Source organism: Sitophilus oryzae, unplaced genomic scaffold (genome assembly GCF_002938485.1).
Source record: "Sitophilus oryzae breed Bouriz unplaced genomic scaffold, Soryzae_2.0 scaffold_1492_pilon_pilon, whole genome shotgun sequence".
Lineage (NCBI taxonomy): Eukaryota > Metazoa > Arthropoda > Insecta > Coleoptera > Curculionidae > Sitophilus > Sitophilus oryzae.
In genome coordinates, this window is record NW_022146161.1 from 26528 (window position 1) to 98616 (window position 72089).

General features: G+C 31.9%; 2 protein-coding genes across 2 annotated transcripts; both read left to right on the plus strand.

Moving 5' to 3' along the window:
• Positions 1 to 19642: 19642 nt before the first annotated feature.
• LOC115877441 lies at positions 19643 to 25879 on the plus strand. Its single transcript, XM_030893595.1, has 2 exons — positions 19643 to 19921; positions 25651 to 25879. The coding sequence occupies exons 1-2, from the start codon at positions 19715 to 19717 to the stop codon at positions 25825 to 25827; spliced, it is 384 nt and encodes a 127-aa protein (XP_030749455.1). The 5' UTR covers positions 19643 to 19714; the 3' UTR covers positions 25828 to 25879.
• Positions 25880 to 29595: 3716 nt separating this feature from the next.
• LOC115877442 lies at positions 29596 to 36459 on the plus strand. Its single transcript, XM_030893596.1, has 2 exons — positions 29596 to 29900; positions 36224 to 36459. Exons 1-2 carry the CDS (start codon positions 29694 to 29696, stop codon positions 36401 to 36403), a joined length of 387 nt encoding a protein of 128 aa, XP_030749456.1. The 5' UTR covers positions 29596 to 29693; the 3' UTR covers positions 36404 to 36459.
• The last annotated feature ends 35630 nt before the right edge of the window (positions 36460 to 72089 follow it).

Here is a 72089-nt window from a genome sequence, read left to right on the forward strand (position 1 = left end):
TTTTAGAATAAATTGTTACTTTCAAGGTTCTAACCTAACTTCTTTTCAGCTAACTTCCTTGGTACTCTTTAAAAGTTCTTAATTAGTTAATTTAACTTGTGGTATGTAGTATTATACATAAACGTCTGTTTATTTTTCTCAATAGTTTAGAACAATATCACAAAATAGCTATTTATGTAACTAGTACCTAAAATGATGTTTTTTAGGACGAATCATTACTGTTTGCGGACGAGGCGTTAGCCGAGTCCGAAATAGTAGATGAGTCCTAAAAAACATAATTTAAGGCACGTGTACATACACTATTTTTGTCATACGCTTTTTACAGTTTTTTAGAACGCATATTTGCAAATTTTTCCATATTTGAAATTATAATGTTTTGAAAAAAGTTGGCTTATAAATTCATATCTTAGTAACGAGTTTGTTTATTTCATCGCATTTTGACATGTCATTCGAAGGAATTTGTCACAAAAATCACACAAATTCATCAACAATTTTAAAATGTTCCAAAATCCCGAACATATTGCTAATAAGGCCAAAGAAATCGTGTTGGATTTACTTCCTGTGAAGTCTCGTGCCATTTACCAGAAAGAATATGATGTTTTAATGAATGGAAAGACAAAAATGGCGTATTCGTTGTAAATGAAGATGTATTGCTAAATTATTTCCACGAAAAGTAAGTACCCTAGGTACCTATTTAAAAGAGGCTTTAAATTAAAATATTCTTAAATTACAGTCACAAACATTCAAACCATCGTCAATTTGGTCGAAATATTCCATGCTGAGAGCAGTGTTAAGTGTTAAAGAAGATATTTATATTGACAAATTTCCAAAACTTATTGCTTTTGAAGAGGAATTCGGTTGGTTACGAGCCTAAAAAGTCTAAGGTTTTGTCCATAAAGAGATCGGTGATTTTTGGCCACGGCTAGTGATGAAACTTATTTACTTACTAAGGTAAGTTTGCGATAATGATTTTTAAAATATATAGATGGTTTTCTATTCCATTGTATTTGATTTTAGGTAGCTCTTGTCATTGGCCTTTGTGAGCATGTAGAAGAGAAGAATTGTACTCTCTACGAGTGCAAGACATCATAGAAAAAGACAACAGCTGCCTTTTAGTTACCCTTGCGGATACAAAAACTAATATCAAAAGAGTGTTTCCGGTGGTGAACGAAGGGAACGTTGTCAATCCAGTTGAGTTGTATAGAAAATATGCTTGTCTTAGGCCAAAAAATGTACCACATGATTATGTCTTCATCTCTTATCGTAAAGGAAAATGCACCGTGCAACGAGTCGGCATTCATTCATTTGGGAAGATGCCATCGATTGTAGCAGCATTTTTAAAGTTGTCGAACCCAAACGAATATACAGGTCATTGTTTCCGACGTAGTTCTGCTACTCTTGCTGCAGATGCAGATGTGGATTTTACATCGCTGAAACGCCTAGGAGGTTGGAGGTAAAAATTTTAATATTTTCCGATCTTGTTCTAAACAACAATAATTATTTAGGTCGTCCACAGTGGCCGAAGGTTACATAGAAGAATCTATTGAGAAAAAGAAGAAAGTTTGCAAACTGCTAATGGGGGAAAAGAAAATCGCGACCACTTCCACGGATGTATTACCAAGTACATCATCGTTCGCATTTACTCCACCTCATCAGAAAGTAAATTTACCTGCCAATGGAGGAGTCGTTTCGATTGCAGATGCAAGTTTTCAAAATGCACAAAATTGTTCATTTCATTTTTATTTTTCCAAATAACTTAGCTTTTGATATTGTTAGTATTTAATAATTTAAAAATCAAATACAATGGAATAAGAAACCATCTATATATTTTAAAAATCATTATCGCAAACTTACCTTAGTAAGTAAATAAGTTTCATCACTAGCCGTGGCCAAAAAATCACCGATCTCTTTTATGGACAAAACCTTAGACTTTTTAGGCTCGTAACCAACCGAATTCCTCTTCAAAAAAGCAATAAGTTTTGGAAATTTGTCAATATAAATATCTTCTTTAACACTTAACACTGCTCTCAGCATGGAATATTTCGACCAAATTGACGATGGTTTGAATGTTTGTGACTGTAATTTAAGAATATTTTAATTTAAAAGCCTCTTTTAAATAGGGTACCTAGGTACTTACTTTAAACTAAATAACTTAGCTTTTGATATTGTTAGTATTTAATAATTTAATTATAAATATATGTATAATTTTATGTGATTTTGTGACAAATTTCGAATGACAAAATAAAACAACCAAATAACGAATTTAGACATTTTAGTCCATAAAGGTTGCCATGACGACCTTTACGGCCTAGGCCGAAAAAGAAACATTTTACGGACTGAAATGAGTCCGTAAAATAGCTGTTTTTGGGAGCGTATGACAAAAAAATATTTTTTGAAAACAAATTGGATAAGAAAATGGCCGCTAATGGTGTTTTTAACTATTCGTCTATGAAGTTAGGTTTTTCATAATTTTAAAACCTTAAAGTCCGCTTTCTTTTTATTAGGTTAAGATTTCTTTAAATTAATAACCTCAAAGGTCAAGATTTCTTGCTTAAGGTATTTTTTCTTCGAGGTGCAAGTTAAAAAATGGGCTATATTAGGTCGAAGCTCATTTCTCAAAGGCCTGACTTTTGGAGTATCGCTGGTAAAACAGAAAACTTTTATATTCTTTGAGTGACAGTTGACAATTATATTTTATGCTAAGTTCGGTAATTACATCTTCGAGCAATCCGATTAACTTTTCACAGTAATCATGTGTCCTAAAATGAGAATATTTATTGAGAGTCACGTGACAATGTCAAATTTTTATCCTTTTGCTAGCCGATGCAATTACCGAACTGGCCTAAACTAGAACGCTAACTAACTAGAAAACCAAATTAGTTTTCTTTGCTTATTATTTGTAAAAAGTTTTGTGTTTTAGGATTGTGAGTGTTATTATAGAGGACTTTTGTTTTATTGCACATAATGGACACGTTTAAGATTGTGTCGGTAATAAAAAAGAAACGCATTGAATATTCTTTCGTTCCCCACCAGTGGGAACAAGGTAATATGCTATGACGTAATAATCCCTCGAAAACTATTTTAAACGAAAATCACCCCGAGGAAATTAAAAAAGGTAATTTTTAACCTGCCGTATGTCTGACTTTCTTCCAAGTCAAAAAACTAAGCTACTTTTATCTTTGAAGCATAATAGCGACTTATGAGGTCGAAATAAATTAAATTTTCAACCTAATTTGAACTCCTCCAAATAAGGTCCCATTTAAAGTTATTAACAACTAAATTTTAACATAACTTGAAAACCAAACAATGCCTTCGACCCCCGAGACAAATTTGAGGTTATAATAAAGTAACATTTGACCTACTTTAAGTCCCTGTAGTCTTAATGCCCTCAATAGGTTATTAATAACTAGCTTTTAACAATGCCAGCTAACTCCAACGTTGCTACTTTTCAAAGGCATAATTTTAGGTTATTACTCACTAGTTTACCTCATTTTTAGATTTCTCGCACTTTATTCCCTACAAGAAACTTATTAAGTTAAATATAAGTAAAATTCAACCAAATAGTGGTTAATTTTCCGTGGTCAATGGTTTTTTCTCCTTTCTATGCTACTTGGGTACTTTTTAAGATACTACTACATCTAACGAAATTGTCACTCTAAATCGCTGTGTTTTTTAGACAGATGTCACTTGTCTTGTCATTATTCAATTCATTATTCGAATTCTCAGAATTTCGCTTTGAATAAGAAGACTAAGGAAGGAGCATATCAAAAATCTTAGGTACACCGCGATGGGCCTCAAATATGGCCGACTTAAATTCCGGTTTATCAATGTCGTTCTAATTTTATTTAAAAAATGTAAAACTATAATGTAGGGTAGACGTGGGGTAGACATAATAATTTGTTGTTTTCTTTTACGTTGTGAATAAATGTAGGTAGTTATTAAAATTGTTATAAAAATATATAATTCTAATAAAAATAGATAAGTTATAATAAGTATTTATTAACACAAACATCCGATACGCTACTGAAGCAGTAAGTCAAATTAACGTATCTAAATTCTTTGACATCTAATCTTTGACAAGTAATAAATAAAAGCTAAAATGCGAGAAAAATATATAATTTAGTTAATTTAAGTGAATTTCATAAATGATCGGTTTACTACACGTATGTATATTATATAGTCACTTACTAGCGAAAAGTTGTTCCATTATTTCACTCCATTTTTGCCGAGATCTACCGCACGCTACACAACCAACTATTTTAGAGTCTTTTTCAATAAATTGCGATAGTGTCACTGTTAATTTAAGTACTGCCACAATTTCCATCTAGATTTACTACCTTTATACAACTATCAATAGTAGAATAAATAATAAATAACATAAAATAAGCTCCGTAAAGACTGCCAAATCCACAAAATTTCAAATCAAATTCAAATGTGTCAAATGAATCGTCAAACAGAACTGTCAAGGATCCCCACCCTAGAGTGATTTTATGGCGGTTTTTCCGCCCACCATGCATGAATACATGGATAGCATTATGCTCCTTCCTTAGTCTTCTTATTCAAAGGAATTTCGATTTAATTTTTAGAATGTACAGGGTGGGTCAAATTGGACGCTTTTAAAGGGAAAACACTCTTTTCTGTAGGAGATAGACGAAAACTAATATCGTTGTCTGAGCTCAATTTTTATCAAACACATGATAGTGAAAACCGCACATCGATATCTGTTACCGTTTCCGAGTTACGGGGTGTTTTTCAAAAATGTGAATTTTTAACAAATCGCTTTAACTTTTCGCCAAGCTAATCCAAAGCACCTTTTTACGTAGAATTTAATGGTTTAAGTATATTTTTTTTAAATTAATAATCAGTTAAAGAGATATCAACAGAAAATTGATTTTTTATTTGGGACACCCTGTATATTTGTAATTAAATGAAAAGAACTTAAAATTACCTTTCCAAAAATATAGCACACTTGGTAGTTTGTTATAGTCCCCTTCGAAATACAGAATTTTTAAAAGTTCGCCACTTTTAACTAGTAGGCTTTGGACCCCTTATTGATGATCTGTTCCTAACGCAACTCAAAACATATTTTTCCAGCAAGATGAGGCACAGCCTCAAAACGCTGAACTTATCAGCAAATTTTTGCAGTCAATTTCAAAAATAATAATTGAATAGCTAACCAAGATCCCAGCCGTTGGCCGTCGAGGCCGCCGAACTTAGCGCCTATGGATCTTTATTTTTGCGGAAAAATAAATGTTCTTATTTTTAAATTGCCTGTATAATGTAGACAAGAATTAGAAGTACTTAGCGGTTATGCGAGGGTATCTTTCACCCCGACTAAATTTATGAATTCCGCGAGAAATGTTCAAAAACGGTCCCATCTGTCCATAACAGAAGACGGTCGACATATCGAATACCTGTAGCAAAATCTCATGTCTTGGTTTTTTATTTACTTTTATTGTTATTAGATATAGTTTAAATATGTTGATGTTATTAAATATAGTTTCAATTGTTATAAAATTCTGCATCTCTCATTTCAAATATTATTTTGGTTTACATTGCTGCTCACAATAATCTCTCGAAGAGGAATAATAATATCTCGAAGAGAAATTAAGCAAAATATCAAGTGTGCTATATTTTTGAAAAGGTAATTTTAAGTTTTTTTCAATGAATTAAAATTTTTAATTTTTCAATGAGAATTAACTATTAATTAAAAAAATATACTTAAACACATTAAATTCTACAGTAAAAGGACTGTTGAAAATATTTCCTAAAAATACACAAATTGTCCATACCAAAAAGTACAGAGACTTTTCAAAAAATGCACATTTTTTTGAAGAACACCGTAACTCCGAAATGGTAACAGATATCTATTTGCGGCTTTCACCATCATGTTGATGAAAAATTGAGTCGCCAACACCCGATATTAGTTTCGGTCTATCTCCTATACGAAATAGGGGTGTTTCCTTAAAAAGCGTCATTTCACCCACCCTGTACAAATTAAGTCCTTTAATTTATTTATTTTTTAGTTAAACGGGTTAAGGTTTTCAGGTTTAAGGTAGTTGGAAAAAATCTAGGGTTAAAACATCAAACAAGTAACCAAACTGGTAAAATAATACTACTAATTAGTATAGTGAATTCCTCCATTATTGCGGTATGTAAACGCTTTTCCAAATTGTGCTAATGGAGCCACCCTCCGTTCCATTTGAAAAAAAATTGAGAATATAATTAAAATTAATACGATTTTGAGCATTTTCTAACTGGCCAGGCGAAGACACTTAAAACATTAGACAATCAATCATTTTTCCAGATTCCTTGATTAATGAGTAAGTGTTATTAACATAACCATCGCACTCTAGATTGAATTTTAAAATACAATTTTGTTTTAAGCGAGAAATGTCAAAAGTTGACATAATGGTACGCCTTCTATTCAGAGTGCATTTTCTATCGAATAAATAAAAAAATACCGAGGGTGCCATATTAAAAAATCAAAAGTTATAGTCATTTTCCGAATGAAACAGGAAGTGAACCAAAAAACAATTAAATACGTCAATCAATCCTAAATTTTAAATGTCATCATACAACATACCAAAATCTCGTTTTTTTAATCTGAAAAATAAAAGATATATTACGGAGGGGTGAGCAACTTTGAGACGCACCCGGTAATAACAAATAAACGATGATAAACTTTATAATTCGTATATTTATTCTTACTTTACATAATTCTACTTTACAAACCGCTACTAAATCGTATTACTATAAAATTCACGTCCATTTTACGAAACAGAAAAAGATTGCCATTTAAAAGGAAATATTTTTATCAGGTAGTAATTCTTCGGAAGTTATTTTTCCAAATGGAATTTAAAAATGAGCCTTTTACAACCATTAAACCTACATTTCGTACAATGCCGCACAATGGTTATGGACGTTGAACAGGGCTCTTTTGGCTGATTTTACTCTACGCCAGCCTTTTTTCTCCGAAAAATCTCAACGGATATGCACGAACATAAGAGCCACTTTTTTTTTCAATTCAAAAATGGACGACGTAACAGAGACCTCGCGCGCCATGATAGAAAGGGGAAAAAAGGGAGCCGAAATCTAAAACCCTTTTTACATTTTTTTCTCGTTACAATGCGCTAAAGTACAGCAGCGAGCGGTAACTAATCCCCTTATTAGGTCAGTTCCGAGGGATCAAGTAGTTGGGAAAAATTGAGGTTAAAACGTCACAACAAGTGACCATAAATGTCATGAAATAATACCACTTATCTGAATAATAAGTATAGTGATTTAGGTCCATTACTGCGAGAGAGTAAACGACAGGGGTGGATGGGCCATATGGGAAAACGGGAAATTCCCGGTGGGCCGGTTGGCCGGTCCCGATCAGAGTTCGAAAAAGATTGGATTAGCAGAAATTAAATGGTTAAAACCCTTCTAACTAACTAAGTGACGTAAGATCCTTAGTGACTCCATAACTAACTAATCGATTTTCATCAGTATAATCGTCAGTGTTGCTTTTAAAACATAAACACATTTGCAAAATAAATAAAAAAAAAAAAAATGTTTTTCTCTGGGACACTTATAAATTTTAATATCATCTTTTTTATAACTCTGAACAGAATGACAAAAAATGTCAAAAAAAAAATATTTTCAGGGCTGTGTAAGAATATCAATAAAAAAACATAAAATATATTTCTTTATCGAGAGTTTCGATATAAGTCCCAATCGAGGATATTAAAGTTGGAAATTAAAAAAATAAAATGATTTTTTTTAAATTTGAGCCACCTCATAATTTTCTGTATTTGCATCTCTTTAGTGCCGTAACTATGGTAATATCAGAGATTATATACAGAGAACTATACTGTGGGAAAATTTGCGCGCACGCACAGTTCAAGTTGTTCTAAAAATATGAAGGAAATTGTCACACCTCTATTTTTCAACCAATAACATGCGTTAATGTTTGACTAGTTAACATGGCAACTGAAAAAATTTCCGAAATTTTTTCGAGGCGCCACGAACTTTAGTGGAAATTTTTTGACATTTGAAAAGGTAAACATAAGATCTACAATTATAATGTGAATGAACTACAATTCTAATATATTGGAAATATTTACCCATTTGAGTTATTAGGCCCTTATAGCCTTGGCAACTTAAACAAATTGAAATTATTTTAAATGTATGTTGGAATAATATTTTTTTTTCAAATTTAGGTGTGAAATTTTCTTACCGAATACCACGCAAGCTTAAATTATTCCTGGAAATTTTTTTTCGGGCACGAATATTTTAGGAAAATTTTCAAAATATTCGTGCCCTCAAAAAAATTTCCGAAAATAATTTAAGCTCTTGTGATATTATAAGTGAAAATTTAAAAGAAGATGCTCGATTTTTAAAATCTTTTTTTGCCAAAACACTCATAGACGTGTACTAAAAGCCTGGGGTCGAAATATACCACCACTGAAAATATTTGCACTTGTTTAACGCTCACCCTGTATAGTTTTACCCAATATTCTTTTATTAATAACTAATAAATATGAAACTGGGGGGGGGGAATAAACCCCTTGGGCAAAAAAAAGCCAAAAAAAAAAGAATGAATGAATAGCCAATAGATAAAATTTTTTTTTTAAAAAAAAAAAACCCCCCCCCCCCCCCTTTCGATTCTTTAAAATTGTTCAATTAACTAAAGAATACGCGACAGAGGATAAACAACTGGGGGCTTCGGTGCAATATTTTTTTCGAGCTCCCCTTTGTAAGAAGGTAGACGAATTTGACGCCAACTCTGCGGTTGACGAGAAAACATATATATGCTCGCTTGAATTGGGGACCGACTAAAAGCCAAGTCTGACAACTAAAAGCCAAAGTCTAAATTGTTGTTCAAAATGTCGCAAAATGAATTGCAAAAAAATTACTGGGCAGCAGAAGAATGAGTTAAATAAGTTTAAACTAGATTGAATAATAAAATATTAATCATGTACTCGAAAATTTCCAAAATTCTTATTATGGACTGTAACAATACATACATCAAAAACATATTTATTATCCACTGCATAGGCTATTGCCTAGATTTTTTCGTTTGAGTCCATGCATTATCTTACAAGATGTCAAATGTACAAAAAGTATAGAGAGGAAAAGTTTCGTGATAAGAACTATATATAATAACCTAAAAATGCTGCAGTTTTAACGGCGACCGCGGTTCATTCAGTTAAAACACGTGTACACGAGGAGGCTGCTGCTGTAGCAGAAAAGAGAGATTTTTCTTTACAAGTGTAAGAAAAGTAGAATACCGCGAAAACTAAAAGTAATGTCTTCCGACACAGAGGATTGGGTCTGCTGAACTGCATATATCAGGAAGTCTTAAAGTCCCTCAAAATCGTGACTCAAAAACGTAGCCTATTCAAGATCAAATTGGTATGTTTTTTAACTAAAAACTAAAAAATAAATTTAAAACAACTTTTTTTTTTTTTTTTTAATAAAAAGTATTTTTTCGAAAAAAAAAAAAACCCTCATAGGCGTGGTTCTGGGGTTCAACTATATTACCCATTTTTTATGTAAAATATGTTTTTTTTTTTAGTTTTTGTTTTGTAATAATAAATAAAATAGTTACTCTTCGTTAATGTCATTTTGTTTTTGTGGATTTAGGCCGGTTGTCTGTTTTTCCCGGGCCGGTTTCCACTTCCCCAGCCACCCCTGGTAAACGACAACTGCAATGGACAAGGATGCTTTCGATGATGGACAAATGACTATACAGGGTGCTACAAATTCGGGGTACGAGCATTGGTATCTCAAGTCAAGACATACGAACATAAAGTGGGGCAAAGTTGCGCTGTGGGATATGCACTAAGATTAGGTGAGTTTAAAAAAAAAAAAACGATTTTTTCGAAAAATAAAAGTGTTATTTTTTCCTCATGGGTTACTTTTTGAAATCAAAAAGACCAAATTGCAGCATTCTCATAGCCGACTTTATTAAGGGCCTACTCTGAATAGTATTTTTAGATTTTCAAGTTAGCTTATAATTTGTGAAGATACAGAGGCCAACTTTTTTTTTTTTATAATACAGAAACCTGCAAATTTTTTATTTCAGTTTGAAAGAAATTCGGTCTCCTGTGTACAATGATATAGCACAGTTAATACTTTTATTGTTTCGGACATTTGAATAAAAATTAATTTAAACTATTTCAAGTCCGGCTCTGTTTTTTAAATATTTTAATCTATTCAATGTTCCGTTACAATATTGAAATAGATTGAAGTTCTACAATATTAATATATATATAAAAAAAAAAAAAAAAATGCAATAAAATAATAAAAAAAAACTATAAACAAAATATATATAAACAAGAGCGATAATTATATTATCCCCGTATATATATATATGAAGAGGCATATATATGCAGCGAGAGACGAGGCGTACCCTTGACACAAGATTCTATTCCAAGGGGCGGGGAGGCCATTATCGTGATGGCTGTTTGTAAAAGTGAAGAAAATCCAATAACATCTCAACAGTTTACAATAAAGAGTACAAAATGCATTGGAAAGTATAGAAGAAAGTTCAAAAGTATAAAAATAAAATTGAACGAAATATAAATTTGTGCCTTAGGGAGGGTGGTAACCTTTCGAACATGTAGAGCATTAGTAACTAGTTTGTAGAAGTTAATTTATTATAATCAACTACGATTAATAAGTCAATAGCATATTATTAGAACACACACTGAGATTTCAAATTCATAACAAAAAAAGTTAAAAATAATATTTTCAAATTGCTGACCTGGAAATTATTTATTTGAATCTTCCAAATGGCTCTATTTTCTTAATTTAATGTTAATTAGCGTCGATCACTATTGTTGCGATAAATATAATCAGATTAAATAATTTAAAAAACCAGAGTCGAACTTGAAATTATTTTAAATAATAATTAAATAGTTTTGTTGTTGTTAAGTTATCCAAAACCAAAAAGAAACTATAAATACATATGTGTGGCACATCATTGTACTCAGAAGGACGAGTTCTTCCAAAATCTGAAATAAAAAATGCAGGTCCGTATTTAAAAAATTTAAGTTGACGTCTGTATCTCAAAAATTATCAGCTAATTTGAAAATCTCAAAATACTGATAGTCCTAATGAATGTGTCAATCAGATAGTCCTAATGAATGTGTAATTAGCTTTTTGATTTTCTAAAAAGTAACGACAGGAAAAAATTAAAAAAAAAATGTTTTTTCCAAGAAACTGAGCAATGAAATTTTTAAAACTTTTTTCATAGCATCTTGGCGAACATCCCAAAGCGCAACGTTGCCCCAATTTAACCATGTTCGGATCTATAACGATTACCGAGATGCCAATGCTCGTACCCCCAATTTATAGCACCCTGTATATACGATAGAAACTTACTAAAATATATCTAATTTTTTTTCAACTTTATATTAATTAGTGTGGTGGATGTAACATTCCACTGATTCCTATGTCGACATAATAAGGAAACAAGCTAATCTCATTAACTTTAATACAAAAAAAAAGACGAGAAAAGAAAAAGCAGAAAGGAAATCAGGGGAAGCAACATCTAATTTGCATCGGGGATTTAGATAACAAGGGAATTTATTAAATCGGGACGTGTAAAGTAAAATTAATCTGGCCTGAGGGATCGTTTTTCTCCCATGCTTAAATATTCCGACACACAAAAGTCGCATTTTTTCCGAGGCGGAGGGCGGTGATTATCGTAGAATTAGCGCCCGCCGGGAATCATGAAAAAAAGATGTTCTTTAGTATTTTTTTTTCTTTATTAGGTACACGTTTCTTATTTTATATAACAATAATTTTCGGTCTGCATTTATACTTTTGCATAATTTACATTATTTTTTGCAGTTTTAGTGTTAGAAAGCAGATTTTTTTGTCAATAAATGCCAAGGATTGAGTGCCCTGGAAGTCAAGGAGTTGAAAGTAACACGACAACAAATGCCTCAAAAATTGTCCCCCTTGATATGTAAATTGACGTGTTTCGCCAAATTTTCATATAGTCTGTCTAACGACAAAATCCTTGACAGTGATAGATGTGTCTGTCATTTCAATTTCAAAGTAGATTTTTTTTTATTTTACAGAGAAATGTTGGTACAATTGGAACGTATAATTAATATATTTAAATTTTGAGTGACAAGTGATTACTTCAAAATATTGTGAAAAAAATGTATAAAAGTGAAAAAATCTAATCTTGGTTAATTAACTTTAATCTTTATTTTTTTTGCAGTACTAAAATGTATTATTTACCTATCGTGCGATGTTATTTTACAGATACTCCAGTTTTTGGTACCATATACGAGATAGTATACAACTTTATTTGTGGCTAATACAACTCTCTGGCCATAGTCTCTGGCAAACTGTGTTTCTGGCGGTCTCTGGGCACCGAATATTAACTGTAAACTATGGTCTGGGTCAACACTTAATTTTCCCTAGAGTTTTCCTCCACTTAATTTAAAAAAACACGAAACACAAGTAACAACACAGTCCAAAATGCAAAATGCAAAATATTTATCATTTCTATTTGACATAATTTGACACAAAATTATAACCTATAATTTGGCAAGAGTTTGACAATTCTCAAAAATCTTAAGTCGAGTTCATACGCATCGCAGTCCGTTTGTCGTTCATCGTTGCGTCAAGCCAATAATATTGAAATATGATCTGTCGTTATTGCAATAAACCAATAAACCTGGTTAAAAACAGCAAGAGACGACACATGACGTATTTATGTATAAACCCATCCATAGTTAACTTAAAAAATATTAGAAACTTTTTTTAGTGAAATAAATAGATTGGTATGGAAGTCATCTGCTTTTTTTCTGTCATCGTCTGTCGAAATCTTACCTGAGAAAAAAAAACAGACTATACTATCACCGGTAAAGGAAATATTAAATACTGTTCGTTTTCAAATTGTCACCCTGTATAAACTCATGGTACTTGCTCGAAGTCGCGGACGCTCCGCTCCATCTGAAAGCGTTGTAAATCTTCTCGCAAGGATATTGCGGAAACAAACCATTTAGCTAGAACACCGTTACCATGACAAATATTCAAACCAAATCAAACTTTATAAGTATCAATTAGACTTTACTTGCTAAATTTATAAAATTGTAATAGTAACAAAATTTTTGAAAGAGACCTCTACTTAAGAAGTCGGAAGGTTTAGTCGGAAGGTTATACCGGGTGTTCCATCTAAAATTAGAAAGATGCGTTCTTAAAATAAGAAATATTACTTTTTAAATGATGCGGCACCATTGTGACGCTGAAATATTTTAGATAGATGGAGCAGGTGTCTATGTAAAAATCCAAATTTGCAAAAAAAAAACAATAGCCGGTTCTCCATGAACGTCTAACGTGCCATCGTTGTGAATCACCCTATACAGTAGGAAAAAATTACAGACAACTAAGTACTTTACCAATGTTAGCAATCCATTGATAGTGCATTGTTTCTGGAGAAAGAGACGGAAACAGGATACTCAATGATTGGCGATTCTATTGGAAGACCTCTACCAAAAGAGATATATTTTCAAATTCTTCCAGGCAGAAATCTTCTCCATTCGACAATGCGCGACAGTATACAATAGAATATCTTACTCATGTAAGTTAATCAGTATCCTCAAACAGTCGCACTTAAGGCACCCATGAGCCCAAATATATTCTTGAGACTCGTCTAGGGAGGCCTGAAAAATTTGATAGGAATAAAAATAAATTATTTTAGATGCCAGGCCATACTTGCAAAGCAATGAAAAATCTGACGAACTTTTTTTTTGTGTGAAAAAGTGGGAAAAGCCATTTACAGCCAGAGTGTGGGGGTCACCTCTCACCCAAGTCATACCCACTAAAAACCCATCTGTAGAGTTACCTCTCTAATCTCGGAACCGCCTTGCGGCTTTACTTCAAGACTGAAGATTGTTTCGCCACTTTGGTCTGTGTCTGCCAAATTTTTAACTTTTCATTTTCCTGTTTTTTAGGCATGATGGCTCTTATCATCCTGGTGATTGCTTCACAGTTCTCTCTACTTTCCATCATAAGCTCGCCGACATTTTCCCTTGTTATTTTAACCTTGCATATTTGTTCCGCCGATGCTCTAGTCTCCGAATGGTACTCTCCAAAAGCACCGTCATCGCCTGGGTGATGTAGTAATCCGTTTTCGTCCACGTGTTGTTTATCCAAACCCTCAGGTCCGGGATAAATATCTTAATTCGACCCTGGTATGACTCCCATCTGTTCTGCCATTTGTCCAGTATTATCTTGCTGTATGTTAAATTTCTTTCCTCGATTTGTAGGATAATTGGGGGGATTTTTGCTAGAGCGAGAACAGCTTCTGTGGAAACTGTACGATACGCCGACACTACGCGTAGTGCTAGCATTCTGTTAATTTTCTCGAGGACTTTTTCATAGTATTTATAGTCTGTTGCCCTGCTCCAAATGGGCGAGGCGTACAGGATCATTGAATGCACAACCGAGGCAAGCATTCTCCTCTTTCCGTCACTGGGGCCTCTAATATTGGGAGTGATTCTGGTCAGCTGTTTGATGGTATCAACCGTCCTGTCCCTGATTTTAAGGACATGCGTAGTCATGCGCATCCCCGAATCAAGCCCAACACCCATATATTTTATTGCATTTTGAGGTCTGATGTGGCAATTTTCCAATTGGGTATTTAAGTTCGTCGTCTTGCGATGTCCGACCAGAACTGATATACTAGTTCTGATTTTTCTGGTGGCAGATGTATGTCCATTCTATCCAACTTATTGGTTATAGTTAGGGCAGCTGTTTGTATCTTTTCTTCGAAGATAGTGATGGTCGGAGCGGTGATCAGGACAGCCAGATCATCCGCATAAGCAATCAGTAGATTACCTGGTCCAATATCGACCCTCAGGATCTGGTCATAGAAGATGTTCCACAAGGTCGGTCCTAGAATGGACCCCTGCAGTACCCCGCACGTCATCTTGTGTTTTTTGCCGTTTTCTGCAATTACATATCTTTTTGACAAGAAAGACTTAATCATAACGATGAGGTATTTACTGATCTTCATGCTCTCTAATTGTTCAACAATTCCTGTCCATCGGGCAGAATTGAATGCGTTTTTAATGTCTAATGTAAGCAGTGCCGCGTATCCCCTGTTCTTATACGATTTCGTTTTAATACGGTCTACGTTACTCGTAACGATGTTTAACGCGTCTATCGTAGATTTGCCTCTGCGGAACCCATATTGGTTTGGATGTAGTCTGTTTCCATCCTCCAATTTTTGCTCCAGTCTATCCCTCAGAAGACATTCTAACAGTTTGGTGCTTGCATTAATTAAACATATTGGACGATATTTTTTGTCTTGACTTCCATCTTTATTAGGTTTCTCTGCTAAAATCTGACGAACTAGCACAGCAAGAATCGCCGGAATCCTCTCTTGGTCCAGTGCCACTGGGAATACCCAAATGTATAATCGTTGTGCAGTAAAACACTGTACCTACCAGGGAAAATTAGACCGTCCATTGCATTGGAGTACAAGGCGCGATTCTCACTATAACGTATCATCACCGGCGCGCCGTCTCGACAACATAAAACATGAAGTAAATGGGAGATGGACGTTGCCACGACGCGACAGAGATGTTACGGGTAGTGTAAATTATTATTGTTGGCCATTTAAGAATATTTACCGTGGTGGTCAGCGGCTCGACGTGACGATGGCGGTACGTTATAGTGAGAATCGCGCTTAATTCTAAAACCACAAAGGAACTGCCAATACTCAGCTTGGATAAAGTGCGGATTACGACAGGTCTCTTGACAATATGACTGTTAAGTTCTGCCTGAACAATTTCAAGCTGTATCAAGAAACCCTTTGTTGCTGCCTACGATAAAGATCATAAAACAACACAGTACATAATATGTCACTGCTAGACTTTGGATCGCCAGCGATACTTTCTATTTGGGAAAGCAAGTCTAGAACTAGAGTAACTAGGCTCTCATGCTATGAAGCAACTGCTCAAGCTAGTGCAGAGCACTGGTATAGGAGACTGGGTGCGGACAAAGAACGAGGACAACCATAATAAGCCTTCCTGTTTCCAGTGAATTGAAAAAATGCCAATGTCGACATACACGGACTTTTTTTGAATAAGACAATCCGCCATAAAGATAATCTTAAATAAATGTTTTTCGAAGACACCGTTCAAAGTGATTTTTTTTCGAAATCGACATTGAGTTAACAGAAATCGCTCAGTGTGAACGGGGTATTAACAAAAAACAAAGCGTTTTTTTTAATAAAGTTTATAAATATGCTTAACCAAGAACCTCCCTAAAATTTACCAAATTAATCAATGTCTAACTTTATTAATTATGGTTGTTTTGAGGTTTTTCTGTGACAAGCCATTTTAGTAAGTTGGAGAACAAAATAAAATACGGTCCAAATTAAAACTTTGCACTTAACCAGAGCGCTATCCGGAACATACACAAACTCTCCATTACCATATTGAATGTATCGCTGTACCGTTACAAAGTTTAAAAGGTTTCTTTAAATTAATAAGCCGGTCGTTTTTGTAGACCAACTGGAACAATAAGCCATTGTAATCGTCCGATCGGGGTTTTTGAACGCCAAAATCTTTTTACTATGCTGGTGTAATTTATGAGACATAATTATTGTTAAAAGATTAAAAATTGTCACATAAAACTGCTTTTATACTTTTTCGAGTAAACCGCAATGTTTTATGTTTCTTAAAAGGTAGTATAGTAGTATACGATAATTGAGAATTGAAACTAAAAGAATTTTAGATTGTCATTGTTTTTATTTGTTTTTACTTTATCTTAAACAACGTTTCGATCACACCTACCCTGATCGTTATCAAATGTAAAACATCCTAAATCGTAAAAATATTGAGCTTAGAAAAAGTACAGTGAAGCCTGAGGATATCCACTAAGAATCTCTGCACTGGTGCGGTCTATAAGTAGATGCCATATCGTCGAGATTTCCATACTTGGATTGGTTAGGTGTAAGTTTTATGTATATACAAGTGTCTCAATAAATAAACTTTAGAGAGAACTTTTTGTCTTTCCCCATGGGAAATTTGATGGCCATTTTGTGAATTGAGATAATTGAAAAAAGATTCCATCTGTCTATCGGTTCAATTCCAGATCGAGAGAGTATCTAAGCCAGCTTTTAGGATTGACCACGAAGGACCAGGGAAAGCGAGAATATGAGATATGCAGACAGCACCTCATGACCTCTGCCACTCCCTTAGAAAGCAGCGAAGTTCTTTCAGAACATGTTATGTCTACCTTCAATCTAGCTTCTAATCCTAAAAACAATTTTTAAATAAAATTTAATTTTAATGAAAGTTCCAATTTTTTTTTATTTGCAATGTTTTATTTCACAACTATCTAATAAAGAATAGTTGCAGTTGTTCTTTCATCATCACCATTATCATTTTCAGCTTATTCAACTATTTCCAATTATGGTGTAGTCTCCCTCACATATTTAGATATTCTCTTTGTAGTTGGCCCATTGTTGTCTATTGTTTGCTATGTGGTCCCAAGTTATCCCTGTTAATTTCCTAATATCATGGTCCCATCCCAGGTTCGGTCTTCTAGGTCTCGTAATTCTTCGTGGGTACCATGATGTAATTTTTGTAGCCCATCTGTTGTCCGTTTTTCTTGCCAGGTGTCCTGCCCATTGCCATTTCGGAGATTTGATTCTGCGAATGACATCTATTACTTGGGTCATATGTCGTATGCAATCTATTCTTTTACGGTCTCTCTTGGTTATTCCCAGCATATTTCGCTCCACTGAGCGTTGTGCGACCTTGTTGGTTAGGTTATATCAACATAAAGGTCCAATTCTGCTTTGTTTCGCAGCTACGAAGGGTGTTCCTTCTCTCTCTCTCTGTCTTTATTCCTACAAGAGGAATGTAGTGGTCAGGTAATGTGTGAGGTTTGTTTCCATAATTCCCTGTCTTGTGCTTCATGTACAAGCGTGTGCAGTGGCTTGTGGGTGATCTTTGATAGTTGGTCTATCCATCGGGAGGGCGAGCGGCCTCTTGGTCTTCTTTCCTCTGAACCTGGTTCTGTATAATGAGGTTTTCCATACAGTCAGTATCCTCCTCATAACGTGACCAAAAAATTTAAGTATACATGACTGTATAAAAGTTGAGAGATGTTCTGTGAGGTAATCCAGGGAGTGGGGGGTTTAGAAAACCTAGATGTTTTAAGTGGTGCATGTATATTAAATATGTCTGTTATATTTTTTTGAAAAAAAGTAATCATCTGATCAATATTAGTCATATTAAATATGTTTTGCCAGTTCACGTTAAAAAGATCATTCACAAAATCTGTAAGTGGCTGCAATTTTTTTTTCGTCCGATTCCATATAGTTACTTCAAGAAAAAGTTAGCTAAGGTCTCCAGCTTTCCATTGGTGTGCATATCACTGCATTATGTTGACTTGAAAAAAAAGTTATAGGTGCAAACCACAAGTGTGCCCACAACCGGCAGGTCTCCACTAATAATGTAAACAAATGTAACTGTGATTGCTTTGTTAAATAACATTGACACTTTAAACATAGTAAGATAATGTTAAAAACATGAGTTTTTATTTGTTAAGATTATACGTGATCGATCAGATGAACTGACATTATCAATCATTTCATCAAAATAATATATCTATATATTAGATAATGTTAATATTTATTTATTATTAATATCTTTTTTAGTTGAAATTAATTAAGTAGACATTGGGGAATTTTTAAAATTAATAAAAGATACATTTTTATTATATGGCCATTTTTTTTTCTTCGAATTGATAAAAATAAAAATAAACCTCTTGAAAGACATTCTTAGAACAGATATTTATATAACGTTATAGCCAAATCACTGCAAATAATAAAAGTAATAATAAAATTTTACGTAGAATAAAAAAATAGGGAGTCCAAAGTTTTGAGGCAGTTAGTTTCTATAGTTCATACCAAATAAACTTTTAGTCACGTGATTAAGCTTGATCGGCACCACTTTTACATATTTTTTTTAATCAAAATATTTTAGGAAAAAAAATAACAGTTAATATTTACATCAACAAAACTGACCTTCTTAACAGCACTTAAGAGCACTTAAATTGCTACCGCTAATAAAGCTGCGATGAGTTTTTTACGGCTATTAAGCTATCTTGTACACTTCGGACTAAAAGAGGTTCTAAAAAGAATAGTGTTCGACTGTAAGGTTTGTTAGTAAACATTTTTAAGCTTAAAGTATCACAACACAACTCATTTAAACCAAACACTCGTAATACAACACTAAAGTGTCAAAACGAATGACAGGAAACAAATAAATAAATATGGCAACTTGACATCAGCCTGGCGCCGAATACGAATAAGAAAGTACCAATATTTCAACGATGTTTCACAAGGAACCAACTCCACACAACTACCACAGTACTATTCATTATTTTAATTAGAAATAATTGAAATTTAGAAAAAAACCATACATGTCATAATTTTTGACACTTTACTTACATATTGACGAGCAGCAATCACTTTCCATGAAAAACGTTTTAAAAAATGTCTTAATCCACTTCAAATAAATGCAATTTTATTTTTAATGCAAAGTATATGATTTATTAGTGATAAGAAACTTTAAAATACCTATATATAAAGTCAATAATTTAATCGACTTTAGTATTTTAAACCAAGGCATCCATTTTTTTTAAAGAAGAAAAGTTAAAGTAATAAAGCAAGAGCACAAATATGACAGTAAAATTTTTTAGTTTGACGATTATTGTATTTGCTACGATTGTATGTGCTTCTTCATCATCATTAACCGAAGAAAAGGTAGAAAATGTATATGGTCCAAGTATAACAGACGGAAATTGTACTAGTACACCAGCTAATGAGTTGGTTTATACTGATCACATTGAGAAAAGATTCATTCCATTTTACGAAAGGAGTGAGACAGTAAGTAATAATGGAAATAAGTGAACATAATAATAATGGGAAATAAGTGAACACACGAAATTAAAAATAAACAATTTTCTGTTTATTCCGATTTATTAAATGCGGAAAGTTGAGAATTAATAAATTAATAGTACTTTAATAATTACCTAACTACATTGATTTGTTTTGTCCAAAAATATACAAAGAAAATATAAAGAAACCTTATATATATATAATAATAATAATAATAATAAAAAAGGTTTATTGTTCCAAATCACATACAAAATACATAATATATAAATTATTTTAACAATTGGAACAAAAGGCACAGTCAGCTTCCTTCAAAGTCGAAGGTGCTGTTGAGGCCACGAAAAAAAAATATACAACAATATTACCAAACAAAAGGCAATAATAATATAATTTTTGCACAACATGGTCATACAAAACTAAAAAAAAAGACCGTACAAAAAGTATTATTACGACACAAAAAAGCAACAATCTTTAATAAACTTAGAACTTTCTACTTAAAATAGCACAAGAGGATTAAAAAAAAATTAAAAATTATATCAATTCATTCCGGGAGCAGTTGATTCTTAATTTTTCTTTTGAAAGACAGGACAGACCTCGAAAAATCAGTAATTGTGAACTTATTTATTGACGTAGCAATTTGGTAGGAAAATGACTTTTTAAAGAATTCTTTTTTATGAGCGGGTATGGTTAGAAGATGTTGTCTGCGGATATTTAGGTTATGCACATCTGTACGAAATTGTAATTTGTTGTAAAGATAAGGTGGGCATTTATGTTTCAGAATTTTATAGAAAAAACATACCGAGTGCAAAAGACGACGTTCGGACATGTTAAGCCAATTAAGTTCTCTAAGTTTATGTGACACTCTTTGTCTTCTTCTTATTCCGCAGATCAATCTTACGCAAGAGTTCTGGATTTTTTGTACTCTGTTGTTATCTTTTGAGTCGAGAAATGGACCATATACATTATCTAGATAATTAAAATGAGATAGAACAAGCGTGTCACATAAGATTGTTTTAGTTTTTTGTGATAAAAAGTGCCGCTGTGAATATATTAGTTTTAATTTTGAAAAAGCTCTGGCCAAGCAGAGGGTGATATGTCCGTTAAATTTTAGTTTATTATCCATGACTAGACCAAGGTTTTTGCAAGACTTCTGAAATAAGATAAGATTATCACCTAATCTAGGTCTAACATGCTCCATAATCATATCCCGGTAACTCTCCGCGCAGAACAATAGAGCAGTTGATTTACTTGGATTTAAATCAAGCATATGATCCGAGGATACTTTCAATATTCTATCCAAATCAGAGTTAAGTTTTCTATGTGCAGCATCAGCTTGATTCTGATTAAAAGATATATAGATTTGTGTGTCATCGGCATACAGGTGATACCCACTGTACTTAAGACTCCCTACAAAATTTGAGGTATATATACTAAATAAGAGAGGACCCAAAATGCTACCCTGTGGGACTCCAGATGAAACACTCAATATCTCTGAATAGTTATTCTCCCAAACAACTCGTTGACATCTATCTGTCAAAAATGATTTTATAAACGATGAAGCTTCTACTGTAAAACCTATGTATTTTAAAATAAGTATTAAAAGTATGTGGTTAAGCACATCAAAGGCTTTACTATAATCGAGAAGTACTAGTACGGTAGCATTATTCTTATCCTGGGCTCTCACCACATCATCAACAACATCAGTCAAAGCACTGCCACAGCTATAACCAGCTCTGAACCCCGATTGTTTAATGGGCAAGATACTAGTAACTGAAAGATAGGATCGAATTTGGGTTTCCATTACTTTTTCTAATATTTTCGACAAAGTTGGTAATATTGAAATTGAACGTAAATGGCTGAATTCTGTGGGGTTACTTTTTTTTGGTAATGGTGTCACATTAGCAAGTTTCCAAGACTTTGGGAAATAAGATCTCTGAATACAAGAATTAATTATATCAGTTATATAAGGCACTATATGAGGACAACAAAAAGATATCAAAGAGATATTTAGATCATCGGATCCAAAGGCTTTAGATCTAATAGCCAGAATAATATGAGATATTAAATCTTCTGACACAGTAGAAAAAGAAAAAGAATTTTGAGGAAGTAAACTGTTGTTATTATAATAGTCTAAGATATCCTTTTTAGGAATATTACATGTTTTTGTTGTTTGGGTAAAATATCCATTAATTTCATTGACATTTTGTAGGTTTTCTGGAATATTACTAGTTTTGTTAGACAGTATATTAAGTCGTCTTAGCTCATTCCATTGTTCCTTGGCTGTGGAGGTTTGAAACTTATAGTTAAGGTATGCTTTTTTCTCTGATCTAATTGCTGATGTTGTTAAATTCCTCATTTGCTTGTAATAATTCCAATGTTCAGGATTTTTTGTTCGACGATAACGATTTAATGCCTGGTTTTTAAGCGTTTTCATATATTTTACATTGTCTGTTATCCACGGACTATATGCATATCTTTTACACTTGATTAATTTCATAGGCGCGTGACAGTCAAAAAGTCTTAGAATGAGATCAGTCAGAAATGTAACTTTTTCGTCAATATCATCCATACCAAAAATTAAATCCCAGGGAGCACTCTCAAGATCCGATTGAAAATTAGTTAAATTCATATTTTTAAAATTTCTATATTTAATAGGTGTTTGACTAGGCTTCCTTTCTATATATTTTAATACTACGTAAACCAGAAAATGGTCCGAGACACTTATATCCTTCACACCAGAATCCTGGACATATTCAGTGTTACAACAAATCACATCAATAAGTGTAGAACTAGTACATGAAATTCTAGTAGGAACAGAAATAATTTGCTCAAGATTAAAAGTTTTGATTACATTTTGAAATTGTATGGTTTGCGAGCTGTCATTATCTATTAAATTAATATTTATATCACCAAAACATATTATAAAAACACGGTCAAGTTGGCCTTGGTCCAATCTATCAACATACCAAATTTCATTTAAATCTAACGATTTCTTTGGCCATTGATGATGGGGTTTCATATATTATATGATATACAGGTTGTTAACTGGACAGTTACTTATAGGGGAACAGATTGGGCAACACTGCCTATTGAGAACGCATGCACTTATAGGGTTTTCTGTCTACTCGTCCCGTCGCGTTGCCATATTTCAACCATAAAGTAGTGATGGGCAAAACTGTTATTTTTAGATAACAGTTCAAACTGTTATAGTTATTTATAAAAAACAGCTTAAAATAACAGCTTAAAAATAACTGTTTATTTTACCATAACATCTGCAGTATGAGACGTCACCGCCGTGGCGGCACAACGCAGCTGCAAACAATGATTTTGCCTCGCAGGTAGTATTTCCTGTGGTGTCAAAAACATTTAAATATCGATTAAGTCTAAAATACTTCTAAAACGGTGGTTATTTACAATAAAGCGCTGCTTACAAAATCTGGCAGAGGAGTAAAAAGCCAAAATTCCGCCACTGTCTATACCCACATTGCAGGATTCAATACCTTGCCCTGCCCTCCGATCCGCATAGATCCTGAATTGCGTAGTGCGTATTGGTGCATCTCTACTCGACGGGCGAGAAGCTCTTAGTTATGATTTTTACCATTTGCGGTCAAAAAACAGCAGCAATATAAGAAAATGTGTAGTCTTCTAGCAAGTAGTAAGTATAAGTAAAAGAATATCTTCATAAGTAAAACCAACCACACACTAGAGTTCGAATTAATTTACACTTAAACTATGTGTACCTCCAGCGCATCTCTGTTCGCGTCGAAATTATAATTTCCATGGTGATGATAAAGCAAAACAAGAATTTTACTGGACATACAAACTGATAAAATTTTCTCAATATTTTCGTCGTAAATAAGCTTTCTAACGTCGAGCAGTTTAAGAGAATCGTGGTTAATCAATTAGTCAACTTTTTGGAACACCATGTATGATTTTAAAAATTTCAAAATATGTAAAAACAAAATAAATTATGTGTGTCCAGGCGTTTTCCAAGACTAACCGTTTTTTAAATAACAAATATTGTAATATTTGAGGGTGTTTTCACCTCCCCTGTTGGAATTTGAGATTCGAGAAACCCCCTCCTTTACTCAAATGAACCCCAACCCTCCACAGTCAGTCCGTTTGCAAAAATCAGCTTTAAACGTCCAGCAGTTTAAGCAGAATAGTGATTACTCAATGGTCATATTTTATGAAATATCCTGTATATATTTTTTAAAAATCTTTTAAAATATGTAAAACAACATAATAAAAATATGCCGTGTTTTTAAGAGTTTTTCCGAAAAAGTACCTAAGCCTAAATAAAAATATTCTAATATTTGTGAGTAGTTTCCCTACCCCCTTAGAATTCGAGTTTCGAAAAATCCCTTCTTATCGAACCTCGACACCCTAAAGTCAATCCGTTTTCCAAAAATCAGCTTTTTACGTCAAGGGCTTTAAGCAATATCGTGATTAATCAATGACCAGATTTTTCAAAACACCCTGTATACATTTTTAAAAAATCTTGAAATATTATTCTGAAAATGTTTCAGAATAAATAAATATCTAAATATTGAAACTTAATAAGTAAGTACTGAAACATACAGCGCCAGAATATCTCGACCTCCGCCCGTTATGCTCGTAACAGGTTGAAAAACAATATATCTAAAACAACTGATGCGTTATTCTCCAACCTGTTTCGAACCTCCATCGACAATCGACCAGCAGCAGCGTTCCTTTCCCACTCCGATTATCTCGATCGCCGCCCTGTTATGCTCGTAACAGGTTGAAAAACAACATATCTAAAATAACTGCTTCTCCAACCCGTTGCGAGCCTCCATCGACAATCGACCGATGTAGCAGCGTTCCCTTCCCACTCCTGTTATCTCGACCGCCAGGCGTTATGCCCGCAACTGTTTCAAAAAACCTGCTTCTTTCATATCCTATTATTTTTAAGCTGTTGCAAACCCAATACGACCATTGACGGTATCGACCGAAGCAGCTACGTTCGCCGTAGCGCTTTCCCCACTCCGTTGTCCGTTGTCTCGCCGCCTGTATCGATGGTTGACGAAATAACATGTTTTCCATTTATAGTTGTTTTTTGGAATTGCTTCGAGCAGCATAGAATTTCGTGGTGATGCAGAGCGCCGACTTCGTTTTTCGTTTCACGAGCGGCCGATCTCTACGTGTCGTTATTTTATATCTGTTATTTTTTAGAAGTAGTAACGGTTGCGTTATGTTATTTATAAGTAATTGTTATAAAATAACAGATAGTTAAATAACAACCCATCACTACCATAAAGCTCTTGCCGCGAGTAATAAACAAATTAACAACCTGTATTTCGACCCCAAGAACACGTCTATGAGGTTTTTTTAGCAAACAAATATGCTGAAAATCGTGGATTTTTTTAAACATTTTCTTGTATACTTTAGAAAACTTTTTAGAACTGCTTGTTCACCGTAAATTTACCCACGGTATAATTTTTTAATCTACCATGCTGATGGCTTTTTGCCGCATGGGCCGCATCCGCTTTAAGCCCCCGGATCGCGCTGGCAGACATGACTATTTCATAATGTCTACACAAAAGGATACTTAGCCAGAAAAATTAGCAAATTATGTAACGATGATAAGGTTTTTTATGTAGCCTCCGTCTATTAAAACTATATTTCATGTGTAATTTTTTACAATGCTTAATCCTAAGTATTGTATATTCGGATCAATATTTAATTCTACCGTTTTTTAGTCGATTTACTATGGTGACAAGATAATATACTGCATTAAAGTGAAAAATCTAAGAACTTCGAATGTAGGACATGCTAAAATCATTGGAGGTGGTGTCGAACATCCTTTTGCTAGGATTTATACCGAATCTGCTAGAAGTCATGGTATGGATTTTAAAATTTACATTTATGCCAAATAGGCAATACAGTTTTCTTGTTGTATCCAATATTTAATAAAATAACTATTTATGATTTATGATTTTTCTTTAACTTAAAATATACACAAATCTATTATAATAGAGATTTTTGAGAAACTTCACTTTTAAAAAAATGCAATGGCACATCGCTCGATTATGAAGTGACGAGTACCAAGCGACGAACGCAAGCGATCCTAGAATGAAATAAATTAAAATCCGATTTTAATGTGACCTACTCGATAAAAAGCCGAGCGAATTTTCTACATACATTGCAGGTAGCAAATTTATACGACGCCGTATATACCGGGTGCGTCTCAAAAGTGGCTCACCCTTATTACTTTTTATTTTTTTAGATAAAAAAATGAGATTTGGTATGTTAGTATATGACATAAATTAGGATTGATTGACGTATTCAATTGTTTTCTGTCGCTTCCTGTTTCACCGGAAATGACTACAATTTTTGATTTTTAAATGGCACCCTCGGTATTTTTTTTACTTTATTCGGTAGAAAATGACATTCTAAATAGAATGACGTATCATATCATATGTCAACTTTTGACATATTCGCTTAAAAACAAATTGTATTTTAAATTTCAATCTAGAGTGCCATGGCTGTGTTAAAAATACTAATTTTTAATCAAGGAGCCTTGGAAAAATAGAGTTGATCGTCTAATGTGTTTAGTGTCTTGCCCTGGCCGGTTAACGATGCCCAAATCGTATTTTTGATCATATCTCAATTTTTTTCAAATGGAACGAGGGTGGCTCTTTCGAAATTTTTTTCATTTTCGAAGCATATTTCGAAAAAGATTTTTTTTACGAATAATTTGATACCACACACTTGGTACTTCGAGTCAAATTGTCGTTATGAACCGCATGTTACAATTTCAAATAAACCATATGCGAAAATGTCATAAGTTGACATGTTATTCATTCAAAATGACATTCTATTCAGAGTGTCATTTTCTACCAAGCTGAATAATGATTCACTAAAGTAAAAAGATACCGAGGGTTCGATTTAAATCAAAAGTTGCAGTCATTTCCGGTGAAACCGGAAGTGACCGAAAACAATTGAATATCAATCCTAATTTATATATATACTAACATACCAAATCTCGTTGTTTTATCTGAAAAAATAAAAAATTGGCGCCGGGAGGCACGTATAGCCGCCCATACTAAAATATGGTAATATCTCGAAAATTGCGACTTTGACTGATTTCGATGTTATTACAAATTTTGTTGCAAATATTATTCCTAATCTTAATTTGAAAACCGCGTTTCGCTAGCTAATGTACTCTTGGAAAGCGCTTGATTTTTAAATTTCCTCAACCCCCTCCCATACCCCTTTCCAACCCCCACCCCCCACCAAAAACTAATGGTCAGATTCTCGGTGCCACACTATTTTGTGCCAAATTTGGTTGAAATCGGTTCAGCGGTTTTTGAGTTATCGTGTTACAGACGGCAAATGGACAGACAGACAGACACCATTGTAAGGATCTGAAAAAAACGGCGTCCAGTTGGCTGGGAAATGAACATCAATGACATTTCATATAAATTTAAGATATAAACATCTTCGGCTTCATGTATCGCTGACGCCAAGCTGATCATACGGTATTTTGTATTTAGGTCATTTATGACCTTTGGGTTGGGAGATTGAGTTATTTGTAACTCATTTTGAGTGAAATTAAAAAAACTTTTTTTTGCCGATCCTAATGGCCTACCATATCTATTGGTATGGTCGGCTAAAATGTTATAGAGGTGATCCACTTTTGAGACGCACCCGGTATATTTATCCGTTGCGTATCTGAGAGACAAAATTTTACGACCTACATCGACAATGCTTCGAAATAAACTAAAGATAAATCAGGCGATCAAGCGAATCGCTCGCCGCTTACTACTTGCCGTTCATTACCGAAAGAATATGTGCTCTATGCACGCAGCTTACTGCTTGGCACTTGGAGTTAACGATCGATATTTCGCTCGAGTGATCACTCGGTTATTGCAATCGCTTGATACTCGAGTACTCGATTATTGAAATTAATCGGTTTTTCCCATCACTAATAAGAAGACTAAGGAAGGAGCATAATGCCATCCAGGTATTGATGCATGGTGGGCGGAAAAAGGACTCTAGGTTGGGGATCCTTGACAGTTCTGTTTGATGATTCATTTGACACATTTGAATTTGATTTGAAATTTTGTAGATTTGTCAGTCTTTACGGAGCTGATTTTATGTTATTTATTATTTATTCTACTACTGATAGTTGTATAAAGGTAGTAAATCTAGATGGAAATTGTGGCAGAAACTTAAATTAACAGTATCTATCATTAATCGAAAAAAACTCTAAAATAGTTGGTTGTGTAGCGTGAGGTAGATCTCGGCAAAAATTGAGTGAAATAATAGAACTTTTCGCTAGTAAGTGACTATATAATATACATACGTGTAGTAAACCGATCATTTATGAAATTCACTTAAATTAACTAATTATATATTTTTTCTTGCATTTTTGCTTTTATTTACTGCTTGTCAAAGATTAGATGTCAAAGAATTTAGAAACGTCAATTTGACTTACCTGCTTCAGTAGCGTATCGGATGTTTGTGTTAATAAATAATTATTAAAACTTATTTATTTTTATTATAATAATATGATTTTATAACAATTTTAATAACTACCAAGATTTATTCACAACGTAAAAAAAAATTATTGAGTCTACCCCACGTCTACCCTACTTCATAGTTTTACATTTTTTAAATAAAATTAGAACGGCACTGATAAACCGGAATTTAAGTCGGCCTTATTTGAGTCCCATCGCGGTGGGCCTAAGATTTTTGATATGCTCCTTCCTTAGTCTTCTTATTCAAAGTAAACTTTTGATGTCTAACCACAGTTTCTCTTGACGGATGATAATCAAAGGTCAAAATCTAAGTATTCTCTGGTCTAAATGACATTCTCCGCAAATTTTGAAGCATAATAAGTGGAAAAGTCAAAGTTTATTAACGTTTGCTACTAATTGAAAACGACTACCACTAATTTAGATGTTCTGGATACTTACAAAGGATCAAACTTCTAGGTTAATTGAAAACATTAATTTATTCCACTAATTGCGAGGTTCTGAATGAAGCTTAAAAGTTTGAAAATAACCGAGTAATTAGGAAATAACTTCAAAAAAGAACTTTAAATTCGTTTTTCTCAAAACTGTGTTTTGTGAGCTGATATAGTTTGCTTCTGGAATACAGAACTGCATTCGTAATTTCAAATTAATTTCAATATATTTGCAAACAAATATTACATATGCAACACACAAAAACAACTTATCTTTTAAATTTTACTAAAACTGTTACTATTTAGTTACTGATGCCTAATCCAAACAAATGTAGTAATTTTGTGATTGCTTTGATACATAGAAATATAAAAAATAAACTAATTTAAGAACACTTAAGACACTTAAGAACACTTAAGACTGTTCCAAAAAAATAAGTCTTTATTTGCTAAGATTTATCAATTATTTAATCAATATAATATATTTATTTATTGCATGCTGTCAATGGTTTTAATTAATTAAGCAGCTCTTTAGGAATTATTAAATTAAGATAAATTTTTATTAAAAGGCGTCGAAAAAAATTTTAAAACATCCTGATAAACATACCTGTAGAATCAGTTTTTTTTATATAAAGTTAATAATATTAAACCACTTAAAGTTCATGCTACTTGATTAAAATAAAAACAGGAATATGTTTAATTAGTGATAAGAAAGTGAGACATCTATATAAAGGGATAACATTGTCCATATTAATATTTTCCAACCGGAAATTGATATATATATATATATATATTTTTATAGAAAGATAATCTCTGTAAAGTGATAGGAGAAAGATGGTAATAAAATATCTTAGTGTAATAGTTATAGTATTTGCCACGATTGTATTTGCTATTCCACCATCTTTAACCGATGAAAGCTTGGAAAATACAAATGGTACCAATATAACTGACGGGCTTTGTGATAGTACACCAGATAGTGAGTTGGTTTATACTCATCACGTTAGTGAAATCGGAATTCCATTTTTCAAACGAAGTGATACAGTAAGTACATTTTCATCATCATCATCATTTTCAGCTTATTCAACCATTTCCAATTATGGTGTAGCTTCCCTCCCATATTTAGATACTCTCTTTGTGGTTGGACCCGTTGTTTTCAATAATTGTTGGCTATGCGCGCCCAAGTTATCCCTGCTAATTCCTTAATATCATGGTCCCATCTCATGTTTGGCCTCGTGGGCACCATGCTGTAATTATTGTGGTCCATCTGTTGTCCATCTTTATTTTCAGGTGTCCTGCCCATTGCTACTTGATACATTTGATTCTGGGAATGCAGGGGTGGATGGGCCATATGGGAAAACGGGAAAATTCCCGGTGGGCCGGTCCCGATCAGAGCTCAAAAAAGATTGGATTAGCAAAAATTAAATGGTTATTAATAGGTGATCCATAACTAACTAATCCATTTTCATCAGTATAATCGTCAGTTGCTTTTTAACATAAACACCAATTTGTAAAATAACTATTGTAAAATGTATTTCTCTGGGACACTTATAATTTTATTACCAGCTATGATAGTTGATTCGATTTTTCTAATGCCAACAAACTCCCCAGAAATATTTAAGATAATTAATCAACTAAATAATACAAAATCTGTCGGTGATGACAACTTATGTTTCTCTACGGGTATTTATCCTGATCAGTTAAAGAATTCATTAATTAAAGCTGTGTTCAAGAAAGGACAGATCGATGATGAACATAATTATCGACCTATATCTCTACTTCCAAACATCGGGAAGATTTTTGAAAGAATAATTTACAGTCGAATATCAGATTTTTTAGAAAGCAGCGTCTTTATCTCGGATAGTCAAAACGGTTTTAGGAAAGGGAAATCGTCAGTAAGAGCGATTGATCAAGCACTAACAAAAGTACTTAATTCATTGAACGAAACAAAGCTAACTGTAGCAATGTGTATTGATCTATCAAAGGCGTTCGATTGTGTAAACCATAAAATACTATGCCGGGTTCTGGATAGGTATGGTATCCGGGGTATGGCGTTGGAGCTAATAAAATCTTATTTAGTTAATAGAACCCAGCAGGTTTTTGAATATGACAGTCAGGGTAGAGTTATAGTGTCGAATAAAACCAAAGTAATAAAAGGTGTCCCTCAGGGTTCAATCTTGGGGTTATTATTGTATACAGGGTTGTTCACCACATACGACACGGAGTATTGTAGCTAAACGATGAGATTTTTACAAATTGTAAGTTTTGGGTTCGATGAAGGACTATTAGAGGTACAATTTAAAAATAATTTTACAAGATACAGAGTGTCCCAAATAAGTAAAAAATATCAAAGTTGTATTTTTTTAAATGGAACAATCTGTATTATTACATATTTTTAGTTTCTACGATTAAAATAAAGGTAATACCTTTATATTTTATGACAGCGTGGCCGTTGATTAAGATACTATTATACTGAACTGTTACTGTTTTGAATTTCCAGAATAATTTTAATTTTCTGTTATTCAGTTTTAATATCAATATTGACTGAAGTTTATTGATTGATAATAGTTATTGTTGGTTGTAATAATAAAATAATCTACCTGTACAGAGTGTTTGTAAGTTTATTTTAAATAAAGTTTCAAACGGCAATAACTTGGTTAATTTAAATGTGGAACACTTGTATATTTTACGAGAATCATTTGTCACTTAAATGTCTATCAAATTATATTATACCATTTTTTACCTATCTCTTTAAGTTTCCGTAGAAAATTTATTTTCTTGTAATTTAGAACTTATTTATCAATATATCCATGGACTATTGACATTTTAGATTATTTTTAAAGATGTATCAAATTTTTAAAGAGTACAGATACTAATATTGTCGATATAATTCGTTTATTTCATTAAAAAATAAAAAAAAACTGTTCAAATATTTGTTAAAGAGGACCAATTAATATGATCCAGTATTCAAACTACATTAACTGACTGTTTGCATTGATTAATAATAATTGCTCCAAATACTAAAAAACTGAATTTTGTATGGGCATTAGACAGTGTGATAAAAAGTAACACCTTAAAAATGATATTTCATTTTTTAATAAATGCTTATTTATAACAACAAAGACTTTAATTTGATAACTTATTATTATATTGATTTCTGACTCAAAAATCCACAATTATTTATAATAATTTATTAACGAACACAATTAAGTATGTCATTAATTAGCATATGGGCGGAAATGATGGTGTTATATTTAATTAATGGTATACTCTTTTATAAAGATTTAAATAGTTTTCTTTTTGCATACAAATGGGCTAGTAATATTATCGTTTTGCTAAAAACGATAATATTACTAGTCTGTACATTTGTTGCTTTAAAAACAATCTAAAATGTCAATATTCCATGGATATATTGGTAAATGAATTTTGAATATTGATAAGAAGATATTCATTCTCATTTATAGGTCTAAATTATAAGAAAATGCATTTTCTACGAAAACTTGAAGGGATAGGTAAAAAATGGTATAATACCATTTGATAGACAATTTTATTGTGCATCTGATTCTCCTAAAATATACAGGGCATTCTATTTAAATTAAAGAAGTTATTGCCGTTTGAAGCTAATAATTATTTAAAATAAATTTTTAGACACTCTGTATATAGTATTATTTTTATTATTGCAACACAATAACTGATCAATAAATAAACTTCATTAAATATTTAGTACATTAAAAACATTGATACCCTTTGGAGAAATGAAGCTTTAAAATTTTTACCGCAATTTCAATAAAATTGAAAATATTTCAAAAACGGTAAGGTTTAAGTATAATAAACCTTAATCAAATTTACCTTTATTTTAATCGTAGAAACTAAAAATGTAATAATATAAATAATATACAGGGTGTTCCATTTAAGAAAATACAACTTTGATATTTTTTATTTATTTGGGACACTTTTTAAATTGTAGCTCTAATAGTCCTTCAACGAACCCCAAACTTACAATTTGTAAAAATCTCATCGTTTAGCTACAATACTCCGTGTCGTATGTGGTGAACAACCCTGTATAATTTATACGAACAAACTACCTAATATAACGAGAGAACATACAACTCTCTATGCCGATGATACTACGCTGATCTTTGATGCCGTGAATGCAGAATTAATGAGAGTTAAAATTAAAAGAACATGTGATATATTGGTAGAATATTTTTCGTCAATGGGTTTATCTATCTTTATCACATCTAAAACGCAGTGTGTAGCTTTTGGTAACAGAGCAGATAATGCGTTTACACTTCAATATAAAAATGATGAAATTATTACAACTAAGAACGTTTCTCTGCTTGGTGTCATTGACAGCAGATTGGATTGGAAAGCGCACGTTGATGGTGTTGCAAAGGGGGTATCAAGACACAGCTTTGCTTTGAGGATTGTCTCGGAGAATGTGGGCGAAGAAGCTGCATTGACAGCTTATTATGCTTTTGTGCAATCTAAAATGAGAGATAGCTTTAGTAACAGAGCAGATAATCTGGTTTTGCCTAATATAAAAATGGTGGTATTACAACTTAGAACGTTTCTGGCAGGTAGATTTTTTCTGCTGCAAAAAAGATGCATTCGAAATATATTTAGGATGAGCCGTTTAGAAAGCTGCAGGAGTGTTTTTGTAGAGAAGGGTATATTGACGCTGACAGGCATGTATGTTTACGATGCCTATATATTTGTGATCGGTAATAGAGATCTCTTTGCAGGCTTTGTTAGTGATCACAAGTATGATACCAGAAATAGATATAATCTTGTACCTGGAAAATGCAATTTTACTTATATACAAAAGAATGCTGAGTATTCAATTATAAAAATATTTAATAATTTCCCCGAAGAGTTGCAGGCCATGTCTCGTTGAAAGATAAGAACTATTCTAAAAGATTATTTAACCAAAAAGGCATACTATAGTTTGGCCGATTTTTTTTCCGATTCGCATATCTCACTTTTTAGTGAGCATGTTTATTGTTTGTTATAATTGTAATGTAGTGGGATCCAGAGTTTGAGTTAGTTGCTACTACTGTAGTATGGTATATACTATATATATATATATATATATATATATATATATATAGTATATATAATATATATATATATATATATATATATATATATATATATATATATATATATATAGTATATATATATAGTATATATATATATATATATATATATATATATATATATATATATATATATATATATATATATATATATATATATAAATATATATAGTACGGTTAGAAAGACTATTATTTAAACTGAACAATGATTTTCGAAACATATATTTTATATTTTTTTGTTGTCGAGTGTTATTCTAGTTTTTCCTTATTTAAGTGTTTTATATTAAGCCTTAAGTTTTGTTTTTTTGCTATTTTTACTATGTTCCATGCCTGCGGGCTCTTGTAACTTTTGTTAATAGGAACAAATAAATGAATATCTATCTATCTATCTATCTATCTAATAATCATCTGTTGTTTGTTCGGTTTGAAAATGTTTATTATATAAGGTGATTCTATAAGTGTAAATATTTTCAGAGCTCGTAGATCTCAATAAAATAAACATATATTCTCTTACCACCCCTGAAAATATTTGCACTTAATTAAGATCTACACCCTGTATAGTTCTACCGACTATTCTTTTATTAATAACTAATAAATATGACTGACTGGCAGCAAAAAAAAAGAATGAATAGCATTAGGGAAATATAAATAGTCTCGATCTAAATGTATACTAAGAATACGGTAGCGTAGATTGACAACTTGGGACCTCGGTGCAATATTTTTCGAGCTTCCCTTTGTAAAAAGCTAGACGAATTTGACTCGAACTCTGCGGTTGACGGAGAAAACATATCTATGCTTGGCTTGAATTGGGGACGGACTAAAAGCCAAGTCTGAGAACTGAAAGCCAAGTCTAAATTGTTGTTTAAAATGTTGCTAAAATGAATTTGCTAAAAATTACTGTCCCAAAGCGACGTAACAGAGATAGTAGCCGTTACCCGGGGTGTTGTATCGAAAATATATGCAAGTTATCTACTTGGAACTAGGAACTCTCAAGAAAGTCGTAAAAGAGTCAGAACTGAACAACAAGGCCGATTTGTGTACCAAATTGCTAGAAGAAATCCCAATGTTTCTCATCCAGAGCTACAAAGACAACTTCTGGCAGCTACAGGTGTGAACGTTTCAGTTGAAACCATAAGAAAAAGGCTTCGTGCTCGAGGGTTGTACATACACAATGATATCGGTTGTACAGTAGGAGAGAGTTACGTGTCCGACAATTATCTCGGCAAAATAAAATTGGCCGGCTAAACTGGTGCCTTCAACATCAAAACTGGACAACTGAGAATTGGCAAAATGTTTTTTTTTCAGACGAGACCAGGATTGGCCTATAAGATCAGATGATCATCGAATTCGGGTTCTCAGAGCTCCAGGAAGACGAGCGACACTCCAGGCTGCCAAATCTGTACCAAAATATATAGGAGGAACTGTAATGTTCTGGAGAGGTATGGTGGGAGCAAAAACTCCATTGTTACCACTTCAACAAACTTTAACGGGTCGAAGGTATGTTGATTTAGTGCTAGAATCAATCGTTAGTCTTCGCAGAGCTGCAATTGGGGACAATTTTAACTTCATGCACGATAGTATACCAGCAGAGTGACTATAGAGAATGTCTTGAAACGGAAGGTGTCATAGTTTTGGACTGGCCTGCATGTTCACCAGATCTAAACCTTACCGAACACTTGTGGGACCAGGTCAAAAGAAGTGTTAGAACTGGTCGAAACAATCCAGGACATCTCGCAAAGGTTATTGATGCAACATTAGCAGAATGTGAAAACATACCTCAAGACAACGTTGATAGTTTAATAAGAAGCATTCCAGTGCGGATAGAAGCTTGTATAAGATCTAGAGGTGGCAACAAGGATTATTAAAATTATATTTTTTTGTTTTTGCTTTTTGATCATTAAAAATTTAAATCTCATTTCGTTTGAGAAACCAAAAAATACCAGTGTGTTTATTTTGGGACCTTATTATTTTTTTTATTGCTATATGGATTATTTTTCATTAAAAGTCATTCGAAACGAATGAGTTTTATTCATAAATACAAAATGTTCATAGGTCTCAAAAATTATGAAAATTAATAGATGATTCCATATAAAGAATTTCTTTTTGGTTTTAATATCTACACGATTTTTTTTTTAAATAATGGACTTTTTTATTATTTCAACAACTTCCATTTAAAAAAAAAGTTTTTCTTAATATACTTTTTCATGGCATGCTACTCAAGACCAAGCTAACAAATAAAGCGAATTTTATTTTTTTTTTAATTTTTAGGCGACTTACTATGGTGATCCGAGTATATACTGCATTAAAGTCATCAATTTAAATAGCGGAAGTAATGTGGGACATGTTAGTATTACTGCAGGCGGTGTGGGACATCATTTTGCTGAGTTTTACATGATATCTGACACAAGCCACGGTATCGAATTTCTTATTAATATTTTTGCCAACTAGAAAATACTGCTTTCTTTTTGTATCGAATATTTAATAAAATAAGTGTTGCTATTTGATATCTGAGTTTTTGTTTTCCTGAAAATTATGTATTTCCGCAGATTCATTTTTGTGACAAGCTATTCGAAAAGGCTTTGAAATACTAATGACAAATATTTTTTACATAACTGATTTCAGCTAAACGAAAGTAGCTCTGATTTCAGCTTTTCTAAAGTTGAAAAACTGAAAATGATGCATTTCCACAGATACATTTTTGTGACACACTATTCAAAAAGGTTTCCAAGTACTAAATAAACAAATATTTCTTATACATAACTGATTTCAGCTAAACGAAAGTAGCCATTAGCGTAACTAGCAACTTATCCTGGGGTGGGTCTGGGGGAGGGGCCCGGGGTTGAGCTCAGAGGGGGGGCCTAGGGCTTTTGTTTTTTTTAAATGAAAAATAATTTTAAAAAGCACATTTTTTGAATAAAACGTTTTTTTACATGAATTTCTCTGTCAATAAATTTTATATACTTGGTTATCAAACCGTGATCCCGTAGATTACTTAAATAGCTACAAATTTTCTAAAAAAATTAAACACATTTTTGAACACAATAAAATAATATCAACTAGTAGTGGGAACTATCGAATGAATACTATCGAAACATTCGATAGTTGCAATTCATTCGAATAATTCGATAGCTAGTAAAAAAACATTCGTTGAAAACTATTCGAATAAAAATTATCGAATAGATGCGTCATCTGCCTTGAAATATTGTATTCTAGTAATTCGGCAGCAAAAACCATTCATTTATAAAATTCATTCATTTATGAAATTCATTTATTCGTCAGGATCAATTATAATAAAATATTAACTGGATTTTAGTTGTCGCCCGGCGACGTAGGTTTCTTTTTCCGAGAAACCCGACAGCGGTCGGTGGCAATGCTAGAAAGAAGCCGGCATCTTTGATTTTTTGAGTCATATAAAGATAAGGACACATTATTTTTTATTGAGGTGCTAGTATTTACACAGAAAAATACATTATGAAGGGCGCTGTTGCCATATATTGGTATTAGTTGATATTAGCAAAGAATATTATTGTTTGGCTTTAGTTAGTTAGGGATAGTATGTCTATATATTTTTGCATTTTTTTTATTAATATTCTGTTGTTAGGTTAGGTTAGATAATAAAATATTTTGGATGTAGGAAAATGATTTTAATGTTTTTAAACAAAGACTGGTTTAATAAAAATAATAATAACAGTAATAATTTGTTATACCTATTAACAACAAAATTTAAAATAATTTAATATAAACATTTTTTTACGTAGTAGCAAAATATAAACAACAAATTAGATGTCAAAATTATTTATATTATGATCATATTTAAAAATAATATAGTCTTTAAATTTTTTTTGGCATCGTTGGTTTATTAAATAATAATAATTACAGAGCTAATTTGTTATATTAACAACAAACTTTAAAATCATGAAATATAAACATTTATTAATTTTCTAAGCATGCAGTGTAATGGAAGGAAAATATAAGTGAAAAATTAGAAATCAAAATTATTTATATTAGGTACTTTATATTATTATTTAAAAATAATATTTACTTTTACTGGCATTTACTTTAAAAAATAAATGAAATATTTCTTCATAAAAAAACTACATGTAAGAGAATTAGCATAAACAAAAAAATATGCAAACATCGTTAACTTTTTTTTTAAATTGGCACGTGTAAAACTTCAAGTTCAGCTCATTTCTCTTAAAAATTGCTACTTCTCAAAATTTCCCATTAAAAAATATACCATATATACCATATAAAATAAAATAATTGAAAGATCGGGCTACGGAAAATCACACAAATTTTCGGAAAAATTTTGACACCTGCACACGCACACAATCGTCAATTAAAAAAACTACTATTTTAGTATTTTTAAATATTTTAATAAACGCAAAAATAGCACAGTATTTATAAGGTGAAGTTATAAAAATTTGAAGAACTAATAATGCACTGACGCACACAAAAATCAAACGAATACTAAATTTCATTTATCAAAAGCATTCGATAGTCGTGGCTCAAGGATAACCATTTAGTCGCACGGCGAGGTTGTCACATATGCTTTAGTATACAAATGAATGAATGATTTTATTCGAATAAAACCATTCGATAGTTGAAATCATTCATTCAGTAACCATTCGATAGTCTAATTCATTCGATAGTTCCCATCGCTAATATCAACTAAACAAAACTAGAAAACGTCATTTTTACTGCATCACAAGCAAATAAAAATTAATACGTAGCCAAAAGTCATAATTCAGGATTTCTCTGGGGGGTGCCTAGCAGTACCTGGGGGGGGGGGAGCCGGCATGGAAATTCTTGCCTTGCTTTATCATCACCATTACAAATGATTAATTCGACGCAAACGAAGTCGCTGGTACACGCTAGTACTAAATAAAGAAATATTTCTTACATAAATAATTTCAGCTGAACTAAAAATTTATATGTTTATTCCTTTCATTCCTCATTAAAAATATCGAAGTATAAAAAAACTAATGGAAATTATACAGGGTTGTTCACCACATACGACACGGAGTATTGTAGCTAAACGATTTGATTTTTACATATTGTAAGTTTTGGATTCGTTGAAGGACTATAAGAGCTATAATTTGAAAATATTTTTACAAGATACAGTGTCCCAAATAAGTAAAAAATGCTATAGTTGTATTTTTTTAAATGGAATAACCTGTATATTATTCTATTTTTAGATTCTATGACTGAAATTAAGGTAAATTTGATTACGGTTTATTACACTTAAACCTTACCGTTTTTGAAATATTATCAATTTTATGAAATTGCAGTAAAAATTTTAAGGCTTCATTTCTCCAAGGGTATCAAAGTTTTTAATACCAAAATATTTACTGAAGTTTATTTATTGAAAGCTTGTAATAATAAACAAAATACTACTTTATACAGAGTGTCTTTGTACTGAATGTACTTGTCACAGTGTACTTAGTACACTAATAGCTAAAGATTACTAGTACAATTAACTAGTAAATACTAGCTTTAAATGGCAATAACTTGTTTAATTTAAATAGAACACCCAGTATATTTTACGAGAATCAGATGCATAATTTAATTATCTATAAAATTGTATTAGACCATTTTTTACATATCATTTCTTTAAGTTTTCGTAGAAAATGCATTTTCTTATTATTTAGACCTCATTTGTCACTATACCCAAATGTATGATAATATGTATCAAATTTTCAAAGAGTACTGCTAATATGCTAATATTGTCATTAAAAAATAAAAAAAAAATGTTTAAATATTTTTTGTTAAAGAGGATCAATTAATATGGTCCCAGTATCCAAACTACATTAATTGACTGTTTACGTTGATTAATAATAAAATTGCTCCAAATATTAAAAAACAGAATTTTCTATATGTATTAGACAGTGTGGTAAAAAGTAACGCCTTATAAATTTTATTTCATTTTTTGACGAATGATTATTTATAACAACAGAGACGTCCATTTTCATAATTTATTATTATATTGATTTTTGAGTCAAATCCATATTTATTTAGAATAATTTATTATTTAAAACAATTAAGTATGTAATTAAAAAATTAATTTTCGTTAATTACTTTTGGGCGAAAATAATGGTGGTATATTTAATTTGTATTAAAATAAAACACTAAATCACCACAATACACCAAAACACTTTTACTTTTACACTGGAAGCGCGTTTCGCTAACCATGTTAGCATCATCAGCAGATGATCAAGGCTCCTAGTAGTGTATTGTGGTGATTTAGTGTTTTATTTTGCTGTGTAACACCAAAGGTTCCAACCCCTAACTGTAATCTTTACTTTTTATACTGAAAGTATCATCAACTGAAATTTGTGAAGATTTCAGCAACGATTTTCAAGCTTCTGAGTTTACTTATTTCTTTGAAACTTTTAATATTCCTTATAGAGCAATAAAACTTATTTAGAATTAATTCATAAACTCCTCCTTAAACTGACAACGGTTACATTTTAAAAATAAAATTTCCTAGAAGTTGGAGGTGATTTAAATTTGTTAAATAAACAATTGGAGTTGTTTCGCAGCAATTGTAACTTTCTAACATCATTACGAAGTTCCGTTTAAACGCCCCAACGCGTTAATACTGAATAAATATCTTGAACGGTCTTGAACTTGACGTAAAGATGGTTTATTGATAATTTTATTACTTCGAAACGGTTATGGGATGACTTTCGATTATTCAGAAGTTATTGGAAAAGTTACTTGGATAATTACTTGGCTTTTTCTTATAAAGTTCAGACAGTCAGTTAAATTTAGGTATAGCATTTAATGAGTATTTATTAGTAATTATTAAATATTTTGTTGTATTAATTGGAGTTTAAAAACAATTGTAAAAAAATATATTTGGTTTCAGTGGCGCCGCGTTGTATCAAAATTTTGGGGTGTACAGGGTGGGTCAAAATCGACGCTTTTAAATGGAAACATCCTTTTCTATAGGAGATAGACGAAAACTAATATCGGTGTCTGGAGATCAATTTTTATTAAAAACATGATGGTAAAAACCGCACATCAATATCTGTTACCGTTTCGGAGTTACGGGGTGTTTTTCAAAAATGTACATTTTTAACAAATCGCTGTAACTTTTTTACTATGGAAAATTTTTTATTTCTTTGAAAACATTTCCAAAGCACCTTTTTACGTAGAATTTAATGGTTTAAGTATAATTTTTTTAAAACTAATAATTTAAGAGTTACCAACAGAAAAATTGATTTTTTATTTGGGACACCCTCTATATTTTTAATTAACTGAAAACAATTTAAAATTACCTTTCCAAAAATATAGCACACTTGATATTTTGTTATAATCCCCTTCGAAATACAGAATTTTTAAAAGTTCGCCACTTTTAACTAGCAGGCTTTGGACCCGTTATTGATGATATGCCCTTAATGGAACTGGAAAACATATTTTTCCAGCAAGACGACGCACCGCCTCTGAACGCTGAAGTTATCAGCAAATTTTTGCAGCCAATTTCAAGAAAAATTGAAATTGAATAGCTAACCAAGATCCCAGCCGTTGGCCGTCGAGGCCGCCTGACTTAGTGCCCATGGATCTAATCCTATGGATATATTTGCGGAAGAATAAAGGTTCCTTATTCTTCCGTATAATCTAGACAAGAATTAGAAATACTTAGCAGTTATGAGAGGGAATCTTTCACCCCCACTGAGTTAATGAATTCCGCGAGAAATGTTCAAAACTGCCCCGTCTGTCCATAACAGAAGACGGTCGATGTGTCGAACACCTGTAGCAAAATCCCATGTCTTGGTTTGCTATTTATTTTTATTGTTATTAGATATAGTTGAAATGTGTTGATGTTAGTTAAATATATTTTAAATTGTTATAAAATTCTGCATCTCTCATAGCAAATATTATTTTCGTTTTAACTGATGCTCACAGCTAGAATTTTTTTGCATTACAGCCGGTGCCGTTCAAAGCCTACTTATTTAAAGGGGGCGAATTTTTATATACTCTATATCTCGAAGAGGAATCGAGCAAAATATCAAGTGTGTTATATTTTTGGAAAGGTAATTTTAAATTATTTTCAATAAATAAAAAATATACAGGGTGCACCATATAAAAAATCAAAATTTCTGTTGATAATTCTTAACTTATTAATTTAATAGACAATTTATAATTTAATATTAAATAGATAAATTTCTGAAATGACAACTTCATTTGACAGTTATCTTTTACCTTGACTGGTGCTCATAAGTAAATACAGGGCCATAAGAAAGGAGAAATATTTAAAAAGAAATCGGCGATAACTAACAAACGGGCTAATCAAAAATATCTAAAGTTATTCTTTTGAATGTGGGTTTTAGTGCTCTTCAATAAACCTAAATAGAATTATTCTCTAAAATAATTAGGGAAGCCAATAATTGACCCCATTAAAGTTTACATGGGATTTCCTATGTCCCAGTCGACGATGCGACACCCGGTATATGTAAGATAACACTCTAGTACCATAAATAACTAATCTTTGAAAGTGTCAAGTAATAGATACGTTTAAGCTTTAACGCCAGACAGGAAAATTGTTTCACACATTTTTCTGTGACAAGTTTCTGTGAAAGGACAAAAAGATGCATTTAATTTAGTGTTTCACATGCACATTTGCACTTATTAAGGAATCGCCACGCATGTTGCTGCGAAAAAAATATATTTGTCCTTACAATTTATTCATTGAAAGACATTATTTTGATATTTAATTATATATTTTAGTGGTTTTAAATTCAAGAGATTACTAAAACATTTTTATGTTTACCCTAACGCCTACTTCCCCGTAATTAAACAGCCTTATCCTAATCGTGAAAGTTTCCTGCCAAGCATTGTCTGGAGTCCCATAATCCAAAACAGAATTTAAATATTCTAAACAGTCCTCTACCTACTTCGTCAACATATTTTTCAGGCTCAAGATTTTCTCCGTATTTTTTGGAAAAACTTTATTCATAATAAAACTCCGCGGGAATAAAAACTTTCAAAATATGTCAGTTACAGACTAGCTGATGCGGTGTAAACAATTAAAACACACTTTTTTAAGAACTGCAAAACGCTTCAGTTTCTTAAAGCCGACAATTTGTAATAGCAATTTTTTTTGTAATAATGCAATATACCGATCTGGTCATCGAAACTGCGTGGTTTGGATTTTAACGTGTAAGACAGTGACGTCGACAGCTTAATGAGAAATCAAATGTATTAAAAAGAGACAAAAGTTGGGTTGATACATTTCTTCTGTGCGGTATTGCCGGATTGTGCGGCAGAATCTCAAACCGCACAATAGGTGTTGCATCGAGGGCTGAAAAATGTTGCATCGAGGGCTGAAACTATTTTTCACAATTAGTTACTACTCATTTTACTATAGCTGTAATAGATTATATTTAGCTTAGATGTATTTTTTTCATTTCAGTATACTCTGTTTTTTTTCTCCTGTAAGATTTCGACAGACAATGACAGAAAAAAAAGCAGATGACGTCCATACCAATCTATTTATTTTACTAAAAAAAGTTTCTAATATTTTTTAAGTTAACTATGGATGGGTTTAAATATAAATCCGTCACGCGTCGTCTCTTGTTGTTTTTAACCAGTTTTATTGGTTTATTTCAAAAATGGCAGATCATATTTCAATATTATTGGAGTGACGGAACGATGAACGAATGACGGATACTGTGTATGAACTCGCCTTTAGATTTTTGAGGCTTGTCAAAGTTTTGCCAAATTATAGTTTATAAATTTGTGTCAAATTATGTCAAATAACCTGTGTTTTAGAAGATTATAAGCATTTGCGAATTTTTGTGTTTTTTGAAGTTAAGCGGAGGAAAAATCGAGGGAAAATGAACTGTAGACCCAGAGCACAATTTATAGTTAATATTTTGTGCCCAGACAGAGAGTTTTATGCACCAATAAAGTTCGCATTTGGTACTAAAAACAGGAATATAGTCTGTCCAACGAGAAGATCCTTGACAGTGATAGATGTGTCTGTCATTTTAATTTCAAAGTAGTTTATTTTATTTTAGAAAGAAATAAGTTGGTACAACTGGAACGCATAGCAGGAAATTTAATATATGTATTTAAAATTTGACTCACAAGTAACTTCAAAATATTGTAAAAAAAAACTGTAGGTATAAAACTGAAAAAATGTAATCGAGTTATTTTATTTAATAAAAAACGGTATGTGTTAATACAAAACAAACAAAAACAAGACACCACATACCAAAAAATATAAAAAAAGAACTATTTTTTACTTTCAAGCTTTATGAAACTTCACGCATTTATGATTATATTTATCAATATAACTTATGCACAAATACAAATTTGTAATATTCCGGAGGAATAAATAAAACAAGATAAATAAAACAAACTATTTTATTAATAATAACACTTACCAAATTTTATACCTCACAGGTTGATTAATTAACTTTAATCTTAATTTTTTTAAATCAGTACCTTTTGACATTATTTTTCTGCAGTACTAAAATCCATTATTTACCTATCGTGTGATGTCGATATTTTACAGCTACTCCAGTTTCTAGTATGTGTTTAGTATGGTCCTTCTACCATATTCGAGATGCACTTATCTACGACGAGATGGTATACGAACTTTATTGATTGTAATTTTATTGGTGTATCTGTATAAGACCACAGTATAAGACTTTCTGCCTGGGCAGCGAGTATTAACCATATACTGTGCTCCGTGTTCTACAGTTAATTTTCACTCGATTTTTCATCCACTTAACTTCAAAAGACACAAAACACGTAATAACACGAATCAAAATGCATCATCTTCCAAAACGCAAGGTATTTGACAAAAGTTGTCACAAAATTATAACCTATAATTTGGCAAGACTTTGACAAACGTCAAAAATCTAAAGGCGAGTTCATACGCATCACAAAACATCCCCCTTTAGAACTTCGTCTGTCCTGTTAAGAAATGAAAGTAAATAATAAAGCGCCTCTCGTGTTTGTTCGCACTCAAAAAATTTCAATTAATGCCTGTATATATTTTTAATATATTTTTTAAATTTACATTTTTTTAATTGTAAAGTAATATATTACATTTAAATGGAATATATTACATATCAATTATGTCAATTACAGGATTACAAGCCTGTTTTCTAACATTTTTTAAATAAAACGAATTATAAAATTTCAGTATATGTATATTTGTCGTAGGTATGAAAAAAGTAAAATATAAAATGGACAAACGCTTACTTACATTGCAATAAAACTTCCACTTTTGGTTTTGCAATCCAAACGCAATATTTCTATTTCACAAATAAAAATATCCGACAACCTTTCCGACAACACTAAAATCACTGAAACTTCCGCGGCTGACAACGAAAACTGAAAAATATAACGGCACTTTTTGTTTTGGACCTGCATATCAACATTACGCTGTACTATTATGTGTTTGCTGTTGAAATAATATAAAATATCTAATTATAACTTGTATATTTTAATATTTTAACATGATTTTAACTACTTTTGACAATAACTAACTTTTTGTTATCAAGATGACATTTTAGACGGCAACTGACATATATGTCATAGTATTTGAATATTAAATATGTATGTAATATAATTTAAATTACTATAATGCATCTTTATACTAAGAAAACATTTTTTTCATTTATACATTCACAAAATACAATAATATAATTTGAAAACAATGAATATTGAATTAAAATTGAAAAAGTTAAGCGCGACCCCTTATGTCAAAATTAGATGATATGATGAAAATTAAAATGATATGATGAAATAAAATTATATGATATGATGAAATTTTCGCAATTTTTACACCATTTGATGACCGGTGGCGCCTCTAGTGTTTGTTCGGGCGGTTGGCCTTTTACTCCCGCTTATGGCCATTAAAGAAAAAGTTCTAAAGGGGGATGTTTTGTGATACGCATCGGCGTCCGTTTGTCGTTCATCGTTCCGTCAAACCAATAAAATTGAAATACGATCTGTCATTTTTGAGATAAACCAATAAAACTGGTTAAAAACAACAAGTGACGACGCATGACGCATTTATATTTAAACCCATCCATAGTTAACTTAAAAATTATTAGAAACTTTTTTTAGTAAAATAAATAGATTGGTATGGGACGTCATCTGCTTTTCTTCTGTCATCGTCTGTCGAAATCTTACCTGAGAAAAAAAAACAGAGTATAGCTGTAAAATAACGACATCACACGATAGGTAAATAATAGATTTTAGTACTGCAGAAAGATAATGTCAAAAGGTACTGGTTAAAAAAATTAAGATTAAACTTAGTTAATCAATTTTTAAGGTATAAAATGCAATAAGTGTTATTATCAATAAAATATTTTGTTTTATTTATTCCTGTGCAATATTATTTTTTTATTTGTACATAAGTAATATTGATAAATATAATAATAAATGCAAGACGTTTCTTGATGCTTGAAAGTAATAAATAGTTCTTTTTTATATATATTTTTTTTTGGTATGTGGTGTTTTGTTTAAAATACACCCTTGTTTATTTTGTATTAACAAATACCGTCATTTTTTTTGGAAATAAAATAACTCGATTAGAGTTTTTCAGTCTTATAAGTTTTTTTTTCACAATATTTTGAAGTAATCACTTGTCACTCAAATTTTAAATATTTAATTTTAATATTTCTTTGTAGAATAAAATAAACTACTTTGAAATTAAAATGACAGATACATCTATCACTGTCAGGGATTTTGTCGTTGGACAGACTATAGTACACATGAACGTTTTTAAAATAGTTTTTTTTTCTATGCACATTTTCCTACAAACGTAAAAACCGCAACACTGTATGCCGTCTTTTATTTTGTGTCTCTGTCTGCCAACCGGTCATTTATATTTATCTCTATCGCATGCATTACCTACAATACAGACCACACAGATGAAGTTACCAGAGGTGTATATGCAAAGTAATAATTGTGTATTAAAAATGTTAATACATTTTTTTAATAAATAATAAGTCTTTTTCTATTAAATCTGGTTTGTATATCTTGAAAACTTCGTTTTGTACGGCTTGTCTATTTATGTTATTTGTCTGAGTTATTCTCTTAAACATTGCTGTATCGTTATTTTTACTGATTGTGTTAAATTGATGCTTGCTTTGCCTAACGAGATCAAACGTCAGTCAATAGCCCTATCTTGTTAAATGCTTGAAAGGATCCAATCTCAATTATACAGCAGAGAACAGATAGAGACTTAGTAAACCCAGTATAGTGTAAGCATAACCAAATAGTTACCTCTGTTTCATAATATGTATTCTGTATTAATTTAGCATAAACGGGTCATTTCTACAGTATATCCCCAGATTGTCTTTATAGGAGCAAAAAAAAACTCTTTTATTATTTACTTTTTGAGAAAAAAACATTTTTCATTAAAATTTTTGTTTGTTCTAAAATAGCTAATTCCGTACTTTTTCAAATTTCCATATCGTTTTAGAGAAAATTAAAAAAACATGAAGATATAGTTGAATTTTTTGAAAGTGCTAGAAATCAAAGTGTGTTTCTGTTGTTATATAATTTCCATTTCATTCTTTCATAGATGGTTTTTATTAATTTTAATTAACGTCATATTTTTTGCTGTTGTTTTCTTTTTTATTTTCTGATAACTTTTCCGATTTGCTTTTTCCTTAACATTTTGTGCTTCTTTAACATTGTGTAACAGCAAAAAATATGATGTCAATAAAAAATCTTTCAATAACAATCTATCAAAGAATGAAAACGAAATTATTAGAAACGCGTTTTGATTTTTAGGACTTTTAGCTATATTTTCATGTTTTCTTTAAATTTCTCTAAAACGGTATGGCAATCTGGAAAAGTATAAAAGGGATTAACCGTTTTAGAACAAGCAACATTTTTATGAAGAATGTATTTTTTTCAAAATGTCAACAAAAAAAGTTTTTATTCTTGTAAAGACAGTCCGAGGACATACTGTATATAACAATGGCAATTTTTACAGGCTTTACTGTATAATATTTTTAAAGAAAAACTAAACTATACAGTTATTTCTTGGAATTGTATGTAACAATCGATAAACACGCTGTTTTTAAAACCCAAATTTTATATTTTTTACATTTAAGTTAAATGCAGTAAATTAAATATAAGTCAAAAATATTTGGTGTGGCTTTTTTATATCCTTAAATGTTCCTAAAATATTCTTCAAAATTACTTTTAAAATTTATACTCCATTTTTACCACGTTAAAGGGATTGCTTAAATTTTATGAGACGTAATACTATTTTTTGCCTACGCTTTGTGACATTTAATTTATCTTTAATATAATTTGATTTTAATTAGATACCTGATGTTGAAAGAAAGTCACTTTTTGCTAATGAAACCTTTATTTTCATTAAACAAAAACTATAACTTGGAATGGGAATCCTCCAACGGTCTAAGATACTCGGAGAGATTTCTCAAGACCTACGACCGAAAAAAAATACAGATTTTACTTGATTTAGTAAGAACAATCTTTGGATTTTCACAGGCTTTTTAACAGGACACTGTCTTCTCAATGAACACCAGGGGCGGCTCGTAGCACTGGAAGATGGTGAGGCACATTAGAAGAGAATTTTTATTAGTATGTATATAGGGTGGCCATTAGTACGAGGCAGGGGCGCATATACGGGAGGCGTAATGGGGTAATTACCCCTCCCAGAAAGAAAATTATAAATAAGAAAATCTGGTATATAAATAAAAATTGTCACAAAATAAATTAATAATATCAATCAAAATAGAAATCCAGAACAATCTAAGTTAGTTTTTTTTCATATAGTCATAATACCTTTGAGTGAAAATTTAATTTAAATCTATTACTGTATTTAAATGTTGCTACTACCCCTCCCAGACTCAATCTCTGGATGCGCCACTGGTACGAGGAAGTTCTATGTAAAAAAAGTACATATCCTAAAAAATATTTTCTTTAAAATTGCAATCGCATTACCATTTTTCTGTACAGAATTGGGTTCAGCATAAAATTCAGCATACATCACACTACTGATTTATTTGAAGCACTATATATGCGGGATTTCCATGATAATTCATATTTGAAAAAAATCATCTTTTAAAAAGTGGTAAAAACCTGGAGTGAATTTAACTTATTGATTTAAAATATTTCTAAATTTTTAGCAGTTGCGGAAATAGCCTTATGTAATATAATTCGCAGTATTATACCGTATAAAAGAAGAAATGATGACGGCCCAAAATCGAGAGACATGGAGAAATATGGAGGAGGCCTACGTTCAGCCGTGGACAACGATGGCTACATGATGATGATTACACCGTATGATCGAAAAAAAACGGCATCCAGTTGGCTGGGAAATGACGATCGATGACATTTCCCATATAAATTTACATATAAAATGACAGCGATCTTCATTTCAGAGCCAACGCTGACGCCGTTTTTTCTCGATCATACGGTACCTATTACATAGGGCTATTGCAACAGTAAATTTTCATCAAAGCGACCTCAGGATATTTTCTCTTATATTTTACTCTGTATGGTAAAATTTTGTTTTTCTACCCATCCGATAAAAATAAAACATAACGAAATCTGTAACAGGTCGTTTTACTTTTTGAATATACACAATTTATCTAGAAATGATTCGAAAAACTTTATCTGGTGAAGTCCTCTGATGATGCATGACCTTTCCAGTGGAGGTTCCATATTAGGTAATAATTCCATTATTAGGTAATCCAAAAGATAAAACACGTCCACTGGAAAGGTCGGGTATTTATGAAATTTCTTGTAAAGATTGTAATCAGAAATATGTTGGGCAAACTAGAAGATCAATATTAACTAGATTTAAAGAACATTTAGCTCAGATAAGATATGGTAGACCGGATAAATCTTGCGTTGCCGAACATATTGTTGATAATGAACATTGTATAGATCTTAATAATTTAAAACTAATTAAACAAGTCTCAAATTACAGGCAATTAGATGCATATGAAAGCATCAGAATTAATAAATGTAAAGATAGTATGAACAGAGTCAACGGTCCAATTCCTTCAAGTTCTTTGTTCCTACTACTCTAGTGGCGGAAATCTAACTGTTACGCTCAGTTGGCTCTCACTCGGTTGGCTAGATTTTGCCACGCCCACTCGGGGCCCACTGAGCGAGTATATAAACGCTCACCTTGTAGATTGTACTTTAGTTTATAATCATCTGCTGATGATGCTAACATGGTTAGCGAAACGCGCGTCCAGTGTAAAAGTAAAAGTGTTTTGGTGTATTGTGGTGATTTAGTGTTTTTATTTTAACAATAAGTCACTGCCCACTTTTTAGGTATTTACTTAATATGTACAATAATCAGTAAAAAGAGTAATTAAACATGCAATTCACATTAAAAAACGTAGATATTAATCAATTAGAGACAAAACAGTGTAATAACCGGCAGAATTAATTCAAACTAAGCCAAATTCCCAAATAATGCAATTCTGCATTTTCAGCCTGTCGCCTAAAATCTCTCGGGCTGATCGGGAAGTGATACATATTTTTAAGGTTCAAATTTACATTTGAGGCTCGCCTCAATACGGTCTTTTTACGCGCTACTACTCCATAAATTTTATCTCTCTTCAACTAAAGGTTTTGCCTATGCTTTTTCTTTTCATTGTATAGAGTTAAGATTCCAGTGGACGCTGTCGCTCTGTCAGTACGATATACCACAATACGCTAGACAAGGAAAGGCGAGAGGCAAACCTCTGCACATATACTTCTTAAAGAACAAATGAGATGGATATACATTGTCGAGTTTGTCGCATATGGGAAAGGAAGCGCGTTTAAAGGAATACCATCGACGTAATTTAATGTAGAATGACGGTTAAAAAATACAATTATTATTGATGCAAATAGGGAAAAAAATATAAAATTGTGATTAAAGATGTATCGATTAATACGTGTACTTTTTCAAATGTATTGGTGAGGCACTGCCTCATCTGCCTCATAGGACAAGCCGCCCCTGATGAACACCTCCCTAGATTAAAGCTAAGAAACAACGGTAAATGCAGATTCTGAGAGGAAAATGGAATAACATCAGAACACCTCATCGCTGAGTGCGGGTAAAACTTTGGTACGACCTCAGAAATGGAGAACTAACCTCTATAAAACCCCGGTTGTAGATACTTGTAGAGTTTTGTCAAAGTCTTGAGATTGTATGATGAGTTATAACTCTAGGGTGATTAACTTCTCCCGTCCTATACAATCTTCAGGATGGTCCGAACTGTATTCCGGAAACTTCGGCAGCATATTATCCAGATAAAAATAAGTAAACAAGTTCGTGTAAATGTATGTCCTAAAATACTTAGATTCGGAGATCAGGGTGTAAAAGTTTCATTTTTATTTCGATTTTTTCCGTAAAAAGTGCCTCTTGGTAAAAATCGCTACGAGCAACCGGTCTCAAGATATTTCGAATGGAAACAATCAATACATGTCATTATTGATAAAAAAATAAACACGTTGAGTTGACAGTTATTTGACTGAAATAATAAATTTGGAAGAATTTAATTTTTTTAAATTAATCATCAACATTTTGTGCGCAAAAATAATGATAAACAGTTTCTGTTGAACTTTTGGCACAAAAACATTTCAAATTTATGATTTCAGTCTAATAACTATTTAGTCAACATGTTTAATTTATGTCAATGATGACAGGTATTGATAAATTCGATTCCAAATATCTCGAGAACCATTACTCCTAGCCATTTTTTACTAAGAGATCTTTATTACGTAAAAAATATTCTAAATGTGTATTTTTTTACTCAGTAGTTTTATACAGGTACGGACGAAAATTATTAGTTTTAAAAACAGTTAGAACACATGTAGGTGGCGCCCCCTACAAATAGGAGTCATATTGACATCAAAATTAAATTTCTCATATCAAAAAACTCCCAGATACCAATTTTCATCCAAATATTGACGTTACTTCAGAAATTATTTGGAAAAAATCGAAATAAAAATGAAGCTTCTACACCCTGTATCTCCAAAACCCAGCATTTTAGGACATACATTTATACGAACTTTTTTACTTATTTTTGTCTGCAGAATATGCTGCCGAAGTTTCGGGAATACAGTTCAGACCACCCTGTATAATCTACAATCAGTCAATAATTAAATTATTTTCAAAAATAAAATTTTAATTTTTTACATTTCAGTTAAATCTGGTATGCTAAATAGAACGTAAATATCTAATAAAAAAAATCCAGAATAATATATTAGTATGATTACACATAACAGATTGTTTTGAACTTACCTTAAATGCATTTCGATATTTGTTCGACATGATGTGGTACAGCAAAGGATTGATGCACGTGGACACGTAGTGAAGTACTCCGCTGGTGTACACCAAGTACAAGTACGGATAATAGTATTTTTCTTGAGTTTCTGGCGAAGCACTAGCCAGGTACACAGCTACCAGTCGCTGAGTGTGAAACGGAGCCCAGCAAATGAAGAAAGCAGCAACAACAGCAACTGAAACAAGAACATTTATTAAAAATTAAATAAAAATAAATTATTTAAATATCAATTTTTATATATTGGCAGTTACAGGCCAGTTTTTTATACATACATTACCAGTTGAAATAACACCCCCAAAGAAAAAATATGTGTGTTTTATCGAGATCTACCAGCCCTGAAAATATTAACACTTATTTAAGACTCACCCTGTATATATTATTTACATCAACAAGGGAAAAGGAAATAAAATATAATATATAATCTACTAAGAAATGCATTAAATTCAAGTAAAAATTTTACATTTATATTAATAAATATACAGATAAAATCTGCAGGTTTGTATACTTGGCTTGGCTTAGTTATTTTACCTAAAATATTATATCGATATACATCTTTCTATAAATGTAATATATGCGGGGTTATTTGAAGGGTAAAGACTGGGCTATAAAAGGTTAGGTTATGGATAGATTTGTTTTGGAGGGATTTATGTCAATACAGATAGCCCCTCGTGTTCAAATTTCCGTCGACATCGAGTGTAGGTATACATCGGAATGGAGATATGACGACAAAGACGATATAAGGTAGAACCATAAAATTGTTTTATTTTAACAGGTTACGACTAGTTATGGAAGTATATGTCTACTTTGAGGACCAGGGAAGATATCAAAAGAAGTAGTAGTTTTAAATTTTACAAAATATGAAATAAGTATATAAAGTTCATGTACAGAAATGTTAGTATGTAATAAATATTTTATTTTAAATTTGGTTATAATCGTAAAAAACTTTATAAGAATATTTTATTTGTTTTCACTATTGTAAATGTTAATTATTTATTTATTTACATGCAATAAATTTATTTTAATTCTACTTGGAGATAAAGTAAAATAAATTTGTAGATAGTTCGTAGACAATAAAGAGGCGAAATATAATACAAATATTGTAAGGAATTTAAAGTGATATATTGCCTGTCATTTTGTAATGTATATAAAACTAGCATATAACTGGCAATATACAGAGTGAAAAAAAAGTTTACTAAACCTCAGTACTACAGATAAAAACAAATCAGAAAGTTAAAAAAATATATATCAAAAATCAAACAAATATATACCCTAATATGCTTCCTGAGCAAGTTACAACCTTTGAAAGAGTAGATAAAAATAATAGATTTTGTTTATTTTTAAGAACATTGATAAACTATTTTTAACACACAGAAAGAGCAACACAGTTATAGTCAAAAACGTGTTTGACTAAATATGATTTCATGCAAATTAAATGATGATGATAACTGATCAATCGTAAGCGTTAAGACTGACTTAGACTGATCGACGTCCAGCGCTAGATTGTCGTTTTATGATAAAGCATCTTTTGTCACCACCCGTTCGGTATCTGCTGCCGTGCTTTTCTTCGAAACATAACGTTTACATAAAAAAAATCTTTTTTATTTAAATAGTGTTGCTGTTTCTGTGTACAGGGTGGGTCAAATTCGACGTTTTTAAATGGAAACATCCTTTTCTATAGGAGATAGACGAAAACTAATATCGGTGTCTGAGCTCAATTTTCATCAAAAACATGATGGTGAAATCCGCACATCAATACCGTTTCGGATCATCTGTTACCGTTTCGGAGTTACGGGGTGTTTTTCAAAAATGTGCATTTTTAACAAATCGCTGTAACTTTTTTGCTATGGAAAATTTTGTATTTCTATGAAGACATTTCCAAAGCACCTTTTTACGTAGAATTTAATGGTTTAAGTATAATTTTTTTAAAATTAATAATTTAAGAGTTATCAACAGAAAAATTAATTTTTATTTGGGACACCCTATATATTTTATTAACTGAAGAGAATTTAAAATTACCTTTTCAAAAATATAATAAACTTGATATTTTGTTATAATCCCCTTCGAAATACAGAACTTTTAAAAGCTCGCCACTTTTAACTAGTAGCATGTTTATCTGTGCTAGTAGGCTTTGGACCCCTTATTGATGATATGCCTTTAATGGAACTCAAAAACATATTTTTCCAGCAAGACGACGCATCGCCTCTGAACGCTGAAGTTATCAGCAAATTTTTGCAGCCAATTTCAAGAATAATTGGATAGCTAACCAAGATCTCAGCCGTTGGCCGTTGAGGCCGCCTGACTTAGTACCCATGGATCTAATCCTATGGATATATTTGCGGAAGTATAAAGGTTACTTATTCTTCCGTATAATCTAGACAAGAATTAAAAATACTTAGCAGTTATGAGAGGGTATCTTTCACCCCCACTGAGTTAATGAATACCGCGAGAAATGTTCAAAAACTGCCCCGTCTGCCCATTACAGAAGACGGTCGATATAAAATGAAACACCTGTAGCAAAAATCTCATGTCTTGGTTTGCTACTTATTTTATTGTTATTAGATATAGTTTAAATGTGTTGATGTTGGTTAAATATATTTTAAATTGTTATAAAATTCTGCATCTCCCATAGCAAATATTATTTTCATTTTAATTGATGCTCACAGCTAGAATTTTTTTGCATTACAGCCGGTGCCGTTCAAAGCCTACTTATTTAAAGCGGGCGAATTTTTATATACTCAAAGAGGAATCGAGCAAAATATCAAGTGTGTTATATTTTTGGAAAGGTAATTTTAAATTCTTTTCAATAAAGTAAAAATATACAGGGTGTCCCATATAAAAAATCAAATTTTCTGTTGATAATTCTTAAATTATTAATTTTAAAAAAATTATAATTAAACCATTAAATTCTACGTAAAAAGGTGCTTTGGAAATGTTTTCATAAAAATACAAAATTTCCCATAGCAAAAAAGTAGCGATTTGTTAAAAATGCATATTTTTGAAAAACACCCCGTAACTCCGAAACGGTAACAGATATCGATATGCCGTTTTCACCATCTTGTTTTTGACAAAAATTGAGCTCCAGACACCGATATTAGTTTTTGTCTATCTCCTACAGAAAAGGGTGTTTCCATTTAAAAGCGTAGAATTTGACCCACCCTGTACACAGAAACAGCAACACTATTTAAAGCAAAATAAAAACACTAAATCACACAATACACCAAAACACTTTTACATTTACACTGGACGCGCGTTTCGCTAACCATGTTAGCATCATCAGCAGATGATTATAAACTACGCGCGTCCAGTGTAAATGTAAAAGTGTTTTGGTGTATTGTGGTGATTTAGTGTTTTTATTTTGCTGTTTAACACCAAAGGTTCCAACCCTCAACTGTAACACTATTTAAATGAAAAAGATTTTTTTATGTAAACGTTATGTTTCGAAGAAAAGCACGGCAGCAGATACTAAACGGTACCACCCTGTACATTTCTTGATTAAATGATAAATTTTCGACATTAAACAAAAGACACTGTTCATATATTTTATACATAATTTATTAATACATGATATACATCTTGTCTATTTTCTTATTTATGAAACTATTTTTATTTATGAAATGTGTTTTTAATAAAATATTAGTATTATTGCTAAATAACTTAATCACTTATTAAAGTAATGTAAACAAAATAACAATATCGTTAAACCCAACGAAAATTAATTTATTAAGTAAAAAGTTATTAGTGATTATTAAAATTATCTTTAGCTTAAAAAATGAAGTAAATAAATAATACTGAAAAGATAATTAAAAATTTATTTTGCTCTAAGTTTATTTATACAGGGTGTTTCAAAACAAATGCGAAAAACTTCAGGTGGTGATTCCTTGTTCAAAATAAAGGGTAGTTTGCTTCATAAACGTTGGGTCAAAAGTCAACCATTAGGGAGATATCGCGGTACAAAGATGGCGGAAAAATAATGTTTTCATTTTTTATCTTGAAAACGAAAGAGAGGTAGACGAATGAAATGACTTGAGATTACTGTTATGAAACACACTTCTCTGGTATTTTTTTCACTTTTTTAAAATGAGTGGAAGGCTGAATAAACTGCCCCTATCATTCTTGTTAACGAAATTTAAAGAAAAATCTTATCAAACACATGCAAAAAAAATAATTTGGATAGTTTAGTTTGTTTAAAAACTTTTTTATCTCTTGTGTTTTTTTGATAAAACCCACCGATTTGAAATTAAAAAATAAAATGTAAAGCATTACATGTCAGGACAAAAAACATTTTTTAGATAAAGAATCTAGTGATAATAACGATAATAATAATAATCTAGATAATAACGTATTGCAGTAGAGTAATGTCAAATAAAATAATATTAGAAACATCCTAAAAAGTGGCTGAGGCCGACTAGATTTTTTCCTAAAAAAATTACAGCAACCTACTAGATTCTTTATCTAAAAATGTTTTTTGTTCTTACATGTAATGCTTTACATTTTATTTTTTAATTTCATATCGGTGAGTTTTATCAAAAACAAGAGATAAAAAAGTTTCTAAACAAACTAAACTAACCAAATTATTTTTTTTGCATGTGTTTAAAGAAGATTTTTCTTTAAAATTTGTTAACAAGAATGATAGGGGTAGTTTATTTCAACCCCTTACACTCATTTTAAAAAAGTGAGAAAATTACCAGAAAGTGTGTTTTCATAACAGTAATGCTTCCATAAAATTTCATTAATCTATCGCTTTTCGTTTTCAAGATAAAAAATAAAAACATTATTTTTCCGCCATCTTTGTACCGTGATATCTCCCTAATGGTTGACTTTTGACCCAACGTTTATAAAGCAAACTACCCTTTATTTTGAACAAGGAATCACTCCCTGAAGTTTTTCGCATTTGTTTTGAAACACCCTGTATATAAACGAAATATGTATATTAGTATATTAAAAAAAATATATATTTAATAAATAAAATCTATAAACCAATGTATCATCTCTTTTACCTACTATTTTAAGAACTGTAACTTTCTCCAGGACGCATCTTAGGGCAAATATCTTCATAAGAATATTTTTAAAAAAATTATAATTTTATGAGAAAAAAAACATTTTTTTATGTAAGTTTTTTGTCACCTGAAGTAGCAAGTCTTAATGATTAACATACCTACATACTTTATAGCTAAATCTAGTGTTACAAACGTATCAAAATTCAAAAAATATAAACGAAGCTGTTATAGTGAAAGAAAAACCAGATAAATTCTCGAAATATAACTTTACCAATATAGCAGTAATATACAAAAAGTGACATTAATATTTGTCACGGTATATTTTCATGGTCCCCGAGTGTATATAAACTAGAAAATATATTTTATTGTGTTATTGTTCTTCCTCTTCCTGATTAACGACATATTTTTTCCTGTTTTTTTCTGTGTCAACAATTATTTTATATTGTATATTCAGTCTTTTGTATGAATCTATAATATTTTATCATTATGTTTTATTGAAAAAAATAATTCCCTGATCATAGGTATAACCCAATAACGGAATATTTGAATATTTCAAATAGGAATTAATGTTTTCTTGGAAAAAAACTGAATTTTGTATGAAAAATTCTTTAAGAATCCTTTCTATTTTTTGGTAACCTGTTGATTGGGATATGAGGAATGTCTGAAATTAGTACATTTTAAAAATTAATGAAACAATCGTGCATATATCATGAAAAATAACAGGGTCATACTAGCATTGTAAAATTAAAAATGCCGTAAATTTTAGGTTTATAAGGTATGTAAAATTGTCAAGTTTTTATCTTTACATTCAATTTCGAAGCTATTCTGTTTATATTTTAAACATCATTTATTATTTTATGATACGCGTATTCTCTATCTTCATTGTTAGATTGAACATTTAATATCATATCTAATATCAGCTTGTAGAGCAGGAAAATTAGCAGTGGGAGTAAGTAATAAAACATTAGCAATGGAAGTCAGGAAGCAATAAAACAATATAGGAAAAATTAGTTTTTTGATGAAGATTTTTGCAACTTGACGTTGTAGGGCCCAGAAAAGCATAACTGTTCTCTAATTTATTTCTTTTTGTATCTATGTGTGAAAAAGCAAACGATCTAGCAAGGAGCGTTCTGTTTTCCAAGTGGAAACCAACTTAAAGCAGAACTGAAGGAAAATATTAGAAACCATCCTGATATTGTTCAAAATTTAGGTCAGAAAAAAGAAAATATCTACTAAAAAATGTAAATTGCCTTGATCCTTTAGATATTTTAGATAAAACGAAAAAGAAAAATTGAATTACTGCAACGGCAAAAAGTAGAACAAAAAAATACTCACTTTGAATGACGACGATATCCCTAAAAGGTTTAAGGGGTTTAGTAAAAATGGGACTTTTTGAGATAATATTGTTTTTTTAAATTAGAATATTTTATATTAGCTCTGTGGTTTTTCAATCAAATTTTTTGCAAAAATGCTATGTCATACTTTATACCGAGTGAATTTTATTCACTCGGTAAAGTAAGTTTATTCTTTGTATTTTTTTTGCTTCGGACGACGGAAAGAGATTCTGAAACGTTAAGCATTTTTTTTGTTCGTTAGGCAAATTTATTTATCAGTAAACCTAACTCCTGATAAGTAGTCTTCGTTGATTTAACGCAGAAGTGATTACATAAAATAATCATTTTATTTTGTAGATTTTCTTGCAGTTGTGAAATACCTATATAGGATTTTTTTGGAGATATGAATCCGCCACATAGGTATATACATTTTTTATAAGTTTGTATTTTATATAGGTACTTGTGTTTTTGCTGTTTTGTGTTGAGGGAAACCTTTATAGGTCTAAATATACCGTATGATCGAATAAAGACGGCCTTTATTATTTGAAATAGCTGAAGTTGTTGGCATTTTGAAAAAGCAATCAAAAGATAAAAAAACGCTGATAATACTATCAAAATGTTGATCTAATAACAATTTGACGTTTATACTATTACGTCAAAAGCAACTTTTTTCCAAAGCCTACGATGACTTCACTGAATCATCGTTTCTTGTTCACTGTTATTAATATCTTAATTATTAGATATTAATACCTCTGGTATTATGGTATTCTGGCATTTCGTCGATTTTAAAATAAACTAACTGTTTCTATCTTATTTTTTTGTTTGAATACCGTGAGCCGAGAGCTATTCTTATTGGGACACCCGGTACATGTAATTTCAACAGTGAGACACCCATTGGATTTGAGAATTAGTGGGAATTTTTAGAAAAAACGGGCAATTTTGAGCGTCTTCGCGGGAAATTCAATTTCAGAAAGTTGGCAATACTGGTTAAAGATGTATTTCAGGTCGATGAACTCAAATTCGTATAATAAAAAACGGTTTAATCCCTTATATGTTTGACAAATTTATGGAGATCGCTTTAAAAATGAGAGATCCGCAGGCAATTTACATTTCTTTTCTTCCTTATTTTTTGCTACTTTTTTTGCCTACGAACGTCGCAAATATCAAGTTGCTGAGTTCTCTACCCTTATTTGTTAATGTCGGATGAACTAAAACTTAACCAGGGTTGGATAAAACTAGATTTAAATTTCGATTTATTATCACAGATAACTATACTATAATACTATATGTTATTTGTGTTATTATGTAATGAAATGTTTTCAGTGACCATAGCCCTTTCGTCGGTTCGAAATGTAGAACCGATGTCAAGTTGACCTTGCACAAGAGGGTAAAAATTCCAAGCCGTGACAAGACCGTGTCGTGTCACGACCTTGAATTTTTACCTCATGGTACGCGTTGGCATTTTACGCCCATCGGCACTACTGGCAGTAAGCGCTATTAAAAAATAAAGAAAAGTTCGGGCCAAGTAAATAACGTTTAGGGCTTGACCTCGCAAAAATTATCATCAATAGTCATACCTCAGTCGTCTTTGACGCCTTTTTTTCGATCGTATGGATATATCCAAGGACCTAGCTCTAAATCCGCAAAAGAACTGCTAATGCTTACCTGAACAAGCTCAACCTGTATGAAGGAAGTCTTTGCTGCAGACTCTGCGATAAAGATCCTGAAACAGCGTAGCACATAATATGTCATTGCGAGGCTCTGGATCGCAAGCGACACTTTTTATTTGTGAAAGCTAGGCTAGAACCGGAGGAACTATGCTCCCATCCTATGATGGACCTGCATAAGCTAGTGCAGGGCACAGGGATAGGAGAATGGGTGCAGATATAGAAAGGGGACAAACACAATAGGCCTCACAGGTCGCAGTGTTTCCAACGAGAATTTGCGAGAACGCAAAGAACGGCCCCTTGTTATGGAAAAAAAATGGTTCTTCTTGCTTAATCTTTTTATTCCAAGATTAAATCTAAATCAGTAATATTATATACTTGCTTATAATAATACTTAACGCTAAATATAGAGCAGGCTTGTGTCAACGTAGGCCGTATATTTTTATCCGCAGAAGAGAAATTAAATTTTTTCTTAATTTTTTTTCCAATCTCTTTTGATTTAGCTATATATCTATCTACTTTATTTATTTTTTCTCTAAATAAATCAAAAAGTACCTAGTTGTTGTAAAGCAATCGAAGAAAAACATATATTTTTCGATTTTCTACGAAATCTGCCCAGTGTAACTTACACGTTTGTCTTTGAAGTTTGGATATGTTATTTACATAAATCTATACGTATACTTTAATAAAATGGAAGAGTTTGTTTGTGATTTCGAAATGAAGTTTTTCAGGGTTATTTACTTGATACCAAAAAACAAACACATGTTTTATATGCTTTTTTACTATAACGGTTAATATTAGATTGCCATATTATTTATAGTTACAAATATAGTTATATAGGGTGATTTTCTACCTAGGGTGATGCACAATAATTATTTGATTGTCTATCAAATTATACTTTACCATTTCTTATCTACCTTTTCAAGTTTTCGTAGAAAAGGCATTTTCTTATAATTTAGACCTCATTTATCAATATACCCATGGAATAGTGACATTTTAGATTACTTTTAAAGATGTAAAAAAATTTTAAAGAGCACAGATACTAATATTGTCGATATAGTTCGTTTATTTCATTAAAAAAACTCTTTAAATATTTGTTAAAGAGGACCAATTAATATGATTCCAGTATTCAAACTACATTAATTGACTGTTTGCGTTGATTAATAATAATTGCTCTAACTAACACAATTAAGTATGTAATTAATTAATATTTGGGCGAAAATAATGGTGGTATATTTAATTAATAGTATACTCTTTTATAAAGATTTAAATAGTTTTCTTTTCATTCATTTTGTACATTTGTTGCTTAAAAACAATCTAAAATGTCAATATTCCATCGGTATATTGATAAATTTGGTCTAAATGATAAAAAGATACATTTTCTACGAAAAATTGAAGGGATAATTTAAAAAAGAAGATAGATTTTGATAGACAATTAAATTGTGCATCTCCATCATTCTCCTAAAACATACAGGGTGTTTGGTTTAAATTAAACAAGTTATTGCCGTTTAAAGCTAGAAATTATTTAAAATAAATTTTTAGACACTCTGCATGAGGTAGTATTATTTTCATTGTTACAATACAATAATTGATCAATAAATAAACTTCAGTAAATATTATTTAGTATTAAGAACTTTGATACCCTTGGAGAAATGAAGCCTTAAAATTTTTACTGCAGTTTCACAAAATCGAAAATATTTCAAAAACGGTAAGGCTAAAGCGTGATAAACCTTAATCAAATTTACCTTTATTTTAATTGTAGAAACTAAAAATCTAATAATATACAGGGTGTTCCGTTTAAAAAAATACAACTTTGATATTTTTTATTTATTTGGGACACTCTGTATCTTGTAAAAATATTTTTAAATTGTAGCTCTAATAGTCCTTCAACGAACCCAAAACTTACAATTTGTAAAAATCTAATCGTTTAGCTACAATACTCCGTGTCGTCTGTGGTGCACAGCCCTGTATATTGTTGACAAATCTTTTGTTGACAAACATTTTAAATTTCCATTACTTTATTATTGAACATTTTCATACAGACAACCTATTTTCAAAAATATATTCTTTCTCGAATTTAACCACACCTTTGTAAAACACAAGTCAGCCTGTGATGCTGCATAAAAAATTATATCACCCCATTTTCTTTCGCATCATTTTCTAATATCTTTGATGATAGTCTTAGCCCACTCTTGGTATTCATCCCATCTTGTTTACCACTGTGCGTAAGTCATCTGCTTAGCCTCCGCAGCATAATTTTTGCCTTTGATTAATAGAGTCCCGTTCTTTCGTCAGCAGTTCTATTGGAGTGATCCCTGCAAGAGCTGTAATCGCTTCTCTTGAAGCTGTTCTGTAGGCCGATAGATACTTATTGCCATTCTACGGTTAAGACGTTCTAATAAATCCAAATAGGATTTAAACTTCAACTCAAATTTCCAAGCTGGTGCCGCGTACAGCATTAAAGAGAGTACAGCTGTTGTCTGTACCCTTCATTTTGTTGCTCTTGGACCTCCGATATTTGGCTGAGTCTACTTAACTTATTAATAGCCGTGTTTGCCTTTTCGCAGATTCTTTTAATATGCGTTTGTACGTCTTTGTCTAAATACATTTCTATATAATGCTCGTCAGTCTTTATCTGTATTGTAGGTACCTTTCTTCTGCCAGATAGTAGTACCAATTCGGTTTTTTTGTCGCCACTTGCATCTCCTTTTTGGCCAGTGTCCACATTATTAATTTTTGTTTATTGAGTTTTGTTCCAGCTCTGTTTTAGATTTTGCCTTAGTTACAATCGCTAGTTAATAATAATAATAAATAGTTTATTGTTCAACAAAATATAAATACAATACATATTTGTGCTGCAAAAAAAAATGTTGTTAAACAAAAGGCCTTTAAGTGCAGACATCTCAATCAGTAGTTGAGAGTATGTTGAAACCTACAATATAACTAAAAAAAAATACTAAAAAACTACAACAATACATACTAAAAAAATTTACATTAAAACAAAATTGGCATCATGAATGACATTCAGCTTCTATCAACATGTTTTAAAAGGAAAAAAAGGAAAGAAAGAAGGGAGTAGTACTGTATGAGCAACTAAAGGGGTATCGTATATATAGCAATCAAAACAAAACAAAATGAACCATTCCACTCAACGAATAACGGAGAAGACAAGGTCTCCACCTGAGGCAACATCAAGACATCGCTGCTGGAGCAACAGCCCCAGCTTAATAGACTTCTTAAAGACTGGCACAGACTGTATATTGTGGTAAGACCGCAGGCATTTACAAGTTTTGTTACATTATATCGATAAGACCTTCTGAAGATTTCTTTTCTATGCCTAGGCACTTTAAGAAGCCCTCTCGTGCGTAAATCATAACTGCCCAAACCTTCGTTAAACAGAAGCTTGGAATACAAATAGTTTGGTAATTTCAACCTTAGAATTTTATCAGCAAAAAGGGTGGTAAGCAATCGGAATCTGTTATACATATTCAACCACTTTGACCTAGTTAGAGATGGTGTTATGTGATCTCTCCGTCTTACACCATAATATATTAATCTTAGGCATGAGTTTTGTACCTTTTAAGCCTGTATCTGTCTGATGAATGATTAAACTGCGATAAAACGAGACTCTCACACAGAATTTTTCTGGTATCAATTGGTAGGTATTGTCTATGGCTATATATAAGTTTTAAAATTCCAAAAGCAGACTTGAGTTTTTGTGTTAAATGTTTTTTGAAACGAAGTCTGGAGTCAATCACTAAACCCAAAACTTTACATATTGAATTTATATTTAATGCTACATTATTCAGTTCATCTGAGTATTCAATTAGGGATATTCCTTTTTCCGTTTCAGTTTCTACTGTTTTATTATAGAAGATATTCCAAAGTACTGATCCCAGAACAGACCCCTGCGGTGGATTTGAGGTCAATTCCTATTTTAAGATCTGACCATGGCCCTCCTCCCTCCAGATGATGACTCGCCAACTCGATGTCTTTACTTTGGAATCCTGAGGCCAACTGGACGCCGTTTTTTTTTCGATCATACGGTACCTATTACATAGTGAAACCAACCATTACAAAGCGACCTCAGGATATTTTGTCTTATATTTTACTCTGTATGGTAAAATTTTATTTTTCTACCCATCCTATAAAAATAAAACAAAATGAAATCTCTGTAACAGGTTGCTTTACTTTTTGACTATACGAGTACACAATTTATCTAGAAATGATTCGAATTCGAAAAAACTTTACCTGGGGAAGTTCTCTGATGATGCATGGTCCCTCTAAATCATCATATCAATCAACAAGTCACTGCCCACTTTTTAGGTATCTACTTAAGACATTGTAATCAGTAAGACGAGTAATTAAACATGCAATTCACATTAAAAAACGTATATATTAATCAATTAGAGACAAAACAGTGCAATAACCGGCAGAGTTAATTCAAACTGTGATTCAAACTAATACGTGATCTGTGAACTAATACAAATTTCCAAGTAATGCAATTCTGCATTTTCAGCCTAAAATCTCTCGGACTGATCAGGAAGTGATACATATTTTTAACGAACGGCTTTTAAGGTTTAAATTTACATTTGAGGCTCGCCTCAATACGATCTTTTTACGCGCTACTACTCCATACATTTTATCTCTCTTCAACTAAAGGTTTTGCCTATGCTTTTTCTTTTCATTCTATAGATTTAAGATTCCAGTGAACGCTGTCGCTCCGTCAATGCGATATACCACAATACGTTAGACAAGGAAAGGCAAACCTCTGCACATATACTTCTTTAAGAACAAATGAGATGGATATATATATATATATATATATATATATATATATATATATATATATATATATATATATATATATATATATATATATCGTCGAGTTTGTCGCATATGGGAAAGAAAGCGCATTTAAAGGAATACCATCGACGTAATTTATTGTAGAATGACGAATAAAAAATACAATTATGATTGGTGCAAATAGGGAAAAAAATATAAAATTGTGATTAAAGATGTATCGATTAATACGTGTAATTCTTCAAATGTATTGGTGAGGCACTGCCTCATCTGCCTCATAGGACAAGCCGCCCCTGAACATGTAGTTTTCCGAACCCTGCTTATAGCTATGCTTATAGTGTTATCTTATTGTATTGGTTTCACTCTTTTTGGTTGGATTGGTTTAGTTATTTGACGGTTTGGTTAGCGTGGTTATTTGGAGGGTGTTAATTCATTGGTTAGTTCGTTATTTGGTGGGGTTGGTTGGTTTTTACTATAAAGTAAGCATATTTGTAAGTGTCAAGGTTAGTTGCGTTGGTTAAGTTGGTTATTTGGGGTGGATAGCGTTGGTTAGTCCTTATACAATTCCTATATTTCATAAAACTGTCAAGTGCGTCTCATCAACGACGTCATACCTATTAACGGCTTTTACTAAGCTACCGTTTAACGACAGTTTAAGTACAGCCTTAAATTTAACATTATTATTTTAATTTAAAACACAGAAGAGTATTTTTCATATTGTATAATCAAAAAACTCCTATTACAATTCATACTTTTGCAGTACCTATTTCCAATTGGCATTTTATTACTTCCGCATAACAAATTACACATTACCAGTCATAACCCTCAAAAATTATAACCGCAACTCGCAAAATGTGATCAAATTTTCCTTTATTTTGTCACCGATCGTAAAATTCAGCGGTATTCGTCAAATTTAAAGCCGAACTGCTACGAAATTTTACACAGATATCGGGGAATAAAATTTATTTTTCTGCAAATGACGCATCCCGTGCTTCGCAATGGAGTCCCATACGTTGCCGGACTGCTAGTCGTGATAAATTCGATTACATCGACACTTTGCCTTAATATTGTACCCCATTTTTCGTGACAATATTCTACGTGAAAATTTTCATTTCTTGTTCGATAAATTCCATCGAAATATAAGCCACGGTTTGAATGTATAGCGTGTTCAAAATTCGAGTCTCATCAAGCGATTTCGGAAACTATCATGTGAAGGTTGTAATTTATTTTTATATTGAGTAAAAATTATTTTAAACGTTGCGGCGTTTTCAATATCAATAAGGGGCCGTCCTCTGCCGGAAACACTGCGACCTGTGAGGCCTATTGTGTTTGTCCCCATTCTATATCTACATCAGGGTGGATCGTAAATATTAAAATTTTAAAATTTTTAAAACATCGACTTGGAATACCTACGAAAAGTTGCCTTTTGTAATGTTGATAAAAAAGTGTTACTACAACTTTTTAATAAAATCACATCTTCTGCCCTCTACCAGCCCTTAAAAAATGAAAAATTTTTTTTTGAAAAATCGATTTGGAATACCTACCAAAAGTTATCTTTAGTAATGTCGATAAAAAAGTTTATTTAATTTTTTTATAAAATCACGTCTTCTGCCCTCTACCGGCTGTTAGGTTAGGTTAGGTTAGCTAAAATTGAAAAAGTGCCGTTGCATATTTTAAAAATAACTTACTTCCTTCGAAAACTGACGTTTTAAAGTGTTATTTAAGGACAAGGTATAATTTGAAACCTGCAAACTCAGGAAAGGAACCAACCGTCTGACAGAATTATAAGTTTGTGGCAAAAGACATCAATTCCTACAGTAACAAAAAAACGTGTTTTACAATTATTAAAAACCCATCACGACAAGTTCTCTAAATCTAAAACTTTTGAGCTATCGAGAAATTAAGTAAAATGATAGTTACAAAAAACGTCTTCAGGAATTTCAAACCGAGAATACTTGCCTGTTTGATCACTTTGGGGAATCGCACCTTACGTCTTTATGTTAGTACCGAAAATCCGACATTACAATTAAAGGAACTGTCTAAATTTATTGTCAAGGTTTATGCTCCTTTATGGTTTCATATTAAATGAAACTCTTCATGTGTTAATGGTGCCAAACATGTTTTACAAACAATAAAACGTAGCCGATACCTAGAGCAAGGTTTAAAACGTGTTATAGACCCTGTAATACAAAGAAATGCCTATTTTGTCTATCCCGAAAATCTTCTGATATTATATTCTACCTGCTATATTCTTCTGATATATATTCTACCTGCTACATGACACTCACCCCCATATAAGAGAGCTTGCATTTCGCCGCATCCTAAATGCAAAACTCAAGACAATCAATACGCAATATCCGACCTTTTATCATCCCACAAATTAATTTTGACGCAGATGACTATGTTGATCTAATTGATTGGCAAAAAAATGAAATAACTTGTCCCCCATTGCTCCAAATTCAGCTGTCTTTGACCAGTCTGTATACCAGATTACTCCATCCTGAAGGAATGTTATATCTGTCCATGGCGTACTGTTTAAACGGTGTAGTTTAAAATTCGAGAAAAAATATTTTTTTGGAAATAGATTTGAATGTCTGTTACATAGTTTAGTCATTGGGGATCAAAAAAGGGGCCTACTTGGAAAAAACTCCGGAAGTTTTGAAACTTTACAGGTTTATAGGTTTTGGGGTCCCTAACTAAAATCCATAAAATGCACATTGCCAGACATGCCGCCGGCGCCGCCATCTTGCCAAGATGGCGCCCAAAATAGGTATTTTGTGAATATCTCGAAAACTATGTGTTTTTTCCGCGAAAATTTGAGAAGAGCAAAATTAAAGAGAATAAAATTTCCTGTAAAAACGGTTTTATGACAATTTTTGGCTCAAGTCAACCGTCAACAAAATCCACGGAAATTTTACAATTTTGCGTAAAATATGTTATATTATGTATAGTGGATTTTCCGAAATTGAATGTCGATTAGGGTTCACTAAAACTGGTTTTAGTTTAGTTTCTTCAATTTTGTAATGAAACAGTGACTTATCATTAATTCGCTCATTAATTTATGAATAATTAATTGTCGTGCTGGACAGCATTCATTGCGAACTTACCACCAGGTTCAGCATTGGTCTGGTTGTACCAAACATGCCGAAGAATGAGGTTGGAAGAAAACAGAAACAGGCGTTACTCCAGTCACAATGTTGAAAGATCCAGCTCCAAAATCCCTATTGGCATTTTTATCCTGTAAATGTAAAACTAACAACTATGGTAAAGCCTGCGGATGCAGAAAAGCAGGATTAAAATGTTTAATGATTTTTGTATACTGCAATGGGAAATCCTGTGACAACGTCAGTGAAGTGTCACTCGACGAATCCGATAAAGAGGAGTTGGACTTGCCTGTAGATATCCCTCTGGCGGCTGAAGATGAAAAGTTGGACGAATTGAGAGACCAGCCTGATGAGCCTAGCACAGCAGACACGATCGACTTTGACATCAATGAGCCAGATCCGTCGGGCTTGTGCAGATTTAGTTTGTGCAGATTTAGTTTTTAATTTATCTAGTGGAGTAGGCCTCCGGGGAGACCACGTTAAAATAAACGCGCCATATACTTTACCTCTTGGATGGTATGGAAACAAGTACACATTTTCAATAATTAAAATTAATTATTCATAAATTAATGAGCGAATTAATGATACGCCACTGTTTTATGACAAAATTGAAGAAACTAAACTAAAACTAGTTTTAGTGAAAAAAAAAATTTGGTTAAAATCGGTTCAGCGGTTTTTGAGTTATCATGTTACAGACGGCAGACAGACAGACAGACAGACAAGCAGATTTTACCGCTAATATCTAGATTTGCAATGTCTTTGATAAACACTGGAAACAAAATAGGGCCAAGTACTGAACCCTGAGGGACACCACATTCTATAGGCTTACAAGAAGACATAGACATATCAATCCTCATAAGCTGCCTTCTGTTGCCAAGATATGACTTAAGCCATTCGAGCGGCACTCCCCTGAATCCATAGTATTGCAATTTGTTAATTAGGATATTATGATTTACACAGTCGAAAGCCTTAGAGAAATCACAGAAATTGTAGCAATAGAGCGAAGGTTATTTAGGCTAGAGTATACATTATTAAAAAGGTCAAACATAGCATCATTTGTGCAACTGTTACTTAGAAATCCAAATGAAAAGATAGAAGCTTTTTTTTTTCTTTTTTTTTCGCGTTAGGTGTTCTTGTATTCTTTGATCAGTAACTACAACTCTTTTTCGTCTATTGTACCAAAAAAATGCTGCCTCTAAAGGTCTGCCCTACGAGTAAATACCGATTATATGAATCCGCAGGGTGGCGACACTCCATTTTGAGTTAATTTGCTTTATGCGAACGAACCCACACATTTCCTGCTCCGTTCCTGGGATTCCTTGGATATTTCCAGAATAAAATTACGTCCAATTCCGGTGTGTCGTAAAGTTTTATCAATGGCTTTATAAGGCTGCGGTGTTATGATTTACTGTAATATGCGATAAGGTTTTTTTCTCATTTCTTACCTTAAATTGCTAGTCCTATTTCTTATTATTTGTTCTTTTATTGGATAAAAGAAAGTTTATTAAGGTTTGCTAAACAGTATGACTCTTATACAGGGTGAGTCTTAAATGTATGCCAATATTTTCAGGGTTGGTATACTCTGTTTTTTTACTGAGGTAAGATTTCGACAGACGATGACTGAAAAAAGCAAATGAGGCCCATACCAATCCATTTATTCAGCTAAAATAAGTTTCTAATATTTTTTAAGCTAACTATGGATGGGTTTATACCGGGTGTTGCATCGTCGAGCGGGACATAGGAAATCCCATGTAAATTTTAATGGGGTCAATTATTGTCTTCCCTAATTATTTTACAGAATAATTCTATTTAGGTTTATTGAAGAGCACTAAAACCCACATTCAAAAGAATAACTTTAGATATTTTTTACGCCCGTTTACGAGTTATCGCCGATTTCTTTTTAAATATTTCTCCTTTCTTATGGCCCTGTATTTACTTATGAGCACCAGTCATGATAAAAGATAACTGTCAAATGAAGTTGTTATTTCAGAAATTTAGTGCTTTATTATTATTATTAAAAACTCATACCTACCGTTGTATAATATTGAACTTTTAACTAACTCTGAGGTAGGTAGATAAAGATCTTGTTCCGCGTTCCTGAGTGGATAAGTGTGAGATGGCCTTACTTGAGAAGCTGATACATGTTTACGTATTAGGCAAACGGATTCAAATATAAATAAGGAAGGAAGAGTCAATATTCTTAATTCCTTAAAAAGTCCCGGCAATGAGTTCTGCTGTTTTAGTCCTAGTGAATATCGAACAGCTCTCTTCTGGAGCTTGAAAATGCGGTCAAATTGAGTCGCACAACACGTGCCCCAGAATGGAAGGGCATACCTGAGGTGCGACTCAAAAAGTGCATAATAAACAGTTCTAGCCACTGACAAGTTAAGCTCCTTAGAAACAGACCTTAATGCAAAATAGGCAGAGCTCAATTTTTTCGACAAAGCTTCGATATGTATGTCCCATTTCAGAGAATTGTCCACAACAAGCCCTAAAAATTTTACAGATTTTACGACGTCAATGGTGGTGATGTTAAGTACAAAAGGCTGCAACGAGTTTTTATACGATAAAGCTTTAGTTTTAGATATGTTGAGAATTGTTTTAAAAATTTGGTACATCTTTAAAAATAATCTAAAATGTCAGTATTCCATGGGTATATTGATAAATGAGTTTTAAATTACAAGAAAATCCATTTTCTACGGAAACTTGAAGAGATAGGTAAAAAATGGTATAATACAATTTGATAGACAATTAAATTGTGCATCTGAGTCTGATATAATATACAGGATGTTCCATTTAAATTAAACAAGTTATTGCCGTTTAAAGCTAGTAATTATTTAAAATAAAATTTTAGACACTCTGTATAAGGTAGTATTATTTTTATTATTACAACATAATAACTGATCAATAAATAAACCACAGTAAATATTTAGTATTAAAAACTGTTATACCCTTGGAGAAATGAAACCCTTAAAATTTTGACTGCAATTTCACAGAATTGAAAATATTTCCAAAACGGTAAGATGAAAGTGCGGGAAACCTTAATCAAATTTATCTTTATTTTAATCGTAGAAACTAAAAATGTAATAATATACAGGGTATTCCATTTAAAAAAATACAACTTTGATATTTTTTATTTATTTGGGACACTCTGTATCTTGTAAAAATATTTTTAAATTGTAACTCTAATAGTCCTCCAACAAACCCAAAACTTACGATTTGTAAAAATCTAATCATTTAGCTACAATACTCCGTGTCGTATGTGGTGAACAACCCTGTATAGGGCACGTTCAAGAATTGCCGGCTAACAGAAGACTACGGGTGCCGCGTAGCTGCAGAACAGATACAAAGTACTATATTTTACGTTAACGACACTCTGCATATTTGCAAAAGTCTACAGTAATTTAATTATTTTAAACAATAAATTAGGAAAACTAATTTTACCTTCAATGCATTTCATTCCCAAATCCAATCAAAAAATAAACTCTTTCCTTTGAACTCCGCCACTGCTTCAAACGCACGTACAATTATATTTACAAACCGCTTTACTAATCTATGGCCATTCTCGAAGACGATTTAAATACAAACTCGGAGACAAAGCTATTTAGAACTGTAATATGTGTGTTTTAATACGTTTACGTCCAAAGTTTTGCTGTTTTGCCATGTCGGAACTTTGTAGAACTTCAAAAGGAAGTGCTCGGCCGGCCACGTCTCCATTTTGATTCGAGAAATAACATTAACAATGCTACAGCTTGCCGGCGTGTTTATTTTCAAATATAGTTTAGTTATGTTGTGTATAATAATAAAACAGTTCAAGAATAATTATTTGTACTCTCCAAACAATATTGATTTTTCAGTTACTAAAATGTTAAAACGATTTACTGAAACTAATTTCAATGAATCATCATCATCGTTTTCAGATTATTC

Coding starts and splice junctions, on each gene's coding strand:
- LOC115877442 (XM_030893596.1), top strand. CDS start 29,694: ATGGTAATAAAATATCTTAGTGTAATAGTTATAGTATTTGCCACGATT. Junction 29,901..36,223: donor TTTTCAAACGAAGTGATACA/GTAAGTACATTT, acceptor TTTAATTTTTAG/GCGACTTACTATGGTGATCC.
- LOC115877441 (XM_030893595.1), top strand. CDS start 19,715: ATGACAGTAAAATTTTTTAGTTTGACGATTATTGTATTTGCTACGATT. Junction 19,922..25,650: donor TTTACGAAAGGAGTGAGACA/GTAAGTAATAAT, acceptor ACCGTTTTTTAG/TCGATTTACTATGGTGACAA.